The sequence below is a fragment of the Nicotiana sylvestris genome, chromosome 3 (assembly GCF_000393655.2).
Source record: "Nicotiana sylvestris chromosome 3, ASM39365v2, whole genome shotgun sequence".
NCBI lineage: Eukaryota > Viridiplantae > Streptophyta > Magnoliopsida > Solanales > Solanaceae > Nicotiana > Nicotiana sylvestris.
This window is the reverse complement of record NC_091059.1, coordinates 154,603,802-154,675,644: the sequence shown is the minus strand read 5'-3', so window position 1 is coordinate 154,675,644 and position 71,843 is coordinate 154,603,802. Positions and strand designations below refer to the sequence as shown.

The 71,843-nt window shown below is 36.4% G+C and overlaps 6 protein-coding genes and 1 pseudogene across 10 annotated transcripts; 2 read left to right on the top strand and 5 right to left on the bottom strand.

Annotated features, from left to right (window-relative positions):
* The first annotated feature begins 20,017 nt into the window (after positions 1–20,017).
* LOC104226882 (uncharacterized) lies at positions 20,018–22,463 on the top strand. Of its 2 annotated transcripts, none has more exons than XM_009778973.2 (2): positions 20,018–20,122; positions 22,023–22,463. In XM_009778973.2, exon 2 carries the CDS (start codon positions 22,028–22,030, stop codon positions 22,220–22,222), a length of 195 nt encoding a protein of 64 aa, XP_009777275.1. In that variant the 5' UTR covers positions 20,018–20,122; positions 22,023–22,027; the 3' UTR covers positions 22,223–22,463. The 2 variants fall into 2 exon arrangements, with proteins under 2 accessions (XP_009777275.1, XP_009777278.1); XM_009778976.2 differs by having other exon boundaries at positions 20,052–20,122; positions 22,011–22,463.
* Positions 22,464–23,899: 1,436 nt separating this feature from the next.
* Positions 23,900–26,217, bottom strand: LOC104226883 (uncharacterized). The gene is made up of 4 exons (XM_009778977.2): positions 25,997–26,217; positions 25,817–25,892; positions 24,343–24,426; positions 23,900–24,250 (listed from the first exon to the last, which is right to left on the bottom strand). The coding sequence occupies exons 1-4, from the start codon at positions 26,156–26,158 to the stop codon at positions 24,186–24,188; spliced, it is 387 nt and encodes a 128-aa protein (XP_009777279.1). The 5' UTR covers positions 26,159–26,217; the 3' UTR covers positions 23,900–24,185.
* A 1,860-nt stretch (positions 26,218–28,077) lies between these two features.
* Positions 28,078–29,599, top strand: LOC138888207 (uncharacterized). The gene is made up of 2 exons (XM_070170027.1): positions 28,078–28,366; positions 29,232–29,599. Exons 1-2 carry the CDS (start codon positions 28,078–28,080, stop codon positions 29,597–29,599), a joined length of 657 nt encoding a protein of 218 aa, XP_070026128.1.
* A 2,079-nt stretch (positions 29,600–31,678) lies between these two features.
* Positions 31,679–35,467, bottom strand: LOC138888206 (uncharacterized). The gene is made up of 10 exons (XM_070170026.1): positions 34,994–35,467; positions 34,685–34,834; positions 34,129–34,419; positions 33,856–33,979; positions 33,654–33,771; positions 33,320–33,411; positions 32,809–33,229; positions 32,598–32,718; positions 32,334–32,509; positions 31,679–31,889 (listed from the first exon to the last, which is right to left on the bottom strand). The coding sequence occupies exons 1-10, from the start codon at positions 35,465–35,467 to the stop codon at positions 31,679–31,681; spliced, it is 2,178 nt and encodes a 725-aa protein (XP_070026127.1).
* Positions 35,468–39,165: 3,698 nt separating this feature from the next.
* On the bottom strand, positions 39,166–48,133 carry LOC104226884 (D-xylose-proton symporter-like 2). Of its 4 annotated transcripts, XM_009778978.2 has the most exons (16): positions 47,938–48,133; positions 47,355–47,431; positions 47,047–47,151; positions 46,870–46,952; positions 46,160–46,238; positions 45,197–45,256; positions 45,046–45,112; positions 44,849–44,973; positions 44,280–44,381; positions 43,761–44,129; positions 43,628–43,675; positions 43,468–43,530; positions 42,976–43,056; positions 42,289–42,387; positions 41,012–41,149; positions 39,166–39,583 (listed from the first exon to the last, which is right to left on the bottom strand). In XM_009778978.2, the coding sequence occupies exons 1-16, from the start codon at positions 47,975–47,977 to the stop codon at positions 39,452–39,454; spliced, it is 1,668 nt and encodes a 555-aa protein (XP_009777280.1). In that variant the 5' UTR covers positions 47,978–48,133; the 3' UTR covers positions 39,166–39,451. The 4 variants fall into 4 exon arrangements, with proteins under 4 accessions (XP_009777280.1, XP_009777282.1, XP_009777283.1 ...); XM_009778980.2 differs by lacking the exon at positions 47,355–47,431 and having other exon boundaries at positions 47,047–47,189; XM_009778981.2 differs by lacking the exon at positions 47,355–47,431.
* LOC138888873 (U2 spliceosomal RNA) lies at positions 47,958–48,139 on the bottom strand (annotated as a pseudogene).
* Positions 48,140–49,507: 1,368 nt separating this feature from the next.
* LOC104226885 (probable NADH dehydrogenase [ubiquinone] 1 alpha subcomplex subunit 12) lies at positions 49,508–56,012 on the bottom strand. The gene is made up of 5 exons (XM_009778982.2): positions 55,720–56,012; positions 54,411–54,437; positions 50,862–50,953; positions 50,007–50,116; positions 49,508–49,936 (listed from the first exon to the last, which is right to left on the bottom strand). Exons 1-5 carry the CDS (start codon positions 55,806–55,808, stop codon positions 49,778–49,780), a joined length of 477 nt encoding a protein of 158 aa, XP_009777284.1. The 5' UTR covers positions 55,809–56,012; the 3' UTR covers positions 49,508–49,777.
* Between the last annotated feature and the right edge of the window lie 15,831 nt (positions 56,013–71,843).

The window sequence follows — 71,843 nt, the reverse complement described above, 5'->3', positions numbered from 1 at the left end:
GGAATAACCATCTGTCGAAGCAAACCACCTGGTCTCTGATGCTCATATTTCACCTGCTGAAAATTGAGACACCGAGCTACAAATCCCACAATATCTTTCTTCATTCTTCTCCACCAATAGTGCTGCCTCAAATCCTGATACATCTTCGTGGCACCTGGATGGATGGAATACCGCGAGTTGTGGGCCTCCTCCAATATCAACTCCCGAAGCCCATCCATATTGGGCACGCAAATCCGGCCCTGAATCCTTAACACGCCATCACCATCAATGGTCATATCCCTGACATCATCATGCTGAACCCTGTCCTTAAGGACAAGCAAATGTGGATCATCATACTGGCGCTCTCTAATGTGGTCATATAAGGAAGACCGAGAAACCATATAAGCCAACACCCGACTAGGCTCTGAAATGTCTAATCTCACCATCCGATTGGCCAAAGCCTGAACATCAACTGCAAAGGGCCTCTCCCCAACTAGAATGCACGCCAAACTCTCCATGCTAACCGCCTTCCGGCTCAATGCATCGGCCACCACATTGGCCTTCCCGGGGTGATACAAAATGGTAATATCATAATCCTTGAGCAACACAAGCCACCTCCGCTGCCTCAAATTAAGATCCTTTTGGTTGAATAAATGTTGAAGACTGCGATGATCGGTGAATACCTCACAAGATACGCCATATAAATAGTGCCTCCAAATCTTCAAAGCATGAACTATGGCAGCCAACTCTAAGTCGTGAACAGGGTAGTTCTTCTCGTGGGGCTTCAACTGACGAGAAGCATATGCAATCACTCTACCCTCCTGCATCAACACACAGCCAATCCCAACTCTCGAAGTGTCACAATAGACGGTATAAGAACCTGAAGCTGATGGTAACACCAATATCAGAGCTGTGGTCAAAGTTGTCTTGAGCTTCTTAAAGATCTTCTCGCACTCGTCCGACCATACAAACAGAGCACCCTTCTACGTCAACTTGGTCAAGGGTGAGGCAATAGATGAAAAACCCTGAACAAACCGGCGATAATAACCCGCCAAACCGAGGAAACTATGAATCTCTATGGCTGAGGTCGGTCTAGGCCAACTCTGTACTACCTCTATCTTCTTCGGGTCGACCTTAATACCCTCGCTAGACACCACGTGACCTAAGAAAGCCACTGACCCTAGCCAAAACTCACACTTGGAGAACTTTGCATAAAGCTTCTCCTCCCTCAATCTCTGTAATACCACTCGTAAATGATGTGCGTGGTCCTCCTGGCTACGCGAGTACACCAATATATCATCAATAAAAACAATCACGAACGAATCCAAATATGGCCGAAATACACTGTTCATCAAATGCATGAACGCGGCTGGGGCATTAGTCAGCCCGAAGGACATAACAAGAAACTCATAGTGCCCATATCTAGTCCTGAAAGCAGTCTTCATAATATCTGAATCCCTGATCTTCAACTGGTGATAGCTTGAACGAAGATCAATCTTGGAGAATACCCTTTCCCCCTGAAGCTGGTCAAATAAATCATCGATACGGGGCAGGGGATACTTGTTCTTCACTGTTACTTTGTTCAATTGCCTGTAGTCAATGCACATTCTCATTGTGCCTTCCTTCTTTTTCACAAATAGAACCGGTGCACCCAAGGTGACACACTAGGCCGAATGAACCCCTTATCTAGGAGTTCTTGAAGTTGTTCTTTCAATTCCTTCAATTCTGATGGTGTCATACGATACAGCGGAATAGAAATGGGATGAGTGCCCGGCACCGTGTCAATATCAAAATCAATATCCCTATCCGGTGGTATGCCTGGCAGGTCTGCAGGAAACACATAAGGAAACTCCCTCATAACTGGAACCGAATCAATGCTAGGAGTCTGAGCTCCAACATCCCTCACAAGAGCCAAATATGATAGGAAATTCCCTGCTAGGCACATAGTCAGTCACGCCACACCACTCAATCCTCGGAACACCCGGTATAGCCAAAATGACTATCTTAGCATGACAGTCAAGAATAATATGACACGGAGATAGCCAATCCATGCCCAGAATAACATTAAAGTCCACCATGCTCAACAACAATAAATCAACTTGGGTCTCCAGGCCCCCAATAGTCACCAAACACGACCGATATACATGGTCTACAACAATGGCATCACCCATCGGGGTAGATACATGAACAGGTAAGGCAAGACATCCTCGGGTCGTACCCAAATGATGAGCAAAATATGAATACACATAGGAATAGGTGGAACCGGGATCAAATAATGCAAAGGCATCTCTATGGCAGACTGAAATAATACCTATAATGATAGCATCCGAAGCAATGGCGTCGGGTCTGCCTGGGAGTGCATAGAAACGGGCCTGACCTCCCCCTGATCGACCTCCCCCTCTAGGGCAACCCCTGACTGCCTAACCTCCGCCCCTAGCTGGCTGGGCGGGTGGTGAAATAACTAGAGCAGAAGTCGAGGGCTGACCCCTCTGCTGAGATGAGCTAGCAACACGGCGAGGACACTCCCTCCGCATATGCCTGAACTCTCCACACTCATAGCAACTTTTGGGTGCTGGGAACTGAGACTGAAGGGAACCCCTCGTGCCAGAGTGGCTAGCTAATGCACTCGGCCTGGAAAAACCCTGAGCAAATGAAGCACGAGATGAACTTTGGACTGTAAGGGCACTGAGTGATGACTGTCCCTACTGAGATCTATGATGACCATGACCAGAAGATCCACCTCGGTACTCAGGTCGAGCTGACTGAGCGGGCCTGAAAGAACGACCCCGACCTTGCTGGAACTGGCCCCTCGAAGGAGCGCCACTGAAACTACCAGAACCTCGAGGCCTCTTGGCCTCCCTCTCCTCTCTCTCTCCTGACGGCGAGCCGTCTCAATGTCACGAGCAATATCAACTGCATCCTCGAAGGAAATACCCAGAACTCTCTCTCTAGTCATCAGAATACGAAGGTGGTAATTAAGACCATCCACAAACCTCTTAATCCTCTCCCAATCAGTCGGAACTATCCATGAGGCATAACGAGCCAACTCAGAAAATCTCGCCTCATATTGAGACACAGTCATGTCTCCCTAGCGAAGCCACTTAAACTGTCTACGCAGCTCCTATCTCTAAGACTACGGTATCCACTTCTCCAAGAAGAGAGTGGAGAACTCCTGCCAAGTCAAAGGTGCTGCACCTGCCGGCCTACGCCGCTCATACGCCTCCCACCAAGTGAAGGCCGCTCCAGTAAACTGAAATGTAGTAAAAGCCATACCGCTGGACTCAAGAATCCCTACTGTTCGAAGCATACGCTGACACTTGTCGAGAAAACCCTGGGCATCCTCGCCCTGAGCACCACTGAAAAAAGGAGGCTGAAGTCTACTGAACCTCTCGAGATGACGCTACTCATCGTCTGGCATAACTGGAACCCTGTACTCATGAACGGGTACCATTGGCTGAGCTGGAGGTGCCTTTGGAGTCTGTAATCCCTGCACTACCTGCTCAGGTGTGCGAGCAACGGGGGTCTGATTGCCTCCCTCGGCCTGCGAAGTAGCTACTGCTGTGGTGGCTGCAATTGCCTGAGCTAGGCCTGTGCAAACTGTCAAGATCTGTTCCAAGGCCTCCTGAAGACCTGGAACCCCGATAGGCACAGTTGGTGCCTGAACTGGTGCTGTTGGAGCATCCATAGCTGGAGCCTAATCCGGAGCCGGGGCAACTAAAGGATCCACAGGTGCTGCCCCTGCTTCTCTGCCTCTACCATGACCGCGACCGAATCCACGGCCCCTAGTAGCCTCAGTAGGTGGTACTGGTGGTCGTCTGGCATGTCTGGTAGCTCGAGTCCTCACCATCAGTGAGAGAATGAAATAGAGAGAAATTTAGTATTCGGATCAACAAGTTCGCACGACAAGAATTTCAAGAATGTGGAATTTTTCTAACAGGTTCTGCAGCCTCCCGAGGATAAGTACAGACGTCTCCGTACCGATCCGCAAGACTCTACTAAACCGGCTCAAGACTCGCGAGACCTAGTAACCTAGGCTCTGATACCAACTTGTCACGACCCCAATCCCCAATCGTGATGGCGCCCAACACGATGCTAGGCAAGCCCGACCAATTCGTCACTCACAATCCCTTATGTAGAATTCATTATCAATTAATAGGATTTAATGTCCAGTTAACGTGATTATAAATTTGTAGTAATAGATAAACAGTACGGAAAAATCCATAAAATGTCAATATAAATCCCACTGATCTGGTGTCACGAGCCAAGAGCCTCTAATACAAGTCTGTGTAGTAACCTATACATAGAGTTGTCTAGAATGTGGAAAAAAGGATAAGGGGAGAAATCGGGTCCTGCGGATGCCATGCAGCTACCTCGATGACTCTGGAATAAGCTGAACAACAGCAGAAGGATCAAACTATGCCTCCGGGATACCTGTATCTGCACATATAGTGCATGGAGTAAAGTGAGTACTCTAACTCAGTGAGTAATAGCAATAAATAATGATTGACGAAAAGAAAACTCGTAAAACACTATGCAGTTCTATATTAAAACAGTGAGAATGTCAAAAACAGCAACTGAATGAAGAAGTCAGTTAAAAGTCCTTTAAGCTAGTATTTATTTCGTTTACTCCTCACGATAACCAAATTCATATTTGTACTGCTGCGCCGTGCATCCCGATCCATATAGTATACTGCTGCGGTGCGCAGCCCGATCCATATATATATATATATATATATATATATATATATATATATATATATATATATATATATACTGCTGCGGCGTGCAGCCCGATCCAAGAATAGTCTACTGCGCTCACTGGGGGCGTGCAGACTCTGGAGGGGCTCCTTCAGCCCAAGCGCTAAACTACTGCGGCGTGCAGTCCGATCCACATATATATATATATATACTTCTGCAGCGTGCAGCCCGATCCATAGCATATCAAATACCCTCACCATGGGGTACTCGACCCCTCTCAATCAATATAGACTTGGCCTCTCGGGCACACTAAGATAAGACGAGGTTCTCAACCTACACGTTACTCTCATTATGATTTAATAATTTCTAAAGTTGGTTCATATTATGTTTAGACTAAGAATATAATTGGTCGTCTATTGATGCAGGGCTTTACATGCTAGTTTTACTATACCAGCCATTTATTTCGTATTTCGTATTCTGTATTTCATATCTCTTATATTGATGTTATTGTATTATGTATTTTTTATGGTACTAATATATCGGCTCCTGTTGCTTTTTTTGAGCTGAGGGTCTCCTGGAAACAGCCTCTCTACCCTTTGGGGTAGGGGTAAGGTCTGCGTACATATTACCCTCCCCAGACCCCACTTGTGGGATTATACTGGGTCGTTGTTGTTGTTGTTGTTGTTAATATTATGTTTATCAATTAAGAACATGACTGAGGGTATGATTTAGACAAGAAAAGTGAGGTCAACCAATACAAATGCCTCCTAAGGGTTCTACAGATCGACATAAGGCCCCAAACATGGCAACTAGCCCATCATATAATGATATTAATTAAGTCTCAGTCAAAAGTACAGTTGAGTCATCAAACGGGATGGACCGAGTCCAAATCCCCAGTAGTAATAGACCCCACGCTCATCATATAGCGTGTGTCTCATCTCAACATAGCACCACGTTGTGCAAATCCGGGGTTTCAAACCTTCAGAACATCATTTATAACCATTACTCACCTCAAGCAGGCCGAAATCCTAGCTCGCTACTCCTTTGCTTCACAAATCAACCTCCTCGAGTGTCGAATATGATCAAAACCACAAGTAATACATTACAATAGGCTAAGGGAATACAACCCAATCGAAAAGACTCGAAAAATATCGAAAATCACTAAGTTGGCAAAACCCGAGCCCCGGGCCCACTTCTCGAAAAATCAGAAAATTGACATCACCGGATTCCTTATCTCGCCACGAGTCTATACATATCAAATTTACCGAAATTCGAGCTCAAATGCTCCCTCAAATCCAAATTTGAAATATTAAAACTCAAGCCCTAGTTCTTCCTCTTTTGCTAAATTTCCCTGGATTCCAAGACCAATTTCACAATAAAAATGTGTTTTTAGTTCATAGGACTTACCTCCAATCACTTTCCGTCGAAACCCCCTTCAATTCTCGTCCAAAAGATCTCAAGGCTGCTCAAAAATGGAGGAAAATGGGTTTGGTTTCGCAGATGAAATGTTTTTAACATTCTGCCCGGATCACTGTAGCTAACTCTATGCGATCGCGGTCCAATACTCTGCGATCGCATAGCATAAGAATCTGCAGCTCCATAATCAACCCTATGCGATCGCATCCTATCCTCTGCGATCGCATAGCACAATGACCTTAGCCTATGCGATCGCACACCTGCTCCTGCGATCGCATTGAACAAATTTTCACGAAAATCCTGGATTAACTTTACACTGTGCGATCGCATGCCTCCCTATGCGATCGCATTGAACAACCAAACAACCCCTCAAAAATGCTTCTATGCGATCGCAATGCCACTCCTACGATCGCATAGAGCAAAACCCTGCAGCATTGATCTGCAGATTTCTGCAACATCCTAAGTCCCAAAATCATCCTTTAGCCATCCGAAATCACCCCGAGGCCCCCAGAACCTCAACCAAAAGTACCAACACATCCTAAGACATCATCAAAACTTGCTCCAATCATCAAAACACCACAAACAATACCAAAACCATCAAGTTACATCGGATTCAAGCCTAAATTTCTTAAAAACTTCTGAAATACGCATTTGATCAAAAACCCAACCAAAACACCTCCGAATGATCTGAAATTTTTCACACACATCCAAAATCACCTAACGAAGCTACTGCAACTCTTGGAATTCCATTCCGACCCCCATATCAAAATCTCACCTACCAACCTGAATTCGCCAAAATACTAACTTCGCCAATTCAAGCCTAATTCTACCCCGGACCTCCAAAATCGATTCTGATCCCACTCCTAAGCCACATATCAACCCCCAAAGCTAACCGAATCACCGGAAATCAAATCTGAGCTCTCTAACTCAATAGTCAACATCCGGTTGGCTTTTCCAAAACAAGCCTTTCTTAAAGAGACTAAATGTCTCATTTCCTATCAAAACCAATCTGATTTAACTCTAACACCCCGAATACCGATAACGAAACATGAAAAAGCATAAAATAGGGGAAACGGGGTAGTAACTCCCGTGACGACATGCCAGATTGTCACAAAGTAATAACGTATTTAGGACCATCATCTATTATGAAGCCTCGTCTCCTGCCCAACTCTTTTTCGTTTTATTAGATTAATTTGTCATGTTCTAATTTTTGTTTTCTTTACTCATATTACGAGACATTACTATTTGTAGTAGTATCACCTTCTATCCTGATCATGTAGTAGTAGCATCAGTTTATCAAAATTCCTTTTGCCAATTTTCTAGTTGTCTTTAGATATATTCGATGTTAACTTCTCCGAATTAGGCCACAAATCTTGTTTGGTTAGTGCAACTCTTAACTTTAGAATGGGCTCATATTATATTTTAATAATTTTTTTTAATCATTTTTTTTATTTTAATTCCCTGATTGTTAAGTGTTCTTTTGAGGACCTTATTTGTTTGGTTGTGCTGTGATGTAATTTGAGTAATCAGGAATTAATATTTGGAAACAGTTTTGTAGTTGCTTTAAATTTGAACAGTCATGTATTAATATTTGAGAAAGTTGCATTTGATAATGTTGACAAGCAAATAATGTATCATTGGACCAATATAGCTGAAATGCTAATTGAGCCTCTAAAATACAATCACCACCATCTTAAATAACGAAATGTGTGGTTTTTCCAACAAATGAATTCCATAATTTTGGATCTTCACGTGTAATCTTAAACTGTAGATAAGTAATTGAATCTTATGAACATTGTAGCTTGCTTTAGGCGCGATTTATAATAAAACATCGTGACTATGGGTACGATTCCCATGGCATAGTCATGATTTATAATTTCCAATTCGAGTGTGCGTTTCATGTGACCCGACCATAACTTCAAATAATAATAAAAATAAACATGTCGTAAATTACGGGTACATTTCATGTGGCACGACTTGCAATGTGTACCAAAACGTCAAGTGTACGATATCGTTACATGTTCCAAAAATAATTTCATAAATAAATAAAAGCGGTTATAAAGTTAAAAATGCACAATAGATTTTAAACATGTATTAAATCAGATAATTTGGCCAATTATTAATAGTTAAGCGACCGTGCTAAAACCACAGAACTCGAGAATGCCTCATACCTTCTCCCGAGTTAACAGAATTCCTTACCCGGTCTTCTGTGTTTGCAGACCATAAATTAGAGTCAATTTTCCTCGATTTGGGATTTAAAATAAACCGGTGACTTGGGACACCATAAATTATTCCAAGTGGTGACTCTAAAATTAATAAATAATCTCATTTCGATTTATGTTACTTTAATTGGAAAAACCCCTATACCCCATTTCATCATAACAATGTGAAGTAAGAGGGCTTTTTCACATTACTCCTGGCCAGGGGCGGAGCTAGAATCCCGGCCACGGATTTGGCCAAACGCTCAAACCCAATAGCTTTTTCTCAAACGGTGTATTTGTTTTATAATTTTCATCAAATATGAACAAATGCTAAATTAAGAACCCAATTATTAGCACTTGAAGTCGTCATTCTAATCCAGAACCCATAAAGTTGAAAGCATAACTCCACCTCTACTCCTGGCTATATGTTTACGGCATGTAAAGCCTTTTAATGAAGAAAAAGAGATAAGTGACAAAGAAGACGCTATAAAAGGTGAATGGATAAAATCCATAATTTTGACTGTCATGAAAACTTCTCAAGAGTAAATTTCGAAAAGCGGAGTATTTTCTTCTTTAAATACCATGGTCAGTTTCTCCCTAATCAAAAAATAGAGCATCAAACTTTTTTGCTTTGACCAAGTGAATAATCGGGTTAATGGTGTTGGCTAAAAGGGAAAAAGTGCAAAGGCAAATGCCAATTTTCACTGGTATAATGTTCTACTATTTTTTGGATAAGGTAAAGATTTCATTATAGAAGGTACCTAAACAATTACAAGTTACGGCATAGCTGCATCAGTTGCATTCCCAAAACACCTATAAAATTCATAAATTGATCTAAGTTTTCAACTATATTTTCTTTACACCAGAAATACAAATTTTGAAAGCAACTAATCTTTACAATAGCTAGGTGATTTCTTTGGTCTACTATTATACTCAACAAAAAATTTCTGCAACTGTCAATCAGTCTTTTGCCCATAAACAAAAGCGATTTTTACAGGATAACTAAAGCCACAGGGGAAACTATGCTTCCAAAGAACTGAGATGATGCTAATTCTCAATCTATGTAAATATAATCAATGATTCAATGACATCACAAGCAGATTGACCTATAGGATGTGGTTTTATCACTAGGGAAATGTGTGTACTTTCTACTAGCCTTGTTCGAACCAAAATACAATTGTTGGATACTCATTCCCACAACAACGGCTAGCGAAATTTTCCGCTTTGAAAAATCTATTTGGTTGATTTAAAAATCACACAAACGGTCATCTTATTCATTGCTTATTTGACATATAACTAATTCCATATGGTCTTTAAAGCAAATCACATTTCTTATCGAACTGACAATAATTATTGTTACGATAAAAACCAATACAATTTAGAACAGACAAAAACCAACTTAAAACTTTCAATTTATTGTTTCATGCACTTATATAGTAACATATGTATATAACCATCAGGAAGAAATGAATGAGCATATAAACAGAAACAACCAATAAATGTATATCACAATATAATATGTATATCACAATATTTTTTTTCTTCTTTGTCTATATTAACATGTATATTAAAATTTTATTTTCATTCTCTGTATATAAATAATATTATTCTTCGTATATCAATAATATAAAATTATAAATATAGTTATTGTTGCCTTTATATCAATGTATATCACAACAAAAATGTTGTATTATTTGTATATCACAGTGTATAGCACATCAGACATGTGTATACCAAAATACATATTGTAGACATGTAATATTTGACCCTCCCCAAGATTTTATACATTTTTAGAGTAAATATTTAGTTTAGGTCTAATATTTCTAGTTTTGACTCTTTTACTTTATTTTATCACAAAATTGAAAAATACCAAAAAATAGTCTCACAATATAATATTGTTTATTTTAATTAATTTAAGATTAGTTTTATATCTCTATATTATAAATTTTATATAATTTGAGAAGGAAGAGTGAGTTTTGGGTTGGTTTACCCCATTTTAATGAGTTTTGTAGTCCATTTTTAATCTTTGGCCCAAATTTAAGGCCCAATAAGACATATCCCAATTTTCCTTCCTCTTTTAATCTCCCTTACCCCTAATACCCTAAAGAGGACCCTAACCTAGACAAGGATGAACAGTCGTTTCTGATTTTTGAAAAACACACAAGACCCATATCATCTTCTTCACCTCTTGAACACAAAAAAAACCTAGAGACCCCAAACCTTAGCAATGAAGAACCTATCAACAGTGATCGCCGTTCAACCACCAGCCGTCTCCCTAAGCCACCCATCTACGATCTCTCACTCTGACTGAAGAAGAGAAGTTTCAGCCATTGGACCTTCTTGTAACTAAGAGACCCCCCTGAACTGGATCTTCTTCACAAACGAAGGCACACCTAAAAACGGGAATTTCTCTCCAAAAAGAACTAAGGTAAGCGTCTACCCTTCTCTCTCACCAAACCAGATGCCCCCATTTTTCAAAACCTCTCATCTCTCTCGTTTCATACCCTTTTGAACCAAGCCTAAAACCTGCTGGAAAGACATCTCTGCCGTCGTCGTCGTCCCATCTCCACGACGAGCAACCAATGACCACAACTTCCCAACTCCAATCCCAGCTCACCGGAAAATGAGCTGCAACAGCCACACCCTCACCCAATGAACCAGACCTCCTTCATCTCCTTCACCACTGAAAACACCATACCCATACTTGTTCTTCTTCGTCTCTCCAAAATAGAGCAACAAGGCTCGATAAGTTACGCCGCGCAACCCCAAAAGATCTGGACGTAGAGTTTTGGTTTACTCTTTGTGCTTTTTTTCTCTTATGTTCGAGTAAGATTCAAGGTCGCCGAAAGGTTTTCCGTTCAAGATCTCCGTTCAACTTTTTGGTCCAGGCCTTGTTCCACACTCACATTTTAAAGTTTCCAAACATATCACGGTCAATTTTTGTTTTGAGGTCCATTTCTTTCCCACTCCAATTGTTCTTCTGTTAGATCATGCGACTAGAATATGGTTTGGTTTGTTTGGTGTTTGATTTTATTATTAAACCTAGAATATGATCTGGTTTGCCAAATTCTCTATCTCATAATGCTTGTTTTCCAGTGAGTTTGGTTTAAATGAATGACTGTTTCACTATTAATTTCTTGCTGTGATTGAAATAAATTAGTTTGTACATGTTAAGTTAATTTCTTGAATTAAATTTCACATGACTTTTTGAACCGAAATAGAATCGGTTCAGTAATGGTTTTTATGAAATTCAATCAACATAAGGAGAAGAAAAATGAAAAGGACGATTGGACTATACATGGGATTGCAGGATGGGAATCTAGTTAATTGGGTTTAAACGGATTTGAGCTTTGGTCGCAATCTGCACATGCGAATTAGATTTAATAGCAAACTTACTTTTATATCATCAATTTGTCATCGTTAGGAGCATGCTTAGGCCGTTAATATTCATGAATATTGTAGCTTGCTTTGGGAGCGATTAGTAATAATGAATCGTCGTGACTATGGGTATGGTTCCCGTGACATGTTTACGATACGTAATTCCCAAATCTGGATGCACATTTCATGTGACCCGACCACAACTTCTAATAATATTAATAAAGTAAACATGTTGTAGATTGTGGGGGAGGTTCCCGTGACACGATTCGCAATGTGTACCAAACAAACAAGTATATGACAATCGTAACTTGTTCCAAAATAATGCCATAAATAATTAAAAGCGATCAAAGGTAAAAAAAATGCACAATAGGTTAAAATATGTAATTAATCAGATAATTAGGCCAATATTAATAGTTGAGCGACCATGCTAAAATCACGGAACCCGGGAAGCCTAACACCTTCTTCCGGATTAACAGAATTCCTTACCCGAATTTCGGTGTTCGCAAACCGTAAATAAGAGTCAAACTTCCTCGATTCGGGATTTTAAATCGGTGACTTGGGACACCATAAATTATCCAAGTGGTGACTCTTAATCTTAAATAAATAATCCCATTTTGATTATTGTCACTTTAATTAGTAAAACTCCCTTATACCGCTTCTGGTGGTAGAAAAAGGAGGTGTGACAGCTCTGGCGACTCTTCTGGGGACAAGAACCCAAAATCTCTAGTTCAGGGTTCAAGAATTCGAACTTAGAATAACTATTATACTTGGCTTTCATTTATTATCTGATTTTACATGTTTGAGCCTAATGTGCTAATTACCGCTTTTTACCGCTTTGATATTATTTGAACTGTATATAAATTGTTGCGAAACCCTTCTCTTCTAATCTTCTAGGAAGTGCACACTGGCGTGACTTCTTTTCAGTTAGAGTCACATCCTAATTTAGAACGAGGTTCGGACAAGTTATAAAGTCGGATGATCTTTTGGTGCCGGTACACTCCCCTCCGCTCGGGTAAGCCGAGTCTAGAACAATACACCCAGGATTTAAACCTAGAATAACATAGCCTCATGTTGGATCCCTAGTAGGAACGCTTGTTTGCATCACGTGCATCTGACTTTGGGGACTCAACACAAGGGTTGGGTCCGTCTAGGACAGGTATACCCAACAAATAAAAGACCATCCTGGTGCATCCTATGTGCTACATGTTATAACTTTCAAAGGTAAAAGAGGTCATTTGGCAGACCAATGAAGTTTGAGGATAAATGAGAAAAAAGAGGGTGAAGTGTAAAAATAAATAAATAAAGCAAGTAGGGCCCAGTTATATTTTTCTTTCACATTTTTTTTAAGAAAGAGACAAAAAAAGACTTGAAAAATCCAAAAAGAGTTTACATGTTTCATCATTTTTCAAAAAAGACAAAAAAAATATATGTTCTCTAAATTAGTTGTTTTTAATTCTCGCTCGTATCCAATCTTCGAACTATGCGAACCTGATGCTCGTCTCTCGGGCGGGATACGTAGGCAACCCACATAGGGTCCAATCTTCCTAGTAAGTCTTAGGTTTTTGGCTTTGCGGGGTCGTAGCCAAATCTTGCATTTCTAGCCACTTTTGGCCACATCGTCCATTTTGCAGAATAGGGCTATTTTTGCAAGAGTGGTTCAATTAACCCATGTCTTAGAGTCCTAAGTCCACAACAAGATGTCCTCTCTATTTAAGGTCAATTGTGTTGAATTTGCATGCTTAGCCATTTTTGTTCACATAGACCATTTCTATGAAATGGGTTATTTCTGCAAAGTAATTTTTCCATGTCTTAGAGGTCACTTTTGTCGAGTTTGCACTTCTAGCCACCTTTTGGCCACATAAATTGTTTTGCAAAAATAGCCTCAATAATGTCTTGCATATGTCCAGTAGGTAGTGTTATTGTCTCACATAGTGTTGGTTTCAGTTTTCTCATACAGGTGTGGATCTAATTAACATAGTTTGAGCATGACAGACACCCCGGGACCTTCTAGTCATGATCGCTCATTCAGGAGTTGCTTAAGGAGATTTTTTTAATGTTTTGAGTCTGTTTTTCTTTTTATATCGTCTTTTACCTTCTAGTTTTGTACAGTAATATCGAGTATTTTGTTATTGTACTTCTTATCTTGTATTTGAAAAAGTATGTTATAACTCAAAAATCCAAAAAAAAAGAAGAGATTTTGCGTTTTATATTTCCGTTAGAAGTTTTCTTTAGAATACTAATTCTAGAAATTAAAAAAAAAATTCTTTTGAAGTGGTTCTCCTTAGGAAGTTAATATCTACAACTTAAAATAAAAATTGCTTTTATATTTCCTTTAGTAATTAAGATTAAAAATTCAAAACAAAAAAAGAGGGAATTTTCTTTAATACCCCTTTAGAAGTTTTCTTAAGATATTAATTCCAAAAATCCAAAAAAAAAGACTTGCTTTTGAGGTTCTTCTCTGGGAAATATATATAAAACAAAAAAATATATATTCTTTTTATTTTTACTAGAACTTTAGGACATTGTACATAGAAGGAAAAAAACATACTTTATCTTTTGTTTGTCTTTAGAGTTTCTACTTTAGGTAATCAAAAATTGAAATCTAAAAAACATTTTTTATCTATTCCATTTCTCGTTTCGAAATCTTTCTTCAAGAAATCAAATGAAAATTTAAAATATTTTTCTTTGGATTATTCTTTAGATTTCCTTCCTTAAAAAAAAGAGAATCAAAAGAAATATATTTCTCTTTTAGATTATTTTCCTTAATAATTTCTCATAGAGTATCTGTTTCAAAAAAAAGACAATAAAAAATATATGCTCGTTTAATATTGAGTTTAGAATAGATTATAGAACATTAAGTTTAAAAAAAAGAAAAGAATTTCTTCTTCTTTCTCATCACAATAGTCATTAAGGTAAAAAAAAAAGAGAACATTAGTTTATTTAGTCTATTATCGATTTTCGAACTACGTAAAGATCTGATTCATGCAGCGACATGATATGTAGGCAACCTACATAGGGTTCGATCGAATCATTTTTAAAAATTAAAATTAAAAGAAAAAGAAAAAAGAAAAAAAAGAGGTGAAATTATGAGATGTGAGAAATGAGAGGAAAGAAAAGAGTGATAATTAGAAGAAAAAAAGAGGAAGGAAAATGAGCAAGCCATGAAGTGCTAGAAAAGAAAGAAAAGAGAAGATTGAAGTGAACAAAATTGGGATGATGCTAAGTGACCTCGTGGCCCTCGGAGTCATTCTAGAACCGCTAATAGTTGCTAGGTGCATTGTACGCAATGTGATATTTTTAGTTGTTAAATGCCCCAATACTATCAGGATGACCCCATTTTGTTCTTTTTGTTATCTTTATTGAGCAGAAGGGTGGTTGGTTTGTGGTTCTTAAGTAATTCATCCATACAACACAAGGTCAAAGAGCAAGGTAGCCATGACTAGCAAAGACTTGGACACGGGTGTTATTGATCCGTCTAAGGAGATTGTTGAGTCAGAATATGAGTTGAAAGAAGAGGTCTTAACGTTGAAAGGACAAATGGACGAAATATACCAAGCCTGGATTAGTGGGCATCCTCCGCCATTATTTCTCACTAACTACCCTGAAAGCCTTGTCATCGTTCTGCCATTGTCACAAATCCAGATCCCCCCTGTTGCTGATATCTACCCACAACTTTTTCACACTCCACCCGCCAAAACCACCTCATATCTCACTCCTTTGACCACTCATGTTTTTGTACCTCCTCCACCAGCTACTTTTCCTCGATCCTCTAGCGAGACTGTGTTCAAAGTCCCCGATGCCCAACATTGTGCTCAAGAACTAACTTTCAAGGTCTCGGATCCATACTCTCACGCTTCTCATTTTGAGCCTCTCGGTGAAACTGAAAAACCTACTAAGACAGTGGAGTAAGATGAGATATCCAGGAAGGTAAAAATCATAGAGCAGTTTTTAAGAAACATGCAAGGGATAGAGAGCCAAGTGAGCGTGCCTTACAAAGACTTGTGCTTGTTTCCTGACATCTAACTGCCTGTTGGGTCTAAGATGCCAAAGTTGGATTTCTATGATGGGCGTGGAGATCCAGTAGCCCATTTGAAGGGTTATTGCAGTAAAATGAGAAGTGTTTGCGGGAAAGATGAATTGTTGATGACACATTTCAGTGAGAGTTTGAGTGGGGAAGCCTTGGAGTGGTTTACTCATCAAGATGTCAGTAAGTGGCATGCATGGGGTGACATGGCTCAAAATTTTGTTCGGCACTATCAGTACAATGTAGACATTATCTCAGACCGCTCCTCCCTATCTCAAATGGAAAAGAAACCCGAGGGAAGTTTTAGGGAGTTTTGGCTCAGATGGAATGAACAAGTTGCTCGGGTAAGTCCCCCGATTGATAGAAAAGATGTTACTGAGCCCCGCCAATGACAAGATCTAGTAGGCATTCCTTCTAAACACTTTCAGCCTCAATACCAACCCCATGAATATCCTTGAGCTCCACATAATCCACCCTAGTATTATCCTCCGAACAACGTCCGACCCTCTGTCCAACCACTGGGTCACTCTAAAAGGCGAGCATGAGCACCGTAGAATCCCCACCAGCCTCCATAAAATTTTCAAATGCCCTATAACCCACATTCAAGCCAAGGGTGTAGAAGGGAACAAAGGCTGAAAGATAATTTTACACCAATAGGAGAGTCTTATGCAAGCTTGTTTGAGAAATTAAAGCATTACGACATGATTGCACCTATTCCTCTAAATTATATAGACCCACGTGCGAGAATCTTTGACCCTGCTAAAAGGTGTGAATACCATTCCAATACCCAGGGGCACAATGTTGAAGATTGTCGTGCTTTAAAAAGGGAAATAGAAAGAATGATTCAAGAAGGAATAATTGTAGTCTAAGGCAGTAATACCCCAAGTGTCACATATAATCCTCTACAGGTACATGACAACACACAAATAATTGGGATGGTTTGCAATGATGAAGGGTTGGTCCAAGGAGTCAATGAGTCACTTGGTGAAGACAATGTGATTGAAGTTGGTGAAGGTCCCAGTGATATTGATGTGAAACTCAATAGATAAGATGTCGAGCTTGGTAATTGGAAAGACGCTCCTTTCTTGGCTAGCCAGGGGAGTCCTGGTGGTTTATTTTATTGTCATTTCAGTTGTTCGGGTAATTTCAGGGTTGTAATCCGGATATTGTCTTGTGACTCAAACTCTTCTATCCTTTTATTTTGCCTAGTTCGTTTAGTCGTAGTAACTCGTTTAGTGTTGTCTAGGTTTGTTCCAGGGTTGTAACCCCAGTTTATTTTGCTTATTTTGTTGTTCAAATCCTTTCACCGTCTGTGTAATGCAATTTCCTATTTTCTGTTTTTCTATCATTTTTTTTGTTTAGTTCTCTTCTCATTTTATAGTTCTTTTCATGTTGGCTCTAGTGACATGACATGCACGCATAATTCTAGGTATGGTCTTAAAAGTTAGTTTAATCATGAAGCAATAAAATAATTTTGAAGATGATAGGGACATTTGAGGGAAATAAGTACATATTTGGACATTTTGAGATCATTTAGACCCCGAACTGTGTAAAACTGGGGAAGATAATTTGGGAAGTTAATAGGATGACAAGAATTCGTTAAAGGAGAATGCATCTCGGACAATTTGAAGTGAGAAACTTTGAGTTAAAGTGCATCTCAAGTAACAAGATAAAGCCAAGGAAGTTTGCTTAGAACAAACGGAGGGTATCCATAGTGAAGAAGAAATTACCCAACGAGAGTTCTGTACTTAACAAGGCGTTAAAGAGAAGTGGAAGGCATATCGGTGATATCAATGCCGAAGCTGTAAAAGAAATATTATGCATGATCTTCTTTTTCATTCTCAAGTTGCATGTGTTGTATTTGGCATTGTTAGAGATTGGGAGGCCCTCTTTCAGCTACCCAAACACTTATACCATTCGATACCCTTTTGAGCCTGTATTGATTTCTTGCCCCTCTTTTGGAATCAAGTTAGAGTCATACAAAAAAAATTGTCTCCATAGGTTTATTTTAGAAAGTCCATTCCAAAAAGAAAATTATAAAAAAAGAAGAAGAGAAAAGTAGAGATAAAGAAAAAAAAGAAAAAAAGAAAAAGGAAAATAGTAACAAAAGTAGTCTTGTGAACTACGTTCGACCTGATTCTTGTCACCACTAGATACGTAGGTAGCCTTACGGTTCGATCATACCAAATAAAATATTTTATAATCTCACGAAGTCGAGAGTGAGGCAGTCTTTCTTAGAAATTCCATCTCAAAGAGAAAAAGAAAAAAAATAATCAAATTCCCTTGTTTTAGAAATTGGGGCAAAGTTTTTAGAATGGATTCCTAAAGTTGTAAATAAATTAATCCAGTTGTCTTAGTTATTTTGAGCCTTTATGATATCCTTTCTTTCTAACCCTGTCCAAAAGCCACATTATAGTTCAAACGATCTCCCAGATAATATTTGAGAGTGCCGAGTCAGACATGCCAGGAGCATATGATATTTCTATCGTGGTTAATGCCTTATCATCTGCAGAATCAGAAAAAAAATTAAAAAAATAAAAAAAAATGAGAGAGTCTTATCGGTAAAAACCTTCACAGGCACCATAATGCGATGGTAAGTTGAGAGAAAAAACAAAATGACAGAGGCTTGATGGTGAAAACCCTCCGGGCACTACAAGTCGAATAAGGACCGTGAATCAGATAGGATAATCGGAGCATTGAAGCCAGTTTCACGACTCAGAGGTACAACAAGATTTGAACATTAGACTTGCTTGACAAATTAGGCCACTTAATCCAAAGGTGCATGTCATGATTATTAAAGTTGGTATCCACATCTGATTAATTTCTACTTTGTAATTTTCTTGTTAGGTATCATCTCTTTCCATTGTCACGTACTCCGTTCCTGTTGTTTTATTTACTTCATCTTCTTGAGTCTGTTTGGCCAAAACAAGTGAGAAATGACTTCAAAATTTGCTACCAACTTTCTAATTGCACAAAACGGAATCTGGCAAGCACATCAAAGTGACATACGTCAGGAAAGAACAGTACGCGTACTGAGTTGGTAACAATCTACGTGCTTTGGGATTCATGTGAAATACAAAGGTTCAGTATATGTCAATTCATAAACAATGCAACAGATAGAGGATATTGGTTTTGAACGGATCAGAGGTATTTTCTGTGATAAGGGTGACAGAGAAAGTGGTTAGTCAATAAACAAGCAAGGTCTTTTGAGTTGAAATCAAAGTTATCATGGGAAGTGAAGGAGCAATCGTTGAGCACAATAGATTTTAAACATGTATTAAATCAGATAATTAGGTCAACTATTAATAGTTGAGCGACCATGATAAAACCACGGAACTCGGGAGTGCCTCACATCTTCTCCCGAGTTAACAGAATTCCTTACCCGGTCTTTTGTGTTCACATGCCATAAATTAGAGTCAATTTTCCTCGATTTGGGATTTAAAATAAACCGGTGGCTTGGGACACCATAAATTATTGCAAGTGGAGACTCTGAAATTAATAAATAATCTCATTTCGATTTATGTCACTTTAATTGGAAAAACCTCCTATACCCCCTTTCGGGTAAAAAGGAGGTGTGACAATTTGTATATCACAGTGTATGGTACATCGGATATGTGTATACAACTATGACATGTGATTGAACTAGAGTTTTCAATCTGAAATGTATTATACAAAGAAGGAAAATAAAATTTTCATAAATTTTTTGATATACACATTATTATTATGTTATACACAGTGATATACAAATAATATAATTATTAATTATTGATCAAAAAAGAAAAATAAATTTTTGATATAGCATGTTTAAGTAAGTTCTAAAATATAAAAATAATTAATATAATTGTGGGAGTAAATAATATTTTGGTATACAAAGAAAACTAATGTTTGATATACACAAAGAAGAAAAATAAACTTTTGATATGTATTTTGGTATACACATGTCTGATGTGCTATACAAATAATACAATATTTTTATTGTGATATACATTGATATAAAGGCAGCAATAACTATATATATAATTTTATATTATTGATATACAAAGAATAATATTATTTATGTACAAAGAATGAAAATAAAATTTTAATATACATGTTGATATAGACAAAGAAGAAAAAAAATGTTGTGATATACATATTATTATTGTGATATACATTTATTGGCTATGTGATACCAATATCTATAACTAGGGCTATTTTCTGCCAATTATATGGGTATGTTGTTATACCATGCCAAAACCACATTCCCCTTTCTCTAAACAGTTGAACTTCTTAAAGGCCAATGTCTAGGCCCAAGCAAATATTGGGCTGGTCCACTGAATACCGGCCCGTATACTGCTCTCTCCGAAAATGTAAAACCCCCAAAAGGCATCAAACCATCACTCACACTCTCTCTCTCTAGATTCTCTCTCCGACCTGAAACAACAAGGTGAGACCGCTATTCATCTCTCTCTCTATATATGTGCGCTTATATATATATATATATATATATATATATATATGCGCTTGTGTACGTGAAGTGTTGTACGTTGTTGTATTGTTAGGGTTCTCTAGGGTTTCATTTCACCGATTTTCATCCTGGCAGTTCGATTACTTAATGCGTGGCTTTTTAAATTTGTGACAATCGTGAGCTATTTCTATGACGTATGAGAATTTCATTTCTGTAAATTCTTTAGATGTTGCATTGGTTGGTTCTGTTTATATGCTCATTCATTTCTTCCTGATGGTTATATACATACTATGTTACTATATAGGTGCATGAAACAATAAATTGGAAGTTTTTAAGTGCAAGGATAATAGAATACTAAGTTTTTGTCTGTTTTAAATGGTATTGGTTTTGATCGTAACAATAATTATTGTCACTTCGATAAGAAGTGTGATTTGCTTTACAGACCATCTGGAATTAGTTATATGTCAAATAGGCAATGAATAGGATGATCGTTTGTGTGATTTTTAGGTCATCCAAATAGATTTTTCGAAGCGGAAAATTTCGCTAGCCGTTGTTGTGGGAATGGGTATCCAACAATTGTATTTTGGTTCGAACAAGGCTAGTAGAAAGTACACACAGTTCCCTAGATAGTTAGGTCAATCTGCTTGTGATGTCATTGAATCATTGATTATATGTACATAGATTGGGAATTAGCATCATCTCAGTTCTTTGGAAGCATAGTTTCCCCTGTGGCTTTAGCTATCCTGTAAAAACCGCTCTTGTTTATGGGCAAGAGACTGATTGACAGTTGCAGAAATTTCTTGTTGAGTATAATAGTAGAACCAAAGAAATCACCTAGCTATTGTAAAGATTAGTTGCCTTCAAAATTTGTATTTCTGGTGTAAAGAAAATATAGTTGAAAACTTACATAATGCAACTGATGCAGCTATGCTGTAACTTGTAATTTTTTGGGTACCTTCTTGGTCCTCCTTTAATGAAACCTTTACCTTATCCAAAAAAAATAAAATAGTAGAGCATTATACCAGTGAAATTTGGCATTTGCCTTTGCACTTTTTCCTTTTTAGCCAACATCATTAACCCGATTATTCACTTGGTCAAAGCAAAAAGTTTGATGCTCTATTTTTTGATTAGGGAGAAACTGTCCATGGTATTTAAAGAAGAAAATACTTCGCTTTTCAAAATTTACTCTTCAGAAGTTTTCATGACAGTCAAAATTATGGATTTTATCCATTCACCTTTTATAGCGTCTTCTTTGTCACTTATCTCTTTTTTCTTCATTAAAAGGCTTTACAGGCCGTAAACGTATAGCCAGGAGTAGAGGTGGAGCTATGATTTCAACTTTATGGGTTCTGGATTAGAATGACGACTTCAAGTGCTAATAATTGGGTTCTTAATTTAATATTTGTTCATATTTGATGAAAATTATAATATAAATACACCGTTTGAGCAAAAGCTATTGGGTTTGAGCATTTGACCAAACCCGTGGCCGGGATTCTAGCTCCGCCCGTGGCCAGGAGTAATGTGAAAAAGCCCTCTTACTTCACATTGTTATGATGAAAGCTTAAATGAGTTATTATATAAAAGAATCTAGTTGACTCAGAAAAGGTTGGTTGTATTCTGTTATTTTACTTTTGGTGCAAAGAGAAGTATGCTGATGAAGCTGAATCACTCCTAGAAGTCATAGAATCCCTGTAAGCTGAACAGGATATAGTTTTTCTGAATTATGCATCTTTGGTAACTTGTAAATATGGTTTCCAGCACTTTGTACTGCTGATTAATATATTGTTACCTATTCCAAAAAAAAAGAAGGTTGGTTGTGTCACATGGATTAGTTCGGAAGAGAAATTGTATTGTTACCGAATTGTAGGTCTATTTTCAGAGAAAATGAAGAAAGGTATTCACCCTCAAATGCAATGGATATCCTATGTGACACAAAGTGGACGATTGATGCATGTTATGATGACCAAAATACACCAAACAGGCAAGGTTTATCACATTAGAGCAAGGCGTCAAATGGCTCAAAGTATTGGTCAGATTGCAAAGTTTAAGCGCCGGTATGGTGAGAAGGAGGAGGAGTAGGTGGAGAAAGCAGAGAAATGAAGGTTTAAGTTGGAAAAAGAATGAATTACATTTTGTGGATGAATTCATCCTTACCTTTTCCCTCTTCATTTCGTCTTAACTTTTCTGTTTAAGGAATGAATAGCGGTCTTCTTGTATGCTGTCACCCCTTTGAATGTTTGTTAAACATTAGTGAAGAAACATTGGCTCATCCTACTGTCAGCGTCTCCTTGTTTGAAAGTATTTTATGAGGTTTAAGATACTTTAGTGTCTCTGTCTTCTTATTTGGAATTATTGATGGTTCTTCACCCGTGTCAAGTGACCAAGTTCTCATGGCTCTGGTGTACTTTTTTTTGTTGTAGTAAATTCCTGACTAACTTTTAAGAGAAGGAGAAATTAAACTGTAGGAAGTAGGTTGCATGTTTGTGTATCTCCCTCTGTTGTTTCCTGTCTTCAGTAAGCTAAAGGACAAAGCTGTTATATTGTTGTAGTCACATGTTTTATTGTCCCAAAGGTGTACACAATAATATGATTGTTGCTCAAAATTGAACACCATTCTCATTTACCTGTTGTGAACAGTTTTATGAGATCTTTTTTCTTTTTGTTAACTAAACTATTTTCATTACAAATAGTAGTATGTACAGCAAATACAAAACCTGACAGTTGAACCATAGGTGTCAACTATCAGCAGCAATCCTTACTTCTCTTACTCAGCAATCCTTAGTTTCTTATTCAGCATTTTTATTCGGGGAACAGAAAAAGTTTTTTTTTTTGGATCAAGAGGAAATATTTAATATATGTGCTAGATATCAGTACATAGAGGGACTTTCCCACTGGAATATAGCTCCCAGCCCCCAGGGAGTAGTTTACAACATATTTAGATGCAAAGGGTGGGGGAAAGAGATGTAGATTTGAGCTCTTAAGAACTTTCTATTTGCTTTCACTCTTAGCTAGTTAGTCAGTTACATGGTTAGCTTCTCTGTATGTGTGCTTCAGAGGAGTAACGTGCAATTATCAATGAGGTGAGGAAAATGAACATTACCTATTTGAAGTGCAGTAACTACTACATTTGAGCCTGAGTTGATTTCAAGTGGATTTAGTTTCTTTCGAATTGCTATCTCTGTAGAGCTGTTTGTTTTGCAAATATGTCAATTGTGAAAGGAAGTATCATATAGTAGCCTAAACTCCAGTCACCTTTGTGATTTCTGGAGCACCTCCTATTCCTCCTACCCCGGGTTACTGATTACCCAATGGGGAACCTTCGGTAATTAATTCCTTTGACAGTTTAGTTTGTATATTTCCTTCTTTTTCCTGTAAGCATTATTTATTCGGTAGCTTTTGCAATGACTGAGTTGGTATTTAGAAGATCCTTTTTATTAGTGAAGTGGTTTTTGATTTCGATTGATCCATTTGTGCCAGAGTCAGAAAGGGGAAATGTTGACCTTAGTAGTTATTATTAGAAGTACAGCTGGTTTAATCCAGTTCTGATGGAAGACAGAGGGTCATAATTTGATGTAATTTGTCCGGCCAGAATTTTTTTAACACACTGCACTCTGTAAAAATATATGGCCCCCTGCTCATTATGACATATTTGGCTTTCTTCCCCGATTATGATGCCACTTTCTTTTAGCAAATTTCCATGCTACTGCCGCAGAAGTTACCATTCATAAAGAAACAGGAGAGTGTATTGACTAGCTCTGACAAACAGGCTCAGTTATGAGCTCTTTTAAGAACATCTTTAATCCCAAAGATCCATAGTATCCACAAAATTGTATGATACAAACATATAACCACTAACATGAAGAACTATAAGAACCCCTACCTCCTTTTTTCCTAGTAGCAGATGCTAATACAAACGTAGATTACAAGCCCTTGTTAACTTCCAGGAAAGTAGGGACAGAACAACAAAAAAAAAAAAAAAAAAAAAAAAAAAAAGACATATTGCCCATCAAGCAGTCAGCTAAATGATTCTAATGTCCCTCGCTTACTCCACCATTACATCCACGGAAGCTTCTGTAGCTTGTTTATTAGAATTCCTTTTTCCCTTTCCTGTAACACATGGATTTGTAGTCAATAAGCGAAATTAACAAAGAATCCTAGTTCAAATAAGAATGTAAAATAGCAACTCTATAGGAACTTGCCTTTCTTCTTCAATTGCTTCAGTTTAAGTTTTGAGCTCTTCATGGGAAATTTAACAGGTGTTCTATTGGCATCTTGAGTTTTCCCTGAATTCATTAGGAAAATCCGAAAATTTCCATCAGTTACATGGATCAGCCCCTTTCAAGGAGAGGACAGAACAGAAAATAAAGCAGATATAACAACCACCAAACAAATCATTGAACTTTTAACATTTTCACATAGGAAGCAACCTATTCATATAGGAAGCATTAACTACACTTGTAAACACAAAGTGTAAAGCAACAAAAAGATAACTCTTTCCTACTGAACTAGCAACCTCAGCTCAATATAAGAAATTGACTAGCATCAACATTATAGCTCTCACCCTAGAATGGATTCAAGTCGTAAAGTCACAAGGTTCTGAATTCTAACTAGTTCGAGTCAGGGGCAGAGCTAGTCAGTGATTAAAAAAGCGCTCGCTTCCTCGCTTTAAGCGAGAAGTGAAGGGCAGCGCTTAAGGTAATAGAAGCAACTCTGGTACGAAAAGGGGGCCGCTTCTCTGTAAAAAGCGAGAAGCGGTGAAGCGAGAAGAAGCGTCCGCTTCTATGTTTAAACTTAAACCCAAGCCCTATTTTATTTAAAAACGAGGTTTTTAAACCGTAAACACTGTCTGGACTTCTTTAACAGCAACGAGACTAGGGTTTTTCTTCAACAACAACAGCGATTTCTTCTTCTCTTCATCAACTTCTGATTTCTGAAATAATCTCAAAGCATCAACTAAGGTTGTTCTTCTTTTGCACTTTTGATTTTCAGTCTTCTTCTTCTTCTTCTTCTTTTTTTTCTTTCTAAACGTCCAAAAAGCGGCGAAATACTGGCGAACTTTTTTCAGAAAATTTCTGCCCAATTTTTCCAGTTTCTGCCCAATTTTTATATCGTTTATTCCTAGTTCTTATTGCCTTTCTTATGTGTTATGTAGTTGTTCTTTTTTAAATTCCGCTTCACTTAAAAAAAGCGAGGGCTTCGCTTCTCGTGAAATGGGGGTTGTAGCTTTCCTCGCTTCATGCTCTTCACAACACTGGAGTAGTAAGAGGAATTGAATCCCCTTCGTCAAAATTATACTGTGCAAATAGGGTAAAAATACAATCTTTATAAACTTTTGAACCCTGTTAACATAAGCAAAATTCTAGGTAGTGATAAAGAGGGTTCAAAAGTTGTTTTAGGTCAAAGTTTAAACCCCAACTATTGCCATTCTAGCATTTTTGTTCTTCGAATTCCTTATATAAATTCCCCGTTCTGCCAGTGGCTCGAATAGGAAATGCCATTGCACCCACTGCTCTCTTGAAGCAGCAGGTTCAGATCATCTATTTTGTAATGGATTTTCCTCTCTCATGCGCGCGCGCGCACACACACAAAAGCTCATAAGCAAAATGCTGCGGGTCCGAACCCTCTGCTTAAACACTAGGTCCGGAGAATCAGCTACAGCAGTAAATAACTTACCATCAGCAGCATCAGCTACAGCCATCTCCACATCCTGCATTGTAATCACCCCTTTTTCTATAGCCTCCTTTTGCTCCTGTTTCACATCATTCAAAAGCGTCAAATCACAAATTTTCATCTTTATATACATGTAGAATTAAAAATAAGAGAAGGAACTAATATTGATTAGAGATTACAGACCCTGCGCCATTTCTTGAACAGCTTGCGTTTTCGCTTGCCGGAGATGGAAAGAGGTTGGGCCTTCTGCTTAAGCTTACGAGTATTTGGGTCCCCATGTTTTGCTCTCTTACTCTCTGCGATTAATGCTCTCCTCTTCTTCTGCACCTCGTTAAATTTCGCCATTACGTTATCTCGCCTTCACCTTCAATACTCGTCTTAAACCCTAGTTATTTTTCCTCTGCCACTTTATACGTGTACGCCGCCGCTTTACGTTGACCCGGTTTATGTATCAACCCGGTTCACACGCCCGTTCTATTTTTTAGTTTTGTGTAAATAATATAGGGGAAAAGACAGGAGCATCTATAAAAGTGAAACTATTTACCCTGCCCTACCCATTAAAGAATTCTACCCACTAAATAATTACAATCTCCTATCCATATAATAAATAAACGGGAATATCAAAATAACTACCCCACGCTTAATGCTCTACCTATAAAAACGCAAAAGCTGCTCAAATTTCAGAAAATCAGCGCACAAAATTGAGATTTCCACCGACATTCCCTAATTTGAAGATCACTAAGTGTGAAAAAACAGATCGAAGATGTTGATTCGCGTCTTCTTTTCGGATTTTGATTTCGCTGTTGTTTTGATTTTGATTTCGGAGCTAAACTTCTGAATTTTAGCTGAAAATTCTAATCTAGGTTTGGAGATCTGGAGATCTAGAGGTTTGATTTCGAAAAATCTATTGCAGCTATATACTGTTGAAATTTCGAACACTGTTGAAATTTGCATTGTTGAGATTCAATTTTAGACATAAAAGTGATTATAACTTCAGAATCATGGAAAATATTTCAATTCTGCTGCAGCATAGTGGAGAATGGGATGATAACAATAATTTCATAAATTTTCATGTTGATGCAATTCTAATAAAGACCTCTTGGAAATTTAAACAACTTCTCAGAGAAATTGCAAAGCAACTACAAAAGGACAGTAAAACAATGGTTATTCAGTATGCTATTGCTCAAGGATATCCACCAATTACAATTTGCAGCGATATGAGTGTTAGCGTTTACATGGAATTAAAAAAATCAAGTGCAGGGATGACAACACTTCCCCTGTGTGTGTCGTTTGCTAAAAACACTATAGCTGCAAGCACCTCCAGTTTCGATATTGCTCCAATTTTATCAGAAATTGCACAATTTGAAAGCACTGATATGATTACTACGTTTGATGTGCAAGAAGGAGATGACGCCATTTTAGAACTTGATGATGCAAACATCATAACTGGTCAATTTCATCAAAATGTTGAAAAAGGACAAATTTATGAAGACAAGAACCTGCTGGCTCTCGTTATGAAACAGTATGCCGTTAGAGAAAAATGTCAATATCGGGTTCATAAATCATGCCCAAGAAGGTCCGTCTGCATGTTTTCAAGTAAAAAACTATGTGATACCTATATAGTATATAAGTATGCTAAATCAGTATACTATGTGAGTATGGAATTGTATTGGTTTGTCTATATTTTTTATCAGTGATACTGGTATAGTATATATGTATGATATATCAGTATACTATGCGAGTATATAACTGTATTGGTTTGTCTTTGTTATTATCAGTAAAACATAATACCAATATAGTATATATGTATGCTAAATCAGTATACTATGTGAGTATAGAATTGTGCTGCTTTGTCTATATTTTTTATCAGCAAAATATGATACTGATACAGTATATAAGTATACCAACAGAGTATACCATGTGAGTATATAATTGTACGGATTTTTGTGTGTGTTTTTTATCAATAAAACATTATACATAATTGTATTTGTATTATAAACAGGTATATCCTTGAATGCGTGGATGAAAGATGCACTTGGAGACTTAAAGCATCAAGCCTGCGAGCATCAAATCTTTTCAAAGTGACGGATTTCAATTCTGTCCACATTTGTTTAACTGATAAGAGATTTTGTTCACAAAAGCAAGCTGTCTCAGCTTTTGTTGCAGCTGTGGTACAAGATAAACTTGTTGACCCGAAAACCATTTATACACCAACAGATATCCAGAGAGACATCCAAAAAGCATATGGTATGGACTTAAGCTACATGCAAGCATGGAGATCAAAAGAAAAAGCAATGCAATTATTGAGACGATCACCAAGTGAATCATACAAGAAAATGCCAACATATCTTTATATGTTAGAGTACGCTAACCCAGGATCAGTGACACGACTACACACTGAAGGAGATGGGAGCTTCTTGTATGCATTCATAGCTATATATGCATCGATTAGAGGATGGGTCTATTGTAGACCAACAGTTGTAGTTGATGGAAGTTTTTTAAAGTCAACATATAGAGGGACCATAATCACGGCTTCCACGCAAGACGCAGAGGGTAAGAATACAATCCAATTACATTCAATTAAAGAAACAAAAAATATTTTCAAATATTATATGATACCAGTATGGTATACAAGTATACCAACAGAGTATATAGCTGTTTTGCTACATACCTGCGCGTACCTATAACTATACTACTATATGAAATGCTAAATTAATATTTTGTGTACAATCCAATTACATTCAGTTAAAGAAACAAAAAGCATTTTCAAATATTATATGATACCAGTATGGTATACAAGTATACCTACAGAGTATATAGTTGTTTTGCTACACACCTGCGCGTACCTATAACTATACTACTATATGAAATACTAAATTAATATTTTGTGTACAATCCAATTACATTCAGTTAAAGAAACAAAAAATATTTTCAAATATTATATGATACCAGTATGGTATACAAGTATACCAACAGAGTATATAGTTGTTTTGCTACACACCTGCACCTACCTATGACTATACTACTATATGAAATGCTAAATTAATATTTTGTGTACAATCCAATTACATTCAGTTAAAGAAACAAAAAATATTTTCAAATATTATATGATACCAGTATGGTATACAAGTATACCAACAGAGTATATAGTTGTTTTGCTACACACCTGCACGTACCTATGACTATACTACTATATGAAATACTAAATTAATATTTTGTGTACAATCCAATTACATTCAGTTAAAGAAACAAAAAATATTTTCAAATATTATATGATACCAGTATGGTATACAAGTATACCAACAGAGTATATAGTTGTTTTGCTACACACCTGTACCTACCTATGACTATACTACTATATGAAATGCTAAATTAATATAGTGTGTTGTAATTGATATTTTGTTCTTTGGGTTTACAGGACAAATTCTACCCCTTGCATATGCAATTGTTGATTTGGAAAATGATGCATCGTGGGAATGGTTCTTCGTGCAGTTCAGAGAAACCTATGGACAAAGAGAGGGAATGTGCATTGTATCAGACATACATTATGCTATATGGAAAGAAACTTTAATTGTCTATCCAGAAGTCCCTCATTGTGCATGTATGTTCCATCTGTGGAACAACATAAAGACAAACTTCAGGAAGAGCCAAAAACAAATCAAAGAAGTATATTTTGTGTTAGCAAGAGCATACACTGTTGAAGAATTCAACAGGCATATGGCAGAGTTAGAAGCTATTGATAGTAGAGTGAAAATATACCTGATGGATATTGGATATGATAAATGATCCCGGGCGCATTCCAAGGCAAATAGAACCATGACCATGACATCGAATATTGCGGAATCAGTAAATGCAGCAAACAAGCACGCAAGAGACCTCCCAGTTGTGAATTTGCTTGACTTTATGACAACATTGATTCAAAAATGGAATTACACCAATCGGAAGGATGCAGTAGAATCATTTATGAAGATTGATGCAAAGTATGAAAAAATATTGGCAGATAATACTATCTTATCACAGACGATGACGGTATGCATTTTCAAAATCATAAAAACACTGCATGTACTGTATTTTTACTTTTTTACCTTAGTGATTTCACTAAACAACTGAATATTGTTATTTAAGAAATACTATTACTTCATATAGCTAATGACTTTTCTTAATTAAAATTATATTAGGTGTTGCCATCAACTGAATTCTTACATTTAGTAATTGATGGCTAAACAAGAAATGTGGTGCGCCTACATGAAAGAAACTGCACTTGTGGGAGGTTTCAGCTAGACGATATTCCATGTCCACATGCAATGGCAGTTATACAAAAATTCCATATGGATTCATACAAGTATTGCTCGGATTACTACAGCATAGACTACTTGCTAAAAACATATGAGATACCAGTAAATCCATTGCCTGATGAAACAACGTGGCAAATTCCAGAAGATGTCTCTTCGCAGGTGGTACTGCCACCAAAAGGAAAAATCAAACCAGGAAGACCTAAAAAGAAGAGAGGCATAGGAGGCTGGGAAGGAAATACAGTTACATGTGCACTATGCGGGAGAAAAGGACACAACCAGAGAACATGCCGAAATATTCCAAAGAGAGATTGATATAATGCTTCAATGTTTTTATAGAACTCATATATCGTAGAATCATAGCATTTGAATTGCAAAAAAATAAAATGCATTTCTTGCACTAGACATATATTTGGTATGATGATTCTTTGAGAAATTACTTTTTGGCAACAAATTTATATGGCTACTTGTATTTTCAATAAGAATCTATTTATTTTCTATTTTAGTATATAAAAGTGGGATGCATTTACATCTAGTTGTTGCAGGAAAAAAGATGCTAAAATATATATGTGATACCCAAGTGGTATATCTATATACCTTATTGGTATATCTGTATATCTTATTAGTATCAAAATATGTGCAGAAATAGAAGGGGTGCTGCAAATGCAACATTTGTACATACTTTGTTAACAAAATGGGCACGCTTTGCAGCTCATGTCTGTATTGAAGTATAACAAATTTGAAGCCATTTACATGCAGTTATTGTACATCATCAGGTACATTAATACAAGGTGATACCAAAATGTTATATTTGTATACCTCGTTGGTATATAGTGGTATTGCACTAATATGGCTAAAACAAAATATGCGCAGAAATACAAATGGTGCACCATATACAATGTGATACCCAAAATGCGCACGCTTTGCAACTCATGTTAGTACTTACATCTAGTTGCTGAAGGAAAAAAGGTGAGTCAAATACAACATGATACCCAAATGGTATATCAGTATACCTGATTGGTATATAGTTCTACTACACTAATACACCATCTATGCTAAAACTACAAATGAACATTAAAGCTTAGACCGTCATCACATTCGAAAGCAGATCATTTAACTTCTGTCACAACTACTTTGTATGTTGTTGGAAGTGTTCGCTTCATCTTCCCCTAATTTTCACTTGCAGAATCCATTAAACCTTACCCTCTGGCAAAGGAATGGACCTCAGCATCCTAATAAACCAACAACTTTATGGAAGAAGCCTAAGAAAAGCCTAATAAAACAAGCTGAAATCAGAAACAAAATCAGCAAATTTTCAGCATCAAGAGACATAGCTAAACTGATAACCCCCATGTACTTGAAGAAATCTATACCACATATTCTGAACCAGAATAATTAAATATGATAAAAGAAACATTAGCAGCTGGAAATATTTTATAAAGGCACAAGTTTCCTACAGTCTTGAATCAACAGAAGATCATTTACTACTAATAATACCATATTTCACCAAAAACTATTAAAATCCTGCAAAGTTTTCATGATATGATTAACTAAAACCAAAAAGATACCTATACTACTTCTTGCGTTTCTTTCCACGAGTCTTTTTAGGTGCTACTAGAGCCTCAGATTCACTTGATTCGTCATGCAACTGCTTGTTCCTCCCATAATGCCACAACAGTATACCAAACCTAGCTCGAAGACCATCCACATCAAAATTGGCAACAGGGATTGGAAGATCTTCAATAATATAATCAGCAAAGCAAGCAACATATACTCCACAATCCCTGAAATAAAATAAATGAATAGACTATAAAAATCAATTAGAAGTGAAAATGTTAATATGAATAAGGAAAACAAAGTAAAAAAAAGTAACTATTCTTACGAATTTTGTTGTGTTGGCAGCTTTGTAATCAGTTCAATCTCAAAAGGATCAGTCAACTTCTTTCCCATGTGCAGACCATTTTTTACTACAATGTCACTTCTTTGGTTATAAAATTCAATACTAACTAGAAATAGGGGGATCAACACAGCATAAGCCTCTGCCACTTTTTGAATAGCTTTTTTGTGCTTTTGACTACGTAGCGAGTCATATACGTAAAAACATCTCTTGTGGAATGACACACACCCCAATATCCAATGCCAAATTTCTGCCAAATTAATTGAAAAAAATGACATGATCAACCTGGTGCCATGGAGTGTTGCAATGCATCCTAAGTCCTTTCATGTACTCCATGATATCGTCTGATCTATCAATCAAATGATCTTGTTTCCCACCTTTTACAAATTCTGTGAAAACCCTTTGAATGATATTATTAAAAAGAGTATCTGTAATTGTGACTTTGATTGGCATATTAATTCCATATTTCGCCTTCTTCCTAAGATAGTAGAATATAATATTCAAGTGCTGCAAAAAAGAGAGGAAGAAAACATGACTACCACTAACAATATGAATGAACTACTACAACAACAAAAATAAAAAGCAGTATACATACCGAACTAGAGAGCAGCCTGCCAGAATAGTTTAAGGTATGGAAAAACGTCTTATCATCAATCTGTTCAACTTCAAAGTCAAAACAAGGCTCTAGCTTTTGATCACCAGGTAAATACACTTCCCTATTTTGTATAAAAGAAGATATGGATAAGAAATATAACAACAAACATTAAGAAAAATGAAAACAAAAGTACATGGAAACGAATACGCACTCTCCCAATTGCGTGTTTGCTTCAACAAAGTTTGAGAATGCAGTCGTAAGCTTAAAATCAACAATCTCTGAAATGTCATTTATAAATGGAAATCTTCCTTTGATAACCTTCGAGGATCCCCCAACTGCACTAACACCAGATTGCCAGTCATTCCTATACGACGACTGTTTTATAGCTGCGGGGTGCCTTCTCCGTGCGAAAACTGCAGGAGTAGTTTCAACGTCTGTTTGTATCTGGACAATACTTCTTGATACCGACTGATCAGGTTTAGACTTTTTTACAACACGAGTTGTCAGTTCATTTCTAGATTGATTTACATTACGTCTCCCTCCTTGTGTAATGGCAGCAATTAGATCAAGTTGAGAATCAGTATATTCAAAATCAGAATCCAAGTGAAGATCACTCCCGTGTCGACATGGAGCTTAAATTAGAAAATGCTAGTGAATAAATAAATATACAAAGTTAAGAAATTTAGAAAAAAGAATGAAAAGTTATATATAGAAGACATTACCAGAAGGCAAATTCACATTACTGCCACCAACATCCACTTGACCAACACCATCAACCAGACATGTTGAACACATAAAAGCATTATCAGCATCACTACTTAAATAAAAATTAAAAAACTATCAAGAACCTATCATTTACATACTAACTACAGAATTAGTAACATTAACATCGTACCCTGTGGAGCAGTATTAGACTCAATAACAACATCTTCTTGTGTCTGTACAGGGATTCCTGATGGCAGCGAAGCAGGACCCGACTTTTTAACATCATGAGATGACTGCTTCTATGTTGTTTGTTGTGTAATGGCGGCGATTTGATCAATTGCAGATGTAGACAGTTCAAAGTTAGAATCTAAGCCAAAATCATCATTAACTACACCATCACTTGTTGTGACGTTCTTCACATTGACACCAGTGGCACCTCCATCTTGACCAACCCCACCAAAACCAGATACTAAACATATAAAAGTATAAGCAAGAGTACTATTTTCAAAAAACAACAGCAAAAAAAAATCAATCAAATCTGTGATTTACATACTAGAAGGCGCTTTGGGCGTGCTATCTCCAAGAACTATAGGATCATTCCCAACGTGGCCACTTTCAAACTGGTCATAATCATTATGCATCTCACGAAAGTCAGGATCATTATCCTGTTGCTTATGCTGAAAATGAGAAACTAACAATTTTAGTATTATGTATATTACAAGAATACTATGTGCACTAAAAGTAAAGAATGGAATAGTATCCTATAAGCATATATTGCATCTTTGAACAATATACTATAGCATTATATTATATAAAAGATCAATACTGCTGAATTTCCCTCTGGTTTCATTGACTGCCTATCAATAGCTGCAAGCACCTCCTCAAACTTGGTCTCTACAAAAAGCTTCAAAGCTTGTAACTCCTTCATTACCTCAGCATTGGTAGGTTGGGAATCACCTCCAATACTTTCATGCATACTTTGTGTCTTTGGTAATTGAGTGCCAAAAACCTGAAAGCTATCGAGCTGACTGTCAGTGCACTCAACTTCAATTTCAAAGTTTAGACCACGCACATCAAATAGTTGCTTCTCATCATCAGTTGGGGTGATGTTCTTTAACTGCAATTATTAAGCACAATAGTTAGAAATAGAAATGATATTATAGTATGGAAAGATAAAAGATCCTTATTACCATATGATACCAATATAGTATACATGTATACCAACAGAGTATATCATTGAACTGGGATATAGTATACATGATACCAATATAGTATACATGTATACCAACAGAGTATATCACTGAACTGGGATATTGCTACAACTGTGACTGAACTACTGTACCAAAACATTAAGAGAGGCAATAAAACTATGAGAAAATTACCTGCTCGCGTTGCAAGCTACACATTTGCAAAACAACTCGCTCATTCAGTATTTGACCCATGACTACCCAATTCAAAATTCGTGGAAGTTTGTTTCCAAGATGATCAGCAAAGTGACCATCCAAACTTGGGCAACATTCATACAACCAAGTCTGTAAAGCCAACGGAAAGCCACCGAGTCTATAAAAAGAAGGCTTATCTTGAAACTTGTTGGAACACGAGTCAATTGTAGCTTTATAAACATCTATACCTCAGGGATAATTACTAAAATCACCGCACTCAACTAAGTCAATGTAAGACCGTGAAATAACCTTTGTTTTAAGTTGAGAAAGTAAGAAGTTGTTCACAAAATAAAGAATTGCTATCTTCAACGCATCATCATATGTTTCCCATTTCTTCTTCTTAAAACAGTCTGCTAGTTGGGCAAATGTCACGGATGCAGTCCCAAAATATTTTGAAATCAACCTATTCTCTGTTATGCTCTCTATACTTGTATCACCCTTATATTTCAACCCAGTAACAAGTGCAAATTCACCCAAGCCAAAGCGCAACCTAGAATCATTCACTACAAACCACATCTCATTTTTCACCTCATGATGTACTTCTCTAATAAGAAAATGGTGCATAACCCGAATCTGCACAATAACTGGTGGCAAATCCAAAAAATAGCCAAAGCATATTTTCTTAAACAGTCGAAGTTGCCTCTTTGATAAATTTGCTTTCAATTGATGAATACCATGGCAGTTGGTATCCCAATCAACCTTTGGTTTATAATCTAAGTCCATAGGCACAAGGAAATCTCAACACGGCAAAACATGTTCATATAGGATAATTTCAGAAATAGAATTCACTTAAAATGCAACTAAACCAACTAAAAATATTACAACTACCATATGATACCAACACGACATATAAATATACCAGCAGGGTATACAATTCTACTGACTAATTTCCGGCAACTACAAATTTTACTTATAAGGAAACAAAAGAAAAATAGTGTGGGAACAATTTGCAGCAATACTAAGTGACCATCAATGCATAAACTTACTTTAAGTTGTTTCATTTGAAGATGCATATTCAATATTACTAGGGAGGGAAAGCCAAAAGAAACTTAGCTATTAAATCTACAGTATCCGGAAACTATTCTATCAAATACATATTTTAGAGGATGCAAAATACTTTTCATCTTGCATATTCTTGAGATTATTAAGGAAGTAAAAGAATAGCATAAACTCACATCAAATTGCACTACAAGATAGCTAATATTCGACAAGGAACTTATGCTACAGTACCAATGCTTCTCGCCCATTGACCCCATCCACACAATGCCACCTATAAAGAAAAGCTCATTCCGCACTCCTAACTTACACGGTCTCATTCCTTCCATGCTTCTCTACACCACTGTCAACTGGCTAAATACTAAATCATGTACAAAACCATCTAATGCAAAGCTGAAAATCAGAAATCACACAGAGCAGCTCTGACTTCAATAAATATGGTTGACTACAACAACTACTGAATCAGTGACCCTTTTTAAACCTCAAACAGAACATTAATTTAATCTGTCTATATTGATTCAAAATCATTGAGAAACTAATAGCAAAGAAAAATATGTCATCCAAAATTAACAAGCTCATTATTGCAAATTAACTGGTCTGTACAATATACTAGAAAAGATCACTCAATTCCTTCACGCTCAAACACAATGTATACAAAATGATATCTTTTACTTCTTCTAAGCAGAATGATAGGCCTAAAATTTTGCTAATATCACAGAAACATAGACATAGAACAACTCAAATGAACTTCATCCAAAAACTCAAAATTCGTTGGTACTTGATTTTCTCTTAGTTAATCATCTAGTGATGGATTTTGATAGTTATAAACACTATTACGTCGCACTGAACAGTGATGAAACGGATAGCTGGAATAAACAGATAAATGAAAATTATAATAAATTTACAAAAGTTCTCTTAAATGTACAGAATGAACTTGAAGAAATAGAATTCACTTAAAATTAACACAACTGACTATAACTATAATTTAATACAAAAGCATAACAGGAAATCAAAAAAATAACAATGTACTATACATTAAAAATCTCAAAGATCATAATTGTAAGAAAATTACCTTCTTGGGTGCGATACCAATTTTTTTCTTCTTTAACTGAGAATCATCGCTACAATCAACATCTACTGGTTGAGTCTCTATTTTAGGCACGGATTCACGTCGGCTTCCCCCTAACTCAGAATCCTCAACAACTTTACCTTTTCCTTTATCAGTCACAGGAACACCTCCTATGACTGGTTCAGAATTTATGTCGGGTAATGACAGGTAGGGAGTTTCATCGACTGACGAAACATTAATATTATTGCCTTTTCCACCCTCTAATTCTACATTTTCAGTTGTGTTTTCAACATGACTACTGCTAGGGTTACGACTAAATAGAGACTGAGAATCAGAAAATAAGGAAAAACTAGGAACAGACATGGCTGAGGCAACAAATTCAGCAGCTACTTGTGTTGAAGAATGATATTGTCCACGACGCCACCATCTACGCGCACAATGCTTCCGACCCATAGAGAAAACAACAACCCATAGACATTGATTCACAAAAGTACAAAGGAAAACACAAAAATCCTATGATTTTGAAAACCCACTTTCACTAAAATGTACTTTCAGAAGCAAAAATTTCACCCAAAGCAAAAATGTCACCCAAAAATAGGTACTAGACGAAGAGATAGAACGGAATCGGAAAAAAAAATTAAAAACTCGAATGTGGGTGAATTTTGCGTTCTCATCGGTTAGCTATGGAGATTTGGAAACTGTACTCTAGTCTACTTGTTAACTGTTAAAGAACGAAGAAAAGCGTGGGAAGCTTGTGCCGGGTGAAATAGGTGGGCTGGATCGAAGATAAGGAGAGATGGGTAGATTGGGTCGCGTGAAATATGGGGGCCGGGTAAATAAATTGGGCCGACTGGGTAGGCAGGGTAAATAGTTTGGGCTTAATAGTTATAAAGTGAGATTTTCACAATAATATACTCCTTGCGTTCCAGTTTAGGTGAATCTATTTTCTTTTTGGGTTGTTCCAAAAAGAATGATCCCTTTCTAAATTTGGAAACAATTTAGCTTAAACTTATAATTTTACCGTTAATGAGAAGTTTTTATAACCACACAAATACTCTGGGACCCTTTTTGACTTGTTTAGGACCACAAATTCCAAAAGTCTTCATTTTTTATTAAACTCAGTGCCCAGTCAAACAGGTTCACATAAATTGAAACGAAGGGAGTAATGAATAGTGATTTTCGATTGGTGATGTTTGGCTAAGCTTATAAGTTGGTCTAGCTTATAAGCACTTTTCGACTTATCTACGCGTTTGATAAAGTTAACAGTGTTTATAAGTCAAAATAAGCCAAAAGTCATAAGCTGGTCACCCCCATCTATGAAATTTTTAGCTTATAAGCACTTTAAGTTTGACCAAAATCTTTACCATTTTATCCTTAAAATATTTTTTTTTTGAAAAAAAAAAAACTCTTACATCAACACTCACGGCCTCAAGTATTGTTTCAACCTAATCCCACTTCCCTCCTCTTCAAGTCTTGAATTCTTATTGACTAGTTAAGATAAAAAAATTCTCTATTACTTTGCATATTTGTATCTATGTGTATGTGCATTAATCTTTGAACTGTATGTAATAAATGAGGACATATCAAAATTTTTGGTGTATTGCTTTCTAAGTGTTGTGGCCTATTTAGGTTTATTTTTTACTGAGAAATTTTTGTCACTTTATTAATTATTATAACTTATAATTATATGCTTATCATAAAATAAATTATATTTATCATAAAAATTATTTATCTAAGCATAGTTGTATTTAAAATAAAATGACAAATAGAATATTTTGTATTTGAATCGATCTGGAATCTAAAATTTTGAAGAAATTACGCCCTTATAAGTGTAAACAATTATAAGGTTATTTAAATCATTTTAATCTTATCAACACTTTCTTTTATCAAATACTGCAGCAACTTATTATCAATTTCAGCACTTGTATCCAAACACGTAACTGCTTATTTATTAAATAAGTATCAGCACCTAATGTTTATCAGCTACATTATATCAGCTAATCCAAACGGGCTCTTAAACTTCTGTATTTTATAGCTTTTGGGTATTAAATTTAGGTAAAACTTAAACGTAATCTGTGATCGAATTAAATTTCTATTAACAAAAATGATAAATGCTTTTTAATACAGAAAGACTTCTGTCATTAATCATCATGGCACTCCCTATTGCATATGGTTTGGTCGAAACAATATTTCCCGCAGCTAAAAGCAAATAATAGCCTCTGCGTTTTTTTGACCATTTTAGTTTAGTTCCTTAAGTTATTATGATCTCTTTTTAAAATGAAAAATTCACCAATCCAAAATATTCAAGATATAACATCTTATGAATGGTAGATACGACAACGGCAATAGAGAAAAGTACACCGAAACATTCGAGAATATACTTATGCTGAAAGAATGTCCAAAGTGGGGATCAAGATAAACAACACATTAGAACAATATTCTTGCCATATTTCTCTTTTTGTACAAAATAGTGACCCATTATTAATGACAATAATACATTTATGATGTAATACACAACTAGGCTAATCACAAGCCCTCCATTTCGTATACTGGTGTAGGAGCATTTACAAACAACTTGATTGCCCCGGGTACTGTGACAAGGAGACAAATTCAAGTACGGAAATGAACTAGTCCGATCTGTTCTAGAGATATTTGGCCTCAATCTCTTCCAAAGTAAGCCCTTTTGTCTCTGGTATGATGAAGAAGATGAACAGAAGAGATAAAACAGCTATGCCACCAAAGATAAAGAAAACAGTTCCCGCCCCCAGTAAGACCTGCAATTAGGAGTAACAAAAAATATAGTTTCTCAAAGACCTATTTGTTACTGGCTCGTAGTTGATTTTTTTAAATGACATCCATTTCAAAGGCCAAATAATGCCAGACTTAAAAGAAACATATGATGGAACAAGGGTAGAATAGCCTTGAATACTCAATCCACCAGTACCTTGTCAACTTAAGATGGACAGCTAGATGACTTAAACTTGTTTGAACAAATTACATCACCACTTCTAGATGATATAAACTCACCAGTGGGAATTATGTTGTCTCCAAGCAATAAAGAATTTGGGTGCTAGACCAAACTATCTAGTGCAATTATACTTGCGTAGGGGATACCCTACGGTTTTTATCCTTTAACAATCATAAACCATGATTCCTTAAGGTGCTAACTATGTTCTTCTATTGGTCCCTCATACATCTTCAATCTAACAAAGAAAAATAATCCTCTGCTTAATATTAATTCTGATGCACACGATCCGGTTACTGTTACTAAAATCTTAATCTTATCCGGTATCATGATGGACTCGTACATTTAATCACTTATGGTGTTTGTCAGGAGTCGTATTAGACTTGTAAGTTAGTGCAGGGACAAATGTAAGAGTTAGAGCTTAACTAGTTTTAAGAACCCCATTTAGTAAATTTTTAGAGATTGAAGAACCTGATTCAGTATTGACTATTGAATTGAAATGTGCCCCCAAAATAGATTCATGTAACCTACCCCTATTAGTTCTGGATTAACGTATGATTGATTAATATATTGTAATCGCTACTCAATTTATGTGTTCTTTTGAGAGAATTTCCAAAATAAAAAAGACAAGTGAAGTCCGAAAGCTCAACCACTAACACAGATTCTAATCAGCAGAAGAAGATGTACTCTGACCATGAGATAGTACCAGAATTAGCACCTAATAGACCCACTATTGTCAAATCATTAACTTAACTATTTAGAATACAATCTGTTAGAACTAGAGGGTGTACAATATCTGCACATTCAAATACATAATAAGCTTGAAGATATTCCAGGATAAAACAAAATATTTTAATCCTATGCATGACAGGCAAAAGAGACGCCTTAATTGCATCTTAAATGGATACTATTAATTCTGTATGATAAAGGAATACAGCATACGACTTTCCAAGAGTACTAATTTCAAGCCTCTGGTTTCACCCTCTATCCTTTTCTTCCCGGATAGAGGGTAAAACCAGATATTTGAAATTGGTACTCTTGGAAAGTCATATGCTATATTCCTTAACACCCTCTATCCTTTTCATCTCTTATCTTATCAAGATTAGGCTTAAAATAATAATTAAAAAAAATCCTCGAACGAATTGACAATAGCATGCCTCACGTTGCTTTTAAGGGAATTCTATAACAGACCATTTAGCAAAAATAACCATTTAGAAAATTAAAGAGTTTTCGGTACCTGAAGAGGAGAAAAAGCAAATGCCACTAGTGCATTTGCACCAAAATTCACAAGAACTGAAATACTCAACCCTCGACCTCTAACGCGCAAGGGAAAGATCTCTGAGATCATCAACCAACCAATTGGACCAAATGATAACTGCAAAAGATGACTTCAAAATGTCAGAGCAATACTTGGTCTAGCTCAAAAAACAAAAGAAGCTGGATAGAGATGTCGTAGAATTTTTTATTTTTTTTGGTGGCTCAAGGAATGTTATAATTAAGACAAAAGAAGAAATGAAAAAAGGCAAGAGGGTCGTTTAGAAAACCATAGGCTATAATATTTTACAAAAAATTCCTAAAACCTAAAAAACACAGAAAATCACAGAAATAACTGCTGATGTTATCTTGGAACTGGCAATACACCATAGTAAACTCTTTCATTTTTCCTTTTTATTTGTTTCTTCTCTCAAAAAGTATGTCCAAGACTTCACTTCTTTTGGGAACAATCCAGGAAGTACTACTATTTTAGATTTTCAACCTCTTGCAAATTAGTACCTCAGAAAAGAATGCAAGAAGTCTTACAGACCCTTCGTCCAAATGTTCTTCACTTTTTGGACATGGACATATACATAGCAGATTAATAATAGAAAAGATTTGTCAGAACTTCAATTGATACACAAAAGACTAGCGAGAGAAAGATTCGAGGGAGACTATGATTTTGGCACGAACTCATGGAAACATACTCAACAAAGCCCCAACTTTCCTTCTTTTATTCCTATAACATAATTCTTAGGTAAGCCAATGCTGGATTAAAAATTACTTTCTAGTACCCCAGTGAATAATTTTCAGATGCTTTTTCTTCTACTGATCTATGACCTAATTTCAAGATCTGTGAAACGATGGTGTGTAACAGTCAAAAGGATCTCCTACCTTTTTCCTTTTCATAAGCTCTGCTAGTATAAGATCAATTAAAAGAAGAAGCTTCTCCCAACAAACCGTTTCAATCCCAGTTACCAATAAGATTTGACTATTTTCACGGTCCACTGAATTTTTAAAGTAGCGGACATTCACAATGTCCAAAGAAATAATTTTCATTATACCAGCGGGGTTAAAGATGAGCAAAGGTTGTTGCTTACTCTTCAAAAGATAACACAAATCTACAGTTACTGCAGCTAATAAAATGTGTAAAAAATCATGATGTCATTCGCACTGTATAGCCAAAAGTTGGACTCACTCAAACAAATCTATTGTAGCACTTTCAGGCACAAATATTGAAAGAAATAAAGCTTGAATTACCTGGTAACAGCCAACATACAGTAGCAGGGCAGTAACAGCCACGGCTGGTACATTACCCAGGTAAGTGTAATATGATCCCAAGAGGAAAAGTGATATTGCCTGCAGAGAATACATGATTTGTGGGAGCTTCAGTAAAATTAACATTGATTGTTGTGAAGTTGCTTCTTTGGAAGTAAGTTATCTTAGGTTAAACCTGTCAAATCCACGAAATCATAAACTAATATAATTAATACTCACTCCATTTCAATTTACATGACACTTCTCATTTTGACACGGTCCTGAATGTTTGACAACATTCCATTAATAATATCAAAGCGAAGCGCAGCCCGGTGCACTAAGCTCCTGCTATGCGCGGGGTCCGGGGAAGGGCCGTACCACAAGGGTCTATTGTACGCAACCTTACCCTGCATTTCTTCAAGAGGTTGTTTCCACGGCTCAAACCCGTGACCTCCTGATCACATGGCAACAACTTTACCAGTTACGCCAAGACTCTCCTTCAAATATCATTTAATACAGAGTTTCACTACTCTCTAGAATTCCAATACATTTAAATATATAGTAATGTTTTTCAAACCAGATACCATTAATTTAATACTTTTTACTACCTCTATACACAAGTCAAATTAACATCTAACACTCAGTTGTCCAGTCAAACATATAAAATGAAACAGAGGGTGTAGCACTTACAATCCCAGACACACCTCCAAGAAGCAGAGGCCTCCTCCCAAGCTTATCAACAACTACAACTGCTACTCCAGTCATAATGAGCTGAACATGGTGAGAAAAAAGGAACCGTAGGGTCATTCTAATGCTGTAGCAAAAGTTAACTGAAACTAGCAGCAATATCCCATAAAAGCAAACAGGATAACTAGCACAGAGCCACAGAGGAAGCAAGCCAAAAGGAAAAGCTAGACTAGTACGACTATTATCATTATTTCTACATCAATGAGTGTTGCTGCATCAACTTTGCAAAGATGTTCTGAACAAACCTCGAATGCAAGTATTTTATCCACTTAACACCACAGGAAGTTGCAAATTGACATTACCAAAAATAATACGTATTACTTAAAACAGTGTCCTTTACCACCTGAGTGGACATCTTGTTTTTTTCATTCTTTTCCAGGTAAGAACAAGGTTAAAAGAGAAAGAGAAAGAAAACGATCTCCCTCAAGAAACCACCTTCAACAGCGCAAGGAAAACCGAAGCTCTTGTAGCATCAGCTGCTGCAGAAAATCCAGCATCCTGTCATTGTATGATAAGTTAGAATGGCGCGAAAAAGAGAAAGTGATATAAGAACAGCATTAGCATTTAGCAACCTTCACCTATTTCGCAAGTGTACCTGAAAAATTTTTGCAGCATAATACAAGACACTTGGTTGCCCAGTTATCTGCCAAGTGGAAAGCAAAAGATGTGAGCACACAGTTAGATCATTGTTAGTGGAATGGTAATGAAGCTATTAGTTATATAGTTACCTGTTGAAACAAGATTAGTCCAGCACCAATTGTTAGGGCTTTCAAGCATTTTCCTTGCAACATTTCACCTATTGTAGCCTCTTTTTCTTCGCTTAGCTGCGAAAGCTCGGACAGAATGTCATCTACTTGACGAGGTGCTGAATCACCAATTGCTGCTCCCCTAAGCTGGCACAAGCAACATATGGCCTTCTCTCTTAAACCCTGCAACTCACCCTTCCCCTGTATAGCACATAGAAGAATCCACCTGGGCGACGAAGGAAGCCACCACATTCCAATTCCCATAATAACTGCTAAAGGGGCACTAACTCCATACATATATCGCCAACCAGCAACAGTTTCTACCAGAAGGCTTCCAACTGTATATCCAACCTACAAATGACAGCTTTCCACACTTGAAAAGAGCCCAGTACAACAAATAATAATACCATGAAATATACTTATAGATCCAAAGTGCAACTTCCTCTACATTAATGGCCGTATAGACCAACCAGAATTTTCAGTCAAGTATGTAGTACTTACTAGCATCCCAAAAACTATGAAGAACTCCTTAAGAGAAATCAGCTGTCCTCGTATCTGGCTTGGAGCCGTTTCAGCAATGTACATGGGAGCAGCATGCATTGCCTACCATGGAACAGAAGGAGAAAATGGAGCAATCAGTTTGCAAGTTGGGTCTTTAAAAAGAAGTAGATTCCCGAAATACTTTTCCGGTTACTACTCCTTAATTCTTGACTTGACCTTGATGGCCTACTGTAATTGTTGCCTCGCCAAATCAAACAGGAAGAAAGGAAGATAAAAGAGTGCATTTCTGTGTTCAGGAGTATAATCAGGAGACAACTCATAAAGAAGAACAATAGAAGGGAGAGGTTCATGTATGTGAAAGCACCAGGTAGAGTTCAGGGAAAGTAGAAAGACACCTCAGAGAATAAAGAAAATGGTAAACAGTAGACAACTTTTAAAGGAGATATAAACAAGTGGAAGGACTCACGTGCCTGAGAATGCACCATCTCAATTCAAAGGTGAAAATATGAAGACCCCTGGTAGAAAAAATAAAATGGAAAAAGAAGGTTAAAGACGTTGCAGTATCTTACCAGTCCAATTCCTACACCATACAGCAGGCGCCCAATTACCATAATAACATAGACAGGAGCAAATGCTGTTACCAGAGCTCCAACAAAATAGAACAAAGCAGACACAATCAACTCCCTTCTTCTCCCTGCAAATTAATTAAGTAGTTTCAGTCACAATTTGAAATGTGACACCAATTGTGATCAATAGAAAAACTAACCAAGCCAGTCAGCAATTTTGAAAGCAACGGCTGAGCCAATTAAAGCACCATACAGTGAGCCACTAGTCTGTGACAATCAGCAAACATAAGATCTTTCCGAAGCTCTGACAGAAGAAGGCACATATGATTTACAAGAAAAGGGAAGACTTACAACGAGACCAAGTTGCACCGAAGACAAGTCATACCAAGAAATTCCACTAAATGTAGCTGACTGCAGAATATAAGCAACATTAACATGTTAAAAGCTGTTTTTTTTAATTAATGAGCCAACTGCAGAATATATCCAAGGTGACCAATTAGAAGCCATAACTTCTATATACCAGAACTAATAACAATAGCGTATGTGACAAGCAAATATTATGAACCGTCAACAGTTGGGTGCATTTAAAAGGATCACCATCAGCATCATTTGATGACTTTTCCAGATTAACTTGAAACTGTAAAAAATATCTATAGCTGTCGTTGAAGAAAAACAAGCAATTCAAGTTGATGCATTTCTATGACTATCAACATCTTTGCATCAGCAAAGACCTTGAGATACACGATGTTCAAAGCCTGATCTAAATTGAAAATAAGCTTAAAAAGATATCACAAACTACCATGTGCTGGGAAATAGAAACAGGGTAACCGGCAAAAGTGGAACCAGGATTTTAACGCGACGGGGGCACCTGTATTCTGCTCAACCAGTGCCCCTTAAATGCTTTTATGTTCAGGTTGTCAAGTGATTTAAATTAATCATTTCAAAGTATACACATACACATATACAAGATTTCTGCTGAATTTTACGGGGTTCGGTGACCCCTCAAGGCTACACATAGGTCCCACTCTTGTAACCGGAAAGACAGATAAAAATGTCAAGTTCAGTCTTTTTCCTACTTTCTGGAACCAACGCTGAGACTTCAATCTGTTTCCTACAATATCAGTTCTCTTCTCCTTTTACACTAACTCACTAGAGAAAGGCTCTTATGAACAGTCCTATGCATCATCTGAGTAAGCTAGGAGAACATAAAAAGGAGTAGGGGAGCTAGAAACATGGTAATTAGACTTCTTTATTTTTTTTTTCAGTTATAACAAATCACAGGGACTCTTTATTAGGTCAAAGGAAAGAAGATACCTCTATGGAAATTGTAGCAGAGGATGTGGCTCCAATATCATAACCATAAAGCAGTCCTCCAAAAGCAGGAAACAGAAATCTGGAAATCGTTCATCAACTTATCATAATGTATTCAGACGGAAAAGATGAAAAGAATAAGTCTCTCTACTAAGCTAATCAACATAGGACCCAGAAGAGAATAAAGTAATAAGTATTTTTCTATCCTAATTTTCTTTTCCTTCTAATTCTGGAATGCTAAACCTTAGCAACTGGCCGTCGGGCCGTGTACAATTTTCAGTAGAATATAACCCAACGCTAACACTTTGAAGCCAGAAATTTTCTTTCTTTTTTCTTCTTAAAACGCATCAGATTTTTTTTTTCATTTGGATCATCTGATTAATTCATATCTGAGAATAAAGACCGATATCTATCTTGCCAACAATATCACAATATGCCGAATTACAGCAAAGGATGACTTAACAAATCCAAATTTTAAAGAGAATGTTCCCTTTTGTATAGATAGTTAAGATACCCTAATAGAGGATTGTTGTTGAGCCAAAATTCATATTATAAGTTATACATATTATTTGAATTACCAAGAAATTGACTAAACAATTCCAGAATCTACTAAAAGCACGCCCCTTACCGGTGCTTTCCAAATGGTGACTACAATGTTTAAATTAAATTTGATGGCTCAGATTACAAAGTGGATTCAATCAGTAGATACTCACGGAAGTATTGCGGAACGTATTGAGTAGTTCTCAGGATGGTGCTCTCCTTTTAGAAGTGGCTCTCGCACGTTGTTAATCTCACCCTACACCAATTCACAATCAAAAAAAAATGCTCAACGCTTTCCCCAAATAACGGATAAAAACATGTTACAGCAAATATACAAAGTATTAAAAGACCTTGTCAGTGAATGAGACAATCGGCTGCTCGGGATCGCTGGCTGTCGCCATTAGAGAAGGCGAATTTGAAGATGTAAGCTCACAGCTTAGAGTATGTGAAGCTAACTGTATTTACTCTTTTTCTTATGTTAGTGGTTTAAATTCTGGAAAAGTTAGGTGAAAGAATTGAGAATATCTAATAGAAATTAGAAAGCAGTACAAGGGAGATGACTAATTTCAAAGGAGCGGCCAATAAGAGAGCAACGTTGCTATTCAACTTAACAGAAAATTGAGAAAATGCATAAAGGTTAATTTAATAGAATAATTACCACATCAAGAAATAATTTCCTTCTTTGTTTACTTCTTCCTCTATTTTTGTTATTTTTTTGAAGTTCTTTGTTAAATCCTGAAAATTTGTAAAAAAACAAATCACTAGTGGAGCCTATTATTATTGTTATTTTATTTTATTAAAAACCGACAAATTCTCTAATTCGATAACAAATAGACAGCTATTAGTTCGATAAAGAAATGTAAACATACAGTCAATAATTAACAAATTGACAGATATTAGTTCAGTAAAGAAATGTACATACCAACAATTAACTACACATAACAACACCCAAAATTACGATAGCAATTAACACAAATATGTATTTTGAACATCAACTAACTCCCTCTATTTCAATTTATATATTTTTAATTATGTGTTTTGAACATCAATTAACTCCGTCAAATCCCAATTTATGTATTTTCAAAAAGTAATAATTCTTACTTTTTGTGATCTCAAATTCAAAAATATTTATTTAAGTCCATACCTAATTAAAAAGACACACTAAGTCCCCCAGCTCAGCTAAATTATGTAAATGCCTAACAATGCACAATCATATTGGGCCATTGGGCCACGACAGTTACCTAAAGATTGAACTGATTTGGTGGGGTGCGCCAGGCCCATGCTGTAGTGCAACGCATAGGCGACGCGCGAGAGCCCAGATAGCAAGCTACCTTAATAGTCTATTGAGTTAATATCGTGTAGACCGATGGCCCACATATCAGATATTAAACTGATAAGAACAGATACTACACTTGATCTTAGCCAAAAGGCCGAGAAAGGTATGCCTTAGAGCGTCTCTCCTTTGGCTTTTTATATTCCTAGTTTCGGTGTCTCAATAGTTGCTTTGCCGGTGTGGGAACTGAATCAAGGCAACTTTTTATATCCTACTATGTGCAATGCCTGAATTGTCATTGCTCTTTGCACTAATTAACTTTTGTCCTCACCATTGCATTAGGGCTTTCTTTGAACTTGGTATGTCCACAACTAACAAAACTTCTTTTTCACTAATTAAGAGAATTAAAAATGTAATTACAAAAAACCTAAAATATTGTATATGCAACTGAAATACAGCAACAAATAATAACAATAAAAATAATAATAAAATATATCTTCTGGATACTACTTTTTTTATTATTTGGACCGAAAGAAACTGCATTTAACATTATTTGATTATTTCAAAAATACTCAAATGTAGAAATAAAAGTGAGAATAGCCAAAAGATTTAGTTTTGAGTGAAGAAAAATTTCCACACATATTTGCTAAATATTTTGAAACAAAATGGAAGTCATGCATCAAAGTAGAAGGAAAGGTAAAAGTTTTATGACTATTTATAATCTATGCAACTTTGTGCTATAATGTTAAATCAAGACAAGAAGGGATCAAGGCACAACTACTCAAAAGTGAATGTAACTAATTTTTTTTTTCTTTTTCTCTATATTTGGGAATAAATGGGGTAGCTAATAGCAGTAGCAGCGACGAAGCTGTGCAGGTAATGAGACCCAGCGGCATGCTTGTCCAAAAGAGAGAAGATGATGCTTCTTTTACTGGTACTGATAGGTTTAATGCCACAATTGCAAATTACAATCAAGGTCTCGTATGCTTCTCAAGACTTCAACATCCCTGTTCCATGTGAATTCACTCTCGGTTCCATGGGCTACTTGAAAAAGGTAATCAAAATGTTTCTTTGGATTTAATTGGTGAAAATCATTGTAAGTAAATCTAAAGTCTGAAACCAAGATTGAAAAGTAAATGTAGAGTCTGAAACCTAGACTGATTGAGCACTCTTTTTTTCTGTTGTATATTCAATTTAGTATGTACATGATGAAGGGAGTAAGATGAGAGAGAGCAGCAGCCGAGAGAAATTTTTACAATATTTTTACTATTCGCGCTCTTCTTCTGTGTGTAAAATACGCACGATTGGGAGAAACAGTTGGTGCATACAAAATTGCTCGTGTTTTGGGGTGTGCTGAAGGAATTTGTCTACAAGCTGAGGGGATCAACTATGTATTAAGCCTAAAACATGTGTTATTAAACAACTCTCCGCAGTTACTCAGCACAAAAGGAGTCATAACATTCAGTGCATGCATGGCCACAATCACCATTGGCTCTTCCACCACGTGCCACCATTTTCAGTTTCAATGGGATCACACATCACTGAATAGATTAGTTTCAATAAATAACCATCAGATACTTTAAACCCGTGAAGGTATGAAGTATGCATTACAACATTTAGGATCCAATTCAACACCTAAACACCATATCCAGGATAAGAAAATTTTACAGCAAGTGTATCAACTTGAAATTTGATGGCACACAAGACCATAGGTTCAGTACAAGGGCTTTTTATTAACGAAGCATGGCAGAATATCCATATAACTCTCCAGCTGCTGTAGAAGTTGCTTTTCTTGAAAAAATTGGAACTTATTCCTTCTTAGCGGGTTGCCAAGTTTGGTACCTAGTCCAGTCTCTTTGTCCAGGATTCAAAGCGTGTCCCTTGGAGTGATATATGTATGCATCACCTTCACCAGAGAAGTTCTCCTTGTGCTCAAGTCCGTACCTCTTTGGTTTCAGCAATAGCAGCTGCATGGCATGTACTATAAGAATTCTGAAATGGTGTGGTACGCATCAAAGAGAAGTTGTAAGGACTTACTTCATCTCCGGTGTGATCAGTGATGTAATGGAGCCAGCCATGCCACTCTGCTGGAACTTGTGAAGCATTATAACGATCCTTCTGTGCATACTCCACCCACCGGTGTCTTCCTGTATAATCATGTTACAAAAAAATGTTTACTTAAGCAATCATAAATGCAAAATAAACAAATCACTGAGGTCAAAGGTCTCTCAAATTTGGGTAGAGGAACTATTCCCTGCATATACATGGGGATTAAGGGCGATGAGACTCCAAACCTTTACTCTTAAGGTTATGCAGTTAGTTACTTAAACAAGATTAACATATCTCTAGAATATGAAAATGTATTTTCAAGCTTCCAAAAACCGCCTATAAGAGCATGTTTAACCAGGTAGAAAACTGTTATTTCACACGGTGAAACAAACAAGCCTTAACATCCTCTACCAAGAAAGATCACTAGAATGCACATGCCGAAGCAGATTATTTGAAACGCACTAAGTTCTGTTACCATGAAGTATTGACTGGACAAAGTAGCAACTCTTGCTAGTGGATAATGCAAGCAGGCGGCAAAAACTACTCAGTGAATGAAGTGCAAGAGGTCTTTGCTTTTTTACCTAGAACAAGGGGAATATATAACCATTCTTATATGTGGCTACATAAAGCCTTTCCTCTGATCGCCTTAAGGGAAAAGGGGAGCATAAGATATTACAAAACAAATGACACAACCCTCAACTTTTAAGTGATACTTAAGGGAACCCGTAACCTTGAATATGCATTCTGCAGGCACTCTCATTGAACAAGATAACAACAAGTAGATGTACCAACAAGTAGGCAAACTGATTCAGACATAGGAAAGCAGGAAGCAGCTGTACCAACCATATTGCTCGTCGCCTAGCCTCTCATAGTATTTGTTACCAATTTTATCCACACCAACAAGTGTTGCACCTATGTTGTGGATCTTGGTTTGCCTGAACCAACAAGAAAGAAGAAACAAGAAACCAAAAACAAATACTATCTTTAGTGTGTACACAGACCTTACCTCTCCTTATCAAAAACAAAAAAACAAATACTATCTTAGATGCAAATTTAAGGAATCACTTTAATGAGAAAGAGAGGTGGCAAGGTCTCTCAATATTGTCTCACTGATACCTCACAGAGAAAATATTGTCTTACTCAGAGTCTTAGACATGAACTTTTTTTCTTTTCAGAAAGTTAGTTTTTAAACAACAAAAGAACACAACAAATCATTTCAAATGAACTCTTACACAGGCATGTAATATACCGCTTCGAAAGCATGAAAGCAACAAGATGAAAAAAAAATTAACATTTAAACCAAAGAGGGAAACTAGCCAATTCAAACTTTCAGTCAATTACAAGAATATGAGTTTTGCTGTTCTATGTTGAACATCTAAAGTTACAGCACATTTCTACCAAAGCAAATTTTCTTCAGGGCTTGAAACCTTAGCATCTGCGGAGAAAATTTAAGGTCGAGAAAGAGAGTATTATTATTGCTGGTTATGAAAACAAGAAAAAAATACTTTCCAAGATTTGCACGTACAACACCAAAGGACTTTGTAGGACTTCTTTCATAATAGAGTTAGCTTTCCAGATTTCCTAAAAATATTAACCTCAACAAAGAAGTCAACCCAGACAAGAAGCTGGGAGAAATCAAAAAGTAGACCTGCTTGACATGATCATGACATAAGCAAGCTAAAAATAAAGAATAACGAGAAGTAGTAGTACTAAAAACTCAGACAATAACTACAATGAAGTCATTCCCCTTAAATTTGTCTTGTCTAATAACTTTTAACCAATTAACAGCTCTAACTCCACCACCATTTCATCCAAGAAATGGACCGATTGTCTAATTATTACATACTAAGGACTAAGGAGAGCACCTAGTTCAGCCACACGGACTAAGGAGGGCATCTAGTTCAGCCACCATGGAACTTCAGAATTATCTTTTTTATAACCAAGAAATCCCCAAGGGCCCATAGGCACACAGTTTGAAACTTGATTGATAATGGGCCTGCCCATCTATCATTCTCCACTTAAGTACCAGGTTTTTTCTACGGTAGATTTCAAACTCATGACGTGCGCCTAACCCACACGTCACTTGTTTCGCTCTTACTACAGAACTACAGAAAACTTTCAACAAGTGATGAAAACCAATTAAATGTAGATAATTTCCTATACTTGAAGGACACAATGACCAGTTGGAATGGACAGAATATCAGGAAGGAGCTGAAGAAGAAATGAAAAAAATACCCCATCATGTATATCTTGGACAGTGTGGATAGAGAGAAACCACAGGTGCTTTGAGAATAAGCTTTTATCCTTACCTTTTGTAAAGTTAAATGTCTTCAGCATTTGTACCTTTGGCATAGAAAGGATGTAAACAGAATATATACTGTATTTCCTGGTCTCATTTAGCATGTGAAGTCCATGATTCCATCAAACACTTTTGTATCTATCCAGTACCTACTTGGTACTAAACAGATTAATAAATTTTACTCACTAATCACAAAAGTCTCTTATAATACATTGCGCACTTTGAGACATATGATCTTCAATTGTAGGAGAGCCATGTAAAAACAAGACTTCACCGGTGAAAAGTCTAATTCACTATCAAGACTTCATGTTATTGTGCCTATTAGGCGCAAGCCACCTGGTCTACGTGCAACAACTACAGATACAGTATCAGCAAAAGCCTTGACATCACAATGTTGCAATTACCCTACAGCTCAGCGAAGTAAAAACTTAGGTACTCAAGTACACTTCACATCCTAAAACATCATTTTCTTCCTCAGTTCTACTACAGTCAATCGCTGACCATACTTTGAGGGTTAAAAATTTAAAACTCAACGCATAGTGCCTATTAGGTGCATGTCACCTGGTCTAAGTGCAACAATTACAGATACAGACTTAGCAAAAGCCTTGACATGGTAATCTAGCAATTGCCCTACAGATAGGTAATAACTTATAGGTATTCAAGTAGTAGAGCTATCGCTTTCTTGATTTTACTTTCTTCCTAAGTTCTACTACAGTCAATACTCAATCTCAATCGCCGACTATACTGACTTTTAGGTCCAAGATCGAAAATTTTATGAGACTAGACAGGGAAAAGAGCCAGTAATGCCTCTTTGCCCGTCAAGGTAAGAAGTTTTGTGCATGTAAAAGTATTTGACCGTTGAGTTCCTATTCACCTCAATATAACACGTTGCTGGGGGAAATGAAAACACAGCTACTGCTCATGCATATGAGTGCTAATCTATCCATACACGTAAAAGCCTGGACAAATCTAACTTTAAGGTTTTATTAGTTACTAATAACTCCCCTATCCCTGCCCCCCCCCCCCAAAAAAATGAAAAATTTAAAGATAATGTAAGCAAATGAACGCAATAAACATCATAAAAAATTAAATTAAACCACACCAAGATTTAAGTGGAAACCCCCACAGAAGGTAAAGCCACAGCCAGAGGAGGAGAAAGTCCAGTATGTCAAAGAGTACTATGGAAGAACTTCGCAACAATAGAGAGAGAATCTAAACTGCTAAACCACCCTATTAATAGCCTGTTTGGCCAAGCTTCTTTTTGGCCAAAAGTGCTTTTTTTTGGCCAAAAGCACTTTTGGCCAAAAATTGAATTGTTTGGCCAAGCTTTTGGAAGGAAAAAAATTGCTTTTGTGGAGAAGCAGAAGCAGTTTTGGAGAAGCAGAAAAAGTAGCTTCTCTCCAAAAGCACTTTTTGAGAAGCACTTTTGAGAAAAATACACTTAGAAGCAGTTTTTTAAAGCTTGGCCAAATACTAATTGTTGCTCAGAAGTGCTTTTCAAACTAATTAGCCAAACACAAACTGCTTCTCACCAAAAGTACTTTTGAGAAAAGCACTTTTGAAAAAAAACCTTCTCAAAATAAGCTGATTTTTGCAGCTTGGCCAAACGGGCTATAAAGCAGCTAAAGAAATAGGCCAAACAAAGAGGTCACGTCGGCCCATCCCTCCACAACAACCACGAATCTTAAAGGAAAAATCCATGGTCCATATTCCATGCTGTCATCTTTTTAGCTCAAGTCAGCCAGAATTTGGGCAACCAAACAACAAATAAATGGAATGAACGGCTTTTTCAGTTGCTCAACCAATAATCTCTAGTCTAGATGGTAACAAGCACAGCAAACAACACTGTAGGCCACCGAATAGTTTTTCGATACGAGGCCAAAACTCCAACAAGTATTGAACAATATCATAAAGATGAAAAGCCCCCCCCCCCCCACACACACACACACCCACCCCCCCACACACACTCTTTACCCTCATTGACAAATGAACGATTCAATTATGCATTCATCATTTCAAGGCTGGTATCCCCACCAAAAGTAGCTCAATTTTTTAAAGTACTTCATTAGAAAGAGAGCTAAAAAGGTACTTACAAAAGATTTCCATCAGTAAGACAGTTCCTGGTAAATGCAAAGATGGAAGATATAGTTAGCTAAGAGTTTGAGAGTAATGAATACCACATAAAAACAAGAAACATAAATGTTTTTAACTGGTAACAACGGTGACGGAGCGAAAAGCAAGTAAATTTCCGGATATTATGATAGAAAAGCATTTAAATGAAATGAGCGGTACCAAGAACACATAAAAAGTTAATGCCCCAAAATACTGGAAGTCTGCAATCGCTCATAATATCCAATTTACTTCGGTCAATTAAAGGGCAGAGCTAAATAAGTTTAAGCTAGTTAAAATCACAACTGCACCTCAATCCGAAACTGGTTGTATTCACCAAAAAAAAAAAGCTCCCATAAAAATCAGAAGTTTTCTGGAAATATACTATAATAACTTTATCACATGTCATTATGCACAATAATGACTGACGAATGAAAACACCACAGCATTTTACCAGAATCATATTTTATAATCGTCTTTTCAGACCATTTAAACATTGTACTGGAGCTAAAAGTCACCTCCAGTTCATTATTCGGGCATGGAGGCTAATAATCGTATTCGTCATCACATCCCGCAGTAGAGTCACACTCATCTAGAACTTTAGCCTTCACACTCTTGCCATTAGCACTTACGGTGATATAGTTAAGACACCTATCTCCTCCACTGTACCATCCGGTTGAAAGGATAACGACTGGAGTATCATCAGAGTGGTATTGGTTGTCACATTCTGATGGTTCACCGCCATCTCCACCCTTTTGGAAGCTATTTAGGGTTAAAACAGCCTTTGTGTTGCCGGTCACTGGAGGCGAACATTTATATGTGGTGTACATCTTGCCTTGTTTGCAAAAATTCGAGTCATTTTCGGGGTTCATTGACCTGGAGGTGGCTTTTAGCATCTTTTGGATACAGTTTAACGAAAGTTACCTCATTTAACGGGATTAAAAAATGTTTGGACTTCAGACAATTTAATAGGTTTACTTATTTTATTTCAATGTCATCTTATTGTTCTTGTTAATGCAAATCTAAAAGAAATCATATTCAACAAAATTACAAAATCAAACAATAGAACTATAGAGATTTCAAATCTAAAAAAAGAACTATACTTATTTTACCCTCTAATTCTCAACCTTGAGCTTACACTGGGAAGTTAAATGGAAATAATCAGCACAAATAGTCGATTTTAGATTAAGTTTAGGAAATCAAATCGATAAAGATGCATATCAGACATGCCATGTACCGATTACAACTTGCAAACATCAAAATGAGGTTAGGTGAATAAAAGGCAGAACTAACAGGTATCCTTCTTCGCGGACCTCCCGGAGGAAATTTCCGATGCCCTTTTCCCTGATTGACTTGAAAATGCCCCTCACCACCGACGCCATTCTCTTCTGCTTCGTTCTCTGAATTCTGAAACTCAACAGACACCGAGATTCGCTTGCTGCGATGAAATATTATGGGCCTGTGGGGGAGTCAGTCGGGTTTTCAGATCCGACAGTTTGACCCGCTTTGAATCCGTTTGAAGACGATTCGAGTTTCGAAGTAGTCATTATATTTATCTCTTGAGCAGTGTTGATGTTTAATTTTGTGAAGAGGGAAAACTCTTTATTTCCATCAAATACATAAGTAATAATTTTGACTGTTAGATTAATTGACAATTTTGGAGGAAAAAAATTGATTCAAAAAGAACTCACATTTGAAGGTAGGTTTAATTTTTATTTTATTTTTATCTATTCCTAGAGTTTGGTGTTGTAACAACCCAAAAATCTTTAAAGTAATATTTGTATTATTAATTGACCGTATCTTTATAGTAAAGATATATTTTATTTTGTACGTCCTAAATTAGAATTTGTCGATATTTCAAAATTACTTATTTGTGATTTTAGGATTATTGTTGTGACTTGTTAGTGTACTAGTTTCTTTTTAATATGCTTCATTGCGTGTATTGTGCATATACACCATGTACATGTCCCTAATGCAATGTGATATTCCTTGTGTAGGAATTAAATTGTGGTCTCTTTTTCTAATAGAATTAAATTTTAATAGAATTAAATTATGGTCTCTTTTTCTAATAGACCTATAGAAGTCACTCGTGAGGATTCAGATAACTCTTATGCCAAACCTCATTTACAAGAAGGGTTGGAGAATATTTTTTTGATCTTAATTTTCCTCGTACTAGTGGATCTGAAGTTGGAAATAATCAGGGTGCAAGAGTTGGACCACATCCTCATATGGGTCATAGTACTCCTGTTACAGACCCTCATTTTCAAACAGATGGCTGATTTATTTTATCACTTGGCAAAAATAATGTCCAATCCTAATAAAGTAAACTTTGAGAAAATGGGAAAAATGAGTGGAGTTGAGTTTGAAGTCACTATTGATCCTACTTATGTTGAACAATAGTGCATAAAAGGAGTATTTGAGCAATTAGAGTGTTCACAAGTTGCCAAATTTAAGTATGTCATTTCACTATTACAAAATGATGCTCATGACCGATGGGTAAGTATATCAAATGCCAAAGCAAAACCTCTAGTACTTACTTGGGATGATTTTGTCAAATAATTTCGCATGAAGTGTGTTCCACTTGCTTATCGTGATGCAAAGAACAATGAATTTATGGGTTTAAAATAAAGGGGTACGTCTATGGCTGAATATCGACAAAAGTTTTTCAGGCTTTCTTGTTGTGCTTGAGGTATTATCGATGCTGAAAAGGATAAATGCAGGCAATTCGAAGACGGTTTGAATGATTCTATTCGAAAGTTTGTGGGGGTCCTGCAACATGCATTTTTTTACTTTATTTTCAGTTTGTTGCACAATCTCATGACCAACCAATTTTCTTTCACCAACTTCATTTTCTCCCGTATAAAGCTTCATAAGGAGGCATGCATGTGCTTGATTGGTAGCTATTATTGTAGGCAAATTCTATCAATGCTAAGTGTTTGTCCCAGCTACCTTCAAACTCAATAATACAGGCTCACAACATATTTTCCAAGACTTATATTATCCTCCCGCACTGTCCATCTATGTAAGGATCGGAAAAAATACTAAAATTCAACCCAATACCCAAAGCTTCTTACAAACTAGCCTAAATTTTGGATGCAAACCTCGGGTCTCGGTCAGATACAATAGAAACATGAACCCCATGTAGCCTCACAATATTGTTGATGTACAATTCTACTAAGCGTTCAAATGAGTAGTATATCCTGATTGCCAAGAAATGAGTACTCTTGCTTAGCCTATCAACTATAAGCCAAACTGCATCATGATTTTTTTGAGTGCTTAGAAACCTAGAGACAAAGTCCATAGTTATTCTTTTCCAGCTCCACTATGGTATCGACAGCGGTTGTAGCAAAACATCAAAGAACATTGTTGGTGGAATGGCATGAAGAAAGACATTGCGCCCCCTTTGGGAGGGTGCTACTGGTGCATCTTTTAAGGATGCAATTTCTACTATTCTTTATTTATTTAGTACAATTTTTGGTGTTTCGACTTCTGATATTGGCGGGACTTTTTTGGTATTTTTTATTTAAAAAAGTCACATTTTCTATTAAACTTAACAACTTGAGTTTGCTAAGTTTTGAGAGAGTGGGAGGGGGTTGTTTGCAACAAATATTGTAATGCGAAAAATAAACTACAGCAAAAATAATATAAAGAAAAAAATAAATTTTATTAATAAATATTTGTGAGTACAATTCTATGTATCCATTGATTCCTCTCTCTCTCTCTCTCTCAAATTTTACATGATTCAAGGGCTTAAGAAGCATCTTTCTCATATATAGGACGATGCAGACCTTCTTGTAATGTATTTAATCGTCAAGAACGTCGAGCAGCACTTTATTGTTACAGGTTGATCTCCGAAAAGAACTCTGTTGATCACTCCTTTGTTGAAGAACTATGCACTTGATGATTGATCTCTCGGTTTGTAGATGCCTTCATCAATTGTGAAATGCTCTTCTCCAATTTTAATTGTCCTTAAATAGTTATGTAACCCCTTTATTTATAATGGTAGAAGATATACAGTCCAACTACATATGAACTCTCTTACTTAATTCTAATTGGCCCGTGTGAGCCATCAAACTTATCACACAAGCTATGTGATAAGCTTGCTTGTGATTGGCCAATACGTGTCATTTTAGACACTTGGCGATTCTTGATTGGTCACTATTTTGGACTGGATTGCCACATCAATTAACAAGTGGCATCATCTCGTTGGTTTTGGATTTGACTGAATATGCCATGTCATTTGACATATGGCATGGGTCCGTGCCTTCAGATAAAATAGACCTTGGGCTTGAAAATAATAAAATGGACTAATTTTAATTTATAAAGTCCAAATTAATTATTTAACCCAAATGAATTTAATCCAAATTGTGTATGGATTAGGCCCTATAAATTTTATGTCTACAGATGCACCCTACTTCAGGGACTATCTCTAGATGTAGGCTTGTCTAAACTTGAAGACGAAGCTTGAAGTATCCATGAGAAGAACACTTTCTTTCTTTCCCATAAATAAAGAACTAGAATTCTTTGGGAAATCGTAACTCTCCAGTGAAGCCTAAATTGAATTGGAAAAACTTTTGTCGCCAAGTATGTTGTACTTAAACAATACTTTATTGGTAACCTTTATAGAAAAATTATGGTAACCAAAATATGGTTGCATTGAACAATGTATGACAATTTTATCATAGATCAATTTCTTAGACTCATGCATGAATCCTTCCCCTTTTCCACTTTGGCTTGAATTCAAATACGTCTCTAAAGTTACCTTCTAATGAATATTTACCATTTAAAATTTTCAAGTCAAACAACTTTTTTTTTTACTTTAAGAAGAAATTTTTTATATAGGGAAAGTTCCACCACCCTAAACAATCTATATAAGGGATCTTTGTTACTTTTACCTTGGCATACGAGAGTCGTGAACATAGGGTTCCTTTCGTGTCTTTTTTAATTGCAGTACCATTTAGCCAGCTTTGTACCCTCGCAAAAAAGAATTTATATTTTACTGTAGGGGACTTTAAATCATGAGCCGCTTACTTCTACCGAAACTAGACTCATACGACTAACACATATCAAAAAATCAGCACGAATCTTCTTTTGTATCAACTGAAATTAATTTTCGAAGTTGATCTACACGTCTGGCCCATGTTGATCTCATAGCTTTGTGCACTCTCGACAAAAGATTCATATCTTAAGATCGGAGAGTCCAAATTTTGAGCCGCCTAATTCTACTGATTCTAGACTCAAAGAAATCTAACATATTAAAAATTAACAACCAAATTCCTACTGGACTGTTTGAAATTAATTTTTGAAGTTGGCATATGCATCTGGCCTGTTGATCTCACAGCTATGCACACTCTTAGCAAAAAAGTCGTATCTCGAGAGAGGAGAATTCAATTCACAAGCTGTTTGTGCCACTGAAAATTAGACTCCTGGAGCTACAACATGTGTAGAAATCACAATCAGGATGCCCTTAGGTTTTCCTAGATAATTTGTTGAATCTGGGACACGAGTTCCGACATGCTGGCTTGATTTTTTCAAATTTGCACGCTCTTGCTAAAAAAAATACATATCTCAAGATAAGAGTATCCGAACTACGAGCTGTTTGCACCGCTGGGAAGAAGATTTAGAGAGATACAACATCTATAAAACTCGAAGCTCCAGATTTTTTGATCCAGGTGCAACAATTCTTTTAATCAAGCGCTAAAATCGAGAGGATGGTTCCGACAACATACTTCTTTTTCCTTCCTTTTTTTTCAGGTTTGGAGAAGATATACATGGAGAGTTCTCCAATCTGCATCGTGAGAAGAAGTGGATGATCACCACTCCTCTTTGTAGGTAAAAAGTTTATGAAGTGTACGATCCATCGAAATTTGACGGAGAAGTGCACGTCACGGTGTTCACCATCCGCATTGAAGCATCATGTCATTGACGCCGGTTCTTGTTGCTGAGCGAAAGCTCCGTGCCATTGTCTTTATTGCTTGTGCATGGATGGTGGAACTGCTGGTTTCAGATACTCAACGACCTAACTCAAGGCCAAGGCTTGAGATTAACGAGGCTCCCTATTTTTAACTTCCCTTTCCATGCTGATTAGTTTTAATCAAACTTTTTGTTACTCATACTAACCTTTTTCTTCTTTTCTTTTCTTAGAACGTGGGGCTGTTGAGAAGTATTCATGAAGCAGCAGAACCACTAAATGAAATCATCATTATCCCATGAAGTATTGGTTCGAAAGCAAAATATCTCAATTAGTGCACCGAATGTATCTATCATCGTTAATAAACCCAACCAGCAGGAACCAAAGCATATAATACTCTACATGAAGATAATAGTAAGCCTGATGTCGAATTAAGTGACTTGTCATCAACATTGATACTTACTGCTGAACTGAGCTTTGCACCATCGACACTAATCAATCATGTGAAATCAAAAGTTTCATGTCGTCTGCATTGACATTTATTAGTGGAGTTAAAGCGCCGTGTTCCTGAAACGTCGTGTTATTGGCATCGAGGGCTTTCAAGATATTTTCTTTTACAAGATTTTGAGAGAGTTCTAGCGATATTGATATCCCTAAGAAGATGCATTACTAGCGAACCTCACGTCTTTTTGTTGCGCCTTGGCGAGAGAGACACATGAAGTGTCCTTTAAACCTTGGCGACAAAATCCATACCCTTTGAGTCTTGGAGAGACAATATTTCATTATTGACGAGCCAACATGTACCACATAGCATCATTACAGGTTGACGAGGAAGAAAACTGGAGTAGGTCTTTCCAACTTCGGCGAGCAAGCACCTAGCATGTCTCTGCAAAAATATTTATTTCTCGATGCAGGAGTGATTAAATCACAAGCCACTTCTTCCTAAAGAATTGTCACACCTCCTTTTTCACCTACACCCCGGGGAGGGTATAATAAAGGGAGTTTTTTCCAATTTAAGTGACAATCGAAACAGGATTATTTTAATTAAAATTCAGAGTCGCCACTTGGAATAATTAATGGTGTCCCAAGTCACCGGTTCAAATCCCGAATCGAGGAAAAGATTGACTCTGTATTACAGTCTGCGAACACAGAAATACAGGTAAGGAATTCTATTAACCCGGGAGAAGGTGTTAGGCATTCCCGAGTTCTGTGATTCTAGCACGGTCGCTCAACTGTTATAATTGGCATATTATCTGATTTTAGTACATGTTTAAACCTATGTGAAAATTTTAACTTAAACCACTTTTCTTTATTTAATTTTTTAAGAAAAATTCAACGTCATCTAAAACACGTCTTGAACCCCGTCACATAAATGCACCCGCGGTCCGTGACGTATTTTATCCAACATTGTTGAGATTTAGATTTGGGTCACATAAATGTACACCCGAGTTTAGGAAGATAAATTATTAAAAATAACGCGCCTAAAGCAACTACGCACTTTCAAATTCGCGAGGGCCATGGAAAATTCAACTAATGGCACATCTCGATTTCTAAAAGATTAAAATTAGTTATATGCGGGCTATGGATTATGAACAAAATATATTGTGGAAAACCATCTTCAATAGGAGAACTATTGTGGATATATATGCGGTACATTACTGCTAAAGTAAACATTTGCTCCAATATGTGCAGAAAACAAGCATATCAAAATTGTTTGACATAGGTTCAGGTGAAAACAAAATAGAAGAGATCAAAAGATATTAAATTCTTTATTGACAAAATATCGTGAGAATATTCATAGGATTTATAATATGAAACATGGCCATTTCACAAGTAGATATACGATACAATACATCATTCATGCATCTTTAAAGTTAACCGCTAATATAATAAATAAAGGCACTAATTTGAGAACTACATACAACACATCGTTAAAACACATCTAAAGGACACAATGATATAAATAGCAATACTTTTCAACTTTAGCTAACAATTTCCATAGCTTTTGTTGTTTACTTTCTAAATAATGAGTTTTAAATTCAAAGGGAAATCATGTACTTCTTCAGCAACCTTCAAATAAATCAAAAGGCCTTCAACTTAAACTCACGTTTCCAACTAACCAAAGATAATAAAATATTTTACGTCAAACAAATACAGGGATGCAAAATCGACAATAACCAAACTAGCTGAGAAGATCAACACTGATACAGTAGTATTATCAAAGTGCTAGAAAATAGGAGCTGACCTTATCTTCCAAATTCAAACAAAACAACAGCGGCAAAGTCAAACAGGAACCGCAAGCAAAATCGAGACCTCGAACCGGAAACCTCAGAACTACGTTCTTCGACGACCTCGAAACTCGCCGGAACAGTTTTGGAAGTGGACTATTTGGGGCGTTTTATGGGGTGTTTTTCAGGTGGAGAAGATGAGCTCTCATGAATCTTTCATGGTGGATGTTAAGCTCTAGATGTAGAATTTTTAGGAGGAAGAAGACCCTCTTTTCGTTGGCTATCCGTGTATATCCAGTGTATATCAAGAGTATCTCTAGTGTATATAGAATGTATACTGACTGTATATCGAGTGTATACCCCCTGTCTCCGTTAAGAAGAAGCCATCTTTTTTTCCTCTCTATCTTTTGAACTTCCCACTCCTCTTTCTCCATCTCTCTAATCTCTAAATAGGCATCAAATTAGTGCATCTTCCATTACAAATTATACTTTTAACTTCTTTAATTATCCACAAGTTAGTGTTATTATTTAATTTTTATTAGTGTTAGTTTTACCCTACCAATATAGAAGCTTCCTAATTAGTTAGGTAAGACTCTTTTTTCATTTTTTTAAATAAAACCTAAATTAATTTCTATCCCCAAATTATCTTAGACAATTAAATTAATTAACCCTAATAATTATTACAACTAATTAAAAACCAAATTAAAAGAAAATTGCCAAAATTTGAAAATTAAAGAGTAAATGTAACATGACTATTTTTTTATGATCTTTTTCTATTTTTTCAACAACAACTTACTTAATTAATCTAAAAATGTAAAATAAAATCCAAAATGCAAATGCAATATATATATATATATATATATATATATATATATATATTTGTATTTTTTCATAATCTGAAATACTACATAATGCATTTTAAAATAAGATAGAAATATTGCACAATACCAAAGCTAATCCTAATTAATTAAACTAAATATAAACTATTTTTGTGTTTTCGAAATTATATAAAGATAAAAATAAGGTACTATTTTTTTAAAATTATTTTTTATGAAAAGTACATAAACTAAAATACTTGTTTGTAATTTTTATTTTTCATGTAAGAAAATAAAATAAAAGAGTTAAAATGAGTTGAAATAGCTATATTAGGCCTAAAATAAATATTTACGTGCTAAAATATAAAATTTTTGGGGAAGGTCAAAAATCACATGTCTACAATAACTATCCGTTGAGGGCCCCGCAATTTGTAATTTATTCGGCGAGGCATGCCTCACTTATTTTTAAAAGGGCTCATCAGCCACTTCTATTATTTATTATTTTTAAAGAGATTGCAACATCGTGAGAATGCATCTCGAACTGCGCCACATAAATATACCCGCAATTTTGATACGTTCCAACTTCGTTGAGATTTGGATTTGAGTAACATAAATGTGCACTAGAGTTTAGGGAGGTAACATTATTAAATACGCGCCTAAAGATGCTAACGCGTTATTATTTTGAGAATGCCGCGAAATTTGCTAAGACGGCATATCCTGAAACCTAAGTGTTTATCATAAGCACCTATTGAGGGCCCCACAATTTGCAATTTATTAGGCGAGGCACGCCTCGTTTATTTTAAGGATATCCTAAAACGACTATGGTTCTCTATTTACTTTTGTCTCTAAAGATAGAGAAAAGGGCCTAATTAACTACAAGCGTGCAATGTCCCAGCTTTTGTTGTTCGAACCAACAACTTAACGATGACGCACCTCAACGACAATGCATACCTTCGTTTTAATTGACAAACATGAACTCCAAAATTTCTAAACCAATTTATCACACCCATTATCTATTACGAACTATGGGTTTTAATGAACCGATTTAATATAAATGAGCATTTCTTTTCCTGACTTTTAACTGATTTCAACACTAATCTACCAACAACAATTCAGGTTTTGCTTACTATCGAACTCAAAAACTGTTATTCAAACGAAAACATCCTAATACACTAGCATGATTAATGATAAAATTACTAGCGAGTAGGATGAATATTACTAGATCAGCTCATGAATTGAAATCCTATTACAAATTCATTACCCTTTTAACCTGACATTAATCTAGATCCACCTATTACTGATGACAATCGAGTTCCTCCAAACTGATTCAACAATCCCATTTCACAAACCTATTGAACTGACTACACTTCATGCCATTCCAAGGGTTCAATTTAACAGTTCAATGTTATACAATGTTTAACAGATAACCCACCTTAAGAAACAGTTTTGATTATACACATAACTATCATCTATATAACATGAAAACATCTAAACTACTATCAATTAAAATGCAGGCAGTCCTCGGTTGAACAACAAATGTGTTCGAACATTTCATTTCAAACTTCAACGAGCTTACATCAATGTGTTTCATGGTAGTGTACCTTACTCTATAACTCTGACCTTTTTTCAGATTTCAAGCCCCCCCCCCCCCAATTTGTCCCAAATGACTCCTATTTATACCAAAAAAACAGACTGTTAAGTGCCCTGGGAACCCTCCACTAAACAGGCCAGACCTTTTGTCATTCCTTCTTATTTTAACAATTTACGAGCACTATCTTTTTACAACTTTTTCAGAGTGCTTCCTTTTCAGTTTTTTTTAAGTCTAAGACCCATGTTATTCTCTGCAGAACCATTACTGAATGTCTAGCCTGTTATTAAAATTAGTTAAGTGTCTGCAGCCTGGATTTTAATCAATCCCCCCATGTTATTTCTGACTTGATCCCACCCATCAATATTTAAACAGTTAGTTTAGCGGTACCTTAATGTTACTGACAGAACACTAAGTCATTTTCAGGTTTCAAGCCCAAATTACCCCTGGGAATATGAACTACTGCCCTGTCCTAAACCTCCTAATCTGATTTCTAAGTTATAACCCTAATAACTGATTTCTAACTGATCACTAAAGTACTACAGCTATAACCAATTCACAACTAAATTCAAACAATGACTCAATCAATATTTAAGCAGTATGAATCAAATTATTATCAGGTTATTCTAACATTCAAGACTGTAAAACTAATCAGCGACACTTATCGAATCGACTACCCGAATTACAACACATACAATCAATAGCAAATAATCATAATCGAACAGGCACGGAGGTGATTTGAGTCATATTGATAGAAACAGGGATTTATAATGAAACTTAACTAGTCGACGGAGCTCATTCGAATCGATTATATAGTTTATTATATACTCGACCATGACCAGAAAAAGTTCGACCAAATAAAAGGTCTTTGAAGAAGGACATAATCAATCGACAAAAAATTGAAAAATCAATAAAACTATACTAAACAAATAAACAGATATAAACAAACACAAAAATGGAACAAACAGGAAAGGAAAAATACCTCAAGAACTCGGAAACTGGACGACCCTGATTCGAACTCAGACTCGAACTCTTTGAGGTCAAACGGACCTTAATCGAGTGTTCTCAACTGAGAACACTTCGACTAAGGTCGATTAGACTCCAAATCATCCTTTAATTTGGACAGATTTCAACCTTTGGTTTTCTAGGGTTCTTGGGGGTTCGATTTGGGGTTCGAACGGTTCTGGTGTGATTCGAACCAAACCAACGGTGGTTTGGTGACGAGGGAGGTCAGGGAGATGTCCGGTATGAGTTTGGGGCCGGTTGGGGTAGTTTCAAATTTTGCTCGAATCTTCGATTGAAGATTCGAGAAACTACAGGCTGATTCGAGCAAAATGGATAAGGGATTTGGGTTGAGGGTGGTCTAATGGCTTTAGGGTGTTAATTTGGCCGTCGGCGGCGTCGTTGCCGCCGGGTTTCAGGTGAAGGTGTGAGAGGGTGTCTAGGGTTTGGGCTATGGAGTTCGTCTCCGAGAGAGACGAAGATAGAGGGGTGTTTGGTTTGGGGGCGGGGTATGGATTAGGAATATATAGTATGGGGGGGAATGATCCTGAGCCGTTCAATCTGATGATATCAACGGCTTGGATCCGTTCATTAATGGAAACGACGTCGTCTTGCTCACCTCGATACTGGATCGGTCTTTGGATGGGAATGGGTCGGGGCATGGGGGCGATTTGTGGCCGTTGGAACAAATGAAATGAACGGCGTGGATCAATTGGCCTGATACGGCGTCGTTTCGGTTAGTCTGAGGGCAGGCTGGACCGTTTGATCTTGGGAGATCAATGGTTCAGATTTTGCACATCAAAACAACGTCGTTTGGGTGATCTTGGAGACAGACCAAATTGGACCGGGTAAGGGGTGTTGAATTGGGCCTGGTTTTGGGTTGTTTTGGATGGCCCAGTTCCGATTTTGTAGGTATTTCCACTTGTTTTTGTTTTCTTTTCTTTTAATTTCTAATTAGCAAAAAATTCTACAATAAATTGTAAAACCAAAATTAACCTACAAAAATATTAATTAACACTTAGCTACAATTAACAAACAAAATTTAACACCAATTAGAAACAAAAATCACACAATTGTACACTAATTGACAAAAATAGAACAAATACATATTTTGTGATTTTCTTTCTTTTAAAACCAAACTATGGTTTAATTAATTCCAAAATGCACAATTAAATCCTAAATATGCATGCAACATGTATTTTTGTATTTTTTAATTAATTAAACAAAATAAACTCTCACAGACAAAATAATTATGAAAAATGTCACGCGAAATTCTTAAACTTGTACCCAAATGACATTTGTTTTATTTTTCGATTTCTTTTGGAGTAGTTTTCGTGAAGCAAAAATCACATGCTCACAAGAATCATAACTTGAGGGACTGGAACATATCAAAAAATCTAGCACCCAATTCCTTGAGGATTAGCCGCAATATTTTTTTGAAGCTAATAAACGTGTCCAGCATTTTAACTTTACAACATTGTACAGTCTCGCCAAAAGATTGATATCTCAAGTTAGGAGTGCCCAAATAATGATCTGTCTGTGCCATTAGAAAAATACTCAGAAATAAGGAAATTACCAAGATATCATGAAAGGATTCCTTCCAGATTGGCCCAAACAATTTCTTAAATTTGATCCATCTGTCTGTCGGAATTGATATTCAGTTTTGCGCGATTTTGTGGAAAAATTCATATCTCGAGTTAGGAATCTCTACACCCCGGGGAGGGTATAATAAAGAGAGTTTTTCCAATTTAAGTGACAATCGAAACAGGATTATTTTAATTAAAATTCAGAGTCGCCACTTGGGATAATTAATGGTGTCCCAAGTCACCGGTTCAAATCCCGAATCGAGAAAAAGATTGACTCTGTATTACAGTCTGTGAACACAGAAATCCGGGTAAGGAATTTTGTTAACCCGGGAGAAGGTGTTAGGCATTCCCGAGTTCCGTGATTCTAGCACGGTCGCTTAACTGTTATAATTGGCCTATTATCTGATTTTAGTACATGTTTGAACCTATGTGCAAATTTTAACTTAAACCGCTTTTCTTTATTTAATTTTTTAAGAAAAATTCAACGTCATCTAAAACACGTCTTGAACCCCGTCACATAAATGCACCCGCGGTCCGTGACGTATTTTATCCAACATTGTTGAGATTTAGATTTGGGTCACATAAATGCGCACCCGAGTTTAGGAAGATAAATTATTAAAAATAACGCGCCTAAAGCAACTACGCACTTTCAAATTTGCGAGGGCCATGGAAAATTCAACTAATGGCACGCCTCGATTTCTAAAGGATTAAAATTAGTTATATGCGGGCTATGGATTATGAACAAAATATATTGTGGAAAACCATCTTCAATAGGAGAACTATTGTGGATACATCTGCGGTACATTACTGCTAAAGTAAACATTTGCTCCAATATGTGCAGAAAACAAGCATATCAAAATTGTTTGACATAGGTTCAGGTGAAACCAAAATAGAAGAGATCAAAAGATATTAAATTCTTTATTGACAAAATATCGTGAGAATATTCATAGGATTTAATAATATGAAACATGGTCATTTCACAAGTAGATATACGATACAACACATCATTCAAGCATCTTTAAAGTTAACCGCTAATATAATAAATAAAGGCACTAATTTGACAACTACATACAACACATCGTTAAAACACATCTAAAGGACACAATGATATAAATAGCAATACTTTTCAACTTTAGCTAACAATTTCCATAGCTTTTGTTGTTTACTTTCTAAATAATGAGTTTTAAATTCAAAGAGAAATCATGTACTTCTTCAGCAACCTTCAAATAAATCAAAAGGCCTTCAACTTAAACTCACGTTTCCAACTAACCAAAGATAATAAAATATTTTACGTCAAACAAATACAGGGATGCAAAATCGACAATAACCAAACTAGCTGAGAAGATCAACACTGATACAGTAGTATTATCAAAGTGCTAGAAAATAGGAGCTGACTTTATCTTCCAAATTCAAACAAAACAACGGCGGCAAAGTCAAACAGGAACCGCAAGCAAAATCGAGACCTCGAACCGGAAACCTCAGAACTACGTTCTTCGACGACCTCGAAACTCGCCGGAACAGTTTTGGAAGTGGACTATTTGGGGCGTTTTATGGGGTGTTTTTCAGGTGGAGAAGACGATCTCTCATGGCTCTTTCATGGTGGATATAAGCTCTAGATGTAGAACTTTTAGGAGGAAGAAGACCCTCTTTTTGTTGGTTGTCCATGTATATCGAGAGTATCTCTAGTGTATATAGAATGTATACTGACTGTATATCGGGTGTATACCCCCTGTCTCCATTAAGAAGAAGCCATCTTTTTTTCCTCTCTATCTTTTGAACTTCCCCTTCCTCTTTCTCCAGCTCTCTAATCTCTAAATAGGCATCAAATTAGTGCATCTTCCATTATAAATTATACTTTTAACTTCTTTAATTATCCACTAGTTAGTGTTATTATTTAATTTTCATTAGTGTTAGTTTTACCCTACCAATATAGAAGCTTCCTAATTAGTTAGGTAAGACCCTTTTTTTATTTTTTTTAAATAAAACCTAAATTTATTTCTATCCCCAAATTATCTTAGACAATTAAATTAATTAACCTTAATAATTATTACAACTAATTAAAAATCAAATTAAAAGAAAATTGCCAAAATTTGAAAATTAAAGAGTAAAATGTAACATGACTATTTTTTTATGATCTTTTTCTATTTTTTCAACAACGCCTGCCTGGATAACAGAGGGATACATTTCACGTTTTGAAGTGAGGAGGCCGCCTGAAAAATAGGGAAGTCAAGAGCCCGCCTGGAGAACAGAGGAATACCTTTTTAAGTCAAGTAGTAAGTAACCCGCCGGGAGAGCGAAGGAATACAACAAAAATCAAGAGGAATACAACAAAAATCAAGAGAAATACATTCAAGATCAAGAAGTCAGGAGCTCGCCTAGAGAGCAGAGGAAGACGACAATGATCAAGATGGAGACATTTAAAGGATCAGTAATCAGGTACTAGCATAGCGAGAGGGAGATCATTTCAAGAAGTCGGTGCAAAGCGGCAACAATGGATTTCACCGGGAGAATACAAGTCAACATGGCAACAAGAGTTGCAAGATCGAGTTTGAAGATGTAGATAGAATTCTTGTAACTCATAGTTGATAGACTTAGTTAGTTTTTTTTTCATTTTGATGTAATAACAGGACCGCGGATCAGAATCTCGACGGAACGGCACCTCGACTGGCTCTCCACCTCGGCATACTCAATCATCTCACTCACTTCTGAACTACACGTGACCTGATTCCTTTATAGTCAAGGATATGTAGGCAACCCAAATACCAGGGCTCGGTCACATTTCCCTTTTCTCTTAAGTTTTGGTCTCTTTAAATAATGGTCGGGTCAACAAACATGTCTAGTCGTTCTTTGTCTGAAAACTCTTCACGTTTCCAGTCAAAGAGGGGCAGCTGTAGACATGTGATTTTTGACCTTCCCCAAAAAATTTATACTTTAGCACGTAAATATTTAATTTAGGCCTAATATAGCTATTTCAACTCATTTTAACTTTTTTATTTTATTTCTTACAAGAAAAATAAAAATTACAAACATGTATTTTAGTTTATGTACTTTTCATAAAAAACAATTTTAAAAAAATAGTACCTTATTTTTATCTTTATATAATTTCGAAAACACAAAAATAGTTTATATTTAGTTTAATTAATTAGGATTAGCTTTGGTATTGTGCAATATTTCTATCTTATTTTAAAATGTATTATGTAGTATTTCAGATTATGAAAAAATACAAAAAAAAAAATATATTGGATCTGCATTTTGGATTTTATTTTACATTTTTAGATTTAAGCTTCGACATTTGAAATGTATTCATTTGTTCTCCAGGCGGGCTCCTGATTTCTCAACTTAAAATTTAACAACCTTCATTCTACAAGCGGGCTCCTGACTTCTTCAACTTAAAACATAACAACCTCCGTTCTACAGGCGGGCTCCTGACTTCTTCAACTTTTAAAATAAACAACCTCCGTTCTACAGGTGGGCTCCTGACTCCATCAACTTAAAATTATAACAACCTCTATTCTACAGGCGGGCTCCTGACTTCATCAACTTAAAATTTAAACAACATCCGTTGTACAGGCGGGCTCCTGACTTCATCAACTTAAAATTTAACAACCTCCATTCTACAGGCGGGCTCCTGACTTCATCAACTTAAAATTTAACAACCATCATTCTACAGGCGGGCTCCTGACTCCATCAACTTAAAATTATACAATCTCCATTCTACAGGCGGGCTTCTGACTTCATCAACTTAAAATTTAAACAACCTCCGTTCTACAGGCGGGCTCCTGACTTCATCAACTTAAAATTTAAACAACCTCCGTTCTACAGGTGGGCTCCTGACTTCATCCACTTAAAATTTAACAACCTCCATTCTACAGGCGGGCTCCTGACTCCAACTTAAAATTTAACAACCTCCATTCTACAAGTGGGCTCCTGACTTCATCAACTTAAAATTTAAACAACCTCCATTCTACAGGCGGGCTCCTGACTTCTTCAGCAATTACTTCCCTCAAACTGATGTTTTCACTTCTCTAAAACCTGCTGGGGAATTATCTTCCTTCTTTAAGACTAGTTACTTTCCTCCTTTTAACAATGGTGGGGATGATACTGATTCAAAGACCACTACCCTTAAAACTCGGGTTATCTTGCTTCTTCCAAGATTGCTTTCTTTAAAACTTGTATTGCCTTCTCCTGTATACTGCTGGGGATTCCACTTCTTTCAAAACTTGTGTTATCTTCCATCTTCCCCAAGTGGGTATCTGATTTCAAGAAAATTTTTGCAATGAGAGAAAA

Coding starts and splice junctions, on each gene's coding strand:
- LOC104226882 (XM_009778973.2), top strand. CDS start 22,028: ATGAAGAAAGGTATTCACCCTCAAATGCAATGGATATCCTATGTGACA.
- LOC138888207 (XM_070170027.1), top strand. CDS start 28,078: ATGCAAGCATGGAGATCAAAAGAAAAAGCAATGCAATTATTGAGACGA. Junction 28,367..29,231: donor TTCCACGCAAGACGCAGAGG/GTAAGAATACAA, acceptor TTGGGTTTACAG/GACAAATTCTACCCCTTGCA.
- LOC104226885 (XM_009778982.2), bottom strand. CDS start 55,808: ATGGCGTCGGTGGTGAGGGGCATTTTCAAGTCAATCAGGGAAAAGGGC. Junction 50,954..54,410: donor CTTACTGATGGAAATCTTTT/GTAAGTACCTTT, acceptor TTGTTGGTTCAG/GCAAACCAAGATCCACAACA. Junction 50,117..50,861: donor GCTAGGCGACGAGCAATATG/GTTGGTACAGCT, acceptor ATGATTATACAG/GAAGACACCGGTGGGTGGAG.
- LOC138888206 (XM_070170026.1), bottom strand. CDS start 35,467: ATGGACTTAGATTATAAACCAAAGGTTGATTGGGATACCAACTGCCAT. Junction 33,980..34,128: donor AACCAGAGGGAAATTCAGCA/GTATTGATCTTT, acceptor TCTCATTTTCAG/CATAAGCAACAGGATAATGA. Junction 33,230..33,319: donor TAATGTGAATTTGCCTTCTG/GTAATGTCTTCT, acceptor TTCTAATTTAAG/CTCCATGTCGACACGGGAGT.
- LOC104226884 (XM_009778978.2), bottom strand. CDS start 47,977: ATGGGCCTGGCGCACCCCACCAAATCAGTTCAATCTTTAG. Junction 45,257..46,159: donor CTGCTACAATTTCCATAGAG/GTATCTTCTTTC, acceptor TATATTCTGCAG/TCAGCTACATTTAGTGGAAT. Junction 39,584..41,011: donor TTGCTTTTTCTCCTCTTCAG/GTACCGAAAACT, acceptor TCCTAATTGCAG/GTCTTACTGGGGGCGGGAAC.
- LOC104226883 (XM_009778977.2), bottom strand. CDS start 26,158: ATGGCGAAATTTAACGAGGTGCAGAAGAAGAGGAGAGCATTAATCGCA. Junction 25,893..25,996: donor TGTTCAAGAAATGGCGCAGG/GTCTGTAATCTC, acceptor GATGTGAAACAG/GAGCAAAAGGAGGCTATAGA. Junction 24,427..25,816: donor TGTAGCTGATGCTGCTGATG/GTAAGTTATTTA, acceptor TAATGAATTCAG/GGAAAACTCAAGATGCCAAT.